Here is a 71,910-nt window from a genome sequence, read left to right as displayed (position 1 = left end):
TTTCATAATAAAATATGTGATTATGTCTATTTTTCTTTTCTTAAATAATAAATAAATAGAATCTACTTAAAAAGAAAGATAAATACAAAATTGATTATTTCAGTTTACTAAAAAGGACAAAAATTACCTCAATTATTGGCTGCTGATATATAAATAAATAAAGAATATTATTTTTTAATGTTATATGATATAATAAAAAAAAAAAAAAATTGAGACCCACTAAGAAAAAAAATAAAGAAATAAGTGAATCTTTTTTTTTTTTTTTGGGTTACATGAAACAAATTATCTCATATAACATGAAAATTAATATTTTCATAAATAAAATAGATTAATATTTTGTATGTTACATAAGATAATTAAATTATCTATTATAATATGAAAAATAGTAAATCCTAAATAAAATCAGGATAAATCAAAATATAAGAGGAAAATATAAATTGAAAATGGGAAGAAAATAGAATAAGAAAGGGTAAAGGTTGGGGGTCATGATGAAGCTGACCCGGTGTGTCGCCTCAGAAGTGTATCTTCGCACGTTAGGAACGTAGATACTATTGTCAGTGTAATTGGAGAGAGAGGTAGCAACAAACAACACCCCACTTCTTTGCATTTTCCCTTTTCAGTTTTCACTGCTCACCTGAGACACCCACCATCTTCTATGTTCCTGCTCCTACACCATCCAACGTTAACTTTACCACTCTCTCCCTTCCCATCTTCAACTTCAATTCCTTGCCAATTTTTCTGCCTTCTCTCTCTCTCTCTCTCTTCCACTTTCAAATCACCCCCCAACGTATCTTTGCCCCTGCGGCACCTCTTCTAAACATTTTTCGTTTCATGAAAACCCCTCAAGTGGGAGGTTTTCCTTTGTCCTAGGTTGTTTTGTTTTGTTTTGAATTTCTTAGATTTCTTTTTAGGATTTATTAACAAAAGGGCTCAAATCTCTGTTTTCTTCTATCTTTTTTTACACCACAAAACTGTTCTCGTTTTGGACTTTTGGGTGGTGTCAGTAAGTGAAGGAAAATGCCAAAGATCATTGTGATTTCATTTGTTTCGTTGTTTACTAAGGAATAATTATAATATAATTCTGTTTCACACAATTAAAAACAGGAGGAAGAGATGGTTTCTTTCTTCTTCTTCTTTTCTCCTTTTTTTTCCAAATGCAATAGGTAAGGAGAGTTATTCAAAATGTAGCTTCCTCAGTAACTATTTCAAGCTATGAAAACCAAGGTTTTCCCAACTGGGTATTATGCAAATGGTGCATTTGTTTAAAACTACAGTCTAGTTTTTGGGATCTGCATTGGGTTCAAGGGTCTTTACAGGGTTGAAAATCTGATGATTTTGATAAGAATAAGCTCTTAACAATGAAGAAATTTTACTGGTTTAAAGAAATCTCTAACAACGTGAGGTCAGGTAGAAGGCTTTCTCTAGGGGAATACAAGCAAGCAGTGTCATGGTCCAAGTATCTGGTCTCCTCGGGAGCAGCCATAAAGGGAGAAGGAGAAGAAGAATGGAGTGCTGATATGTCTCAGTTATTCATTGGGTCCAAATTTGCTTCTGGAAGGCATAGCAGGATATACAGAGGCATCTATAAGCGCATGGATGTGGCTATTAAACTGGTAAGTGAACCAGAGGAGGATGAGGACTTGGCTGTTTTGCTTGACAAGCAATTTACTTCCGAGGTTTCTTTGCTGTTACGATTGCGCCATCCAAATATCATTACTGTAAGTTCTGTTTTTTTCTTTTTTCTTTTTTAACCATCTCTATCTATCTGTGCATGGAATATACTAACTTTGATCCTCCATCTTTATGTCCTTTTATCATATATTCATTTCGAGCACGACCCTGTTATTGCTTTTTTTTATATTTTTTTTGGGTTATTAAAAGGGTCGCATTCTTTATCTCCCCGAACCCTTTGGATTTTTTATTGTTCAATGATACTAAGGTCACCTTGCTACCACTTCAGACCCCATTGTAGATGCTATGTTAACTTGCTATGCTATTTGGGTACTGTGAAATTTCTTGGATGAAGCATTGAAAAACGAATAAATTATCAACAAAAAGGAATTGTGGAGTAAAGATGAATTTACTACATTTGCATTGCTTCTGTTATTCAGGAAAAGAGAGTAACAAACACGTTACAAAACCTTATGTGTACTACTAGTCCATTACAATTGCTTGAAACTGAGCAAGAGCATCGAGATTCATCTTGGATTTAGGCTATCCCCTAAATTCATAGTCAAGAATTGTGATTTTGATTTGTTGTGTGTATTGTTCCTGATCAAGTAATTACTGAACGAGAGCTGTTTAGCCCCGCATTCATTCTCTTTATAGTTGATGATAGTGTGGCATTGTGGCCTATTACATGAGTGTGCTAGCAGTTAATGCTAAGAGTAGAGTTAGCTTTATTAAAGAGAAGAGAATGCTTTATGTGTATCATTTGCAAGTACTGGATAATAAAGAAATTAAACATTTTCTCGCAGATATTGACATTGTATTGGTCCTCTAGTTTGTTGCAGCTTGCAAGAAACCTCCTGTATTCTGTATAATTACTGAATATTTGGCTGGGGGCTCGCTGAGAAATTACCTGCATCAGCAAGGACCACATTCACTTCCTCTCGAACTTGCTCTGAAATTAGCCTTAGACATTGCACGAGGAATGCAATATCTTCATTCTCAGGGTATACTTCATAGGGATCTCAAATCAGAAAATCTGCTGTTGGGGGAAGATATGTGTGTAAAAGTAGCAGATTTTGGGATATCATGCTTAGAATCCCAGTGTGGCAGTGTGAAAGGATTTACAGGAACTTACCGTTGGATGGCACCTGAAATGATCAAAGAAAAGCGTCATACCAAGAAAGTAGATGTCTATAGTTTTGGCATAGTTCTATGGGAGCTTTTAACAGGACTTACACCATTTGACAACATGACACCAGAGCAGGCAGCATTTGCAGTGACCCACAAGGTATTGCCTCCAAATTTACTTAATCCTATGGAAACATATTCTTATTGGGAATGAAATCGAAGTGTGGCAATTGCATGGATATGTCAGATTATCAATCTTCTTATTCCACCTGTAAGAAACTATTACTATGTGAGTTGTTCTATGAATATGCCTAGAATAGTCTGCACAAAGCTTGCATCACTGATGTTGTAATTGTTCATCATATCCTTTCATTCCAGTTTTTAAGCCCAATATATATTAACTACTTGTCTAAATCAATTACATGTATAGTGACGTTGCTAGGTGTTAAACTATTGAAATACAAACTAAATTTCTCTTTGGTAAGTTGCAAACTAAATTTCTCTTTGCCCAATATATCATTGCATGCACATGTTTGCGTGCTCAGTTCTATTATCTTCTGTAATTTGAGTGGGTACTTTTCATAACTAATGTTCCCCGTGCGCTTTTCAAATGTGTAGTTCGGAAACTATCATTCATTATGTATGATACTATGAGCTTTACACAGCATGTGGCTATGTAACATAGCCTATGTTTATGATAGCCTTGCTTACACCAAGGGTTGAGACCTCTCTATTTTGCCTGACATCCATTTCAAGATTCGGTATCTGCTATCCATGTTCATCAAAATCAATCATTGCCAACTCCCCTGCCTTCTCTCCCACATGCATAGAACATCACAACCATGTACCAAAATCAAGTTATAGATGCGAGAATATATATGTATTTATATTTAGACCAGTCTAACTTTTCACGTTCATTGTTTGTGCACATGCTGCAGTATCCTAGACATATACTTTAGGTCGCTATATAAAATACTAAATAACTGAAGATGGGTTGGGTTATGTTGCTATTTTCTCATAGGACATGGTTAGCCCAGCCATTATATATGTTTTTAGAAGTGCTTCATGTATTAGTTGTGATGTCTCTGTCCTTGATTCTATTTGAAATTATAGTTGTGGGGGGCTTCTTCAATATAAACATAATTTTTTTGGGTCCATTACTAGTAACTCAATGTGGTGGATTTTGTGCAGAATGCAAGGCCTCCGTTACCATGTGACTGTCCACGGGCATTTGGTTATCTCATCAACAGATGCTGGTCAAGCAATCCAGATAAACGGCCACATTTTGATGAGATTGTCTCACTTTTGGAGAGCTATACTGAATCACTTGAACATGATCCAGAATTTTTCTCTACTTATAAACCACGTCCAAGTAATATAATTCTGAGATGCTTACCAAAATGTAATGCTGGCCATGAATCTGCTTCTAACAAAGCTTAGAATTCTGTTTTCAATTATAAGACATGAAGAATTATATTATACCCTATGTTTAATTAATAAATACAATCCTCTTTCGTATTAATAATTTTATTTTTTGAATAAAAGAACTTTAGCTGTTCCAGTTAGTTAATTATTGATGAGTATGGTGTGCGGACTTTAGCTCATGTTAGGCCGAATACACTTATCCAGAACAAATACCTATAGTATATAAAGGTTTAGATAATTATTTAAGGGATAGGATATTGTGACACCCAAGTTATGTTACACCCATGTGACACCCAGTCAATCTCACCGTTAGATCGCTTATGTTGATCCAACGGTTATATTTATTTCCATCTTTGTATGATCATGATTTTCCAAATTTAAAGTGAAAGCATTAAATATGGGAAATCATAACCATACAAAGGTAGAAATAAATATAAAATATTAAATTTGAGAAATCATGACCATACAAAGATGGAAATAAATATAACCGTTGGATCAATATAAGCGATCTAACGATGAGATTGACTGGGTGTCACATGGGTGTAACATAACTTAGGTGTCACAATATCCTATCCCATTATTTAATATGCACCACAAGGGATAGCCTAGTGGTGTTGGGTGTGTTTAGTGTGTATTAGGTGTGCGGTTCGATTCCCTGTAATGTCAAAAAAAAAGATAATTATTTAATATAAAATAATAAAGTGTTAATTAATTATTTATTTAGTGATAAGATATTTATTTTTATTTTATTAAGAGAGATAAATTATTAAATAGTTTTGATACTTAATAGAATTTTAATAATATTTCAGGAAGATATCAACAAGTGGTAGTTTTCTTTTTAAAAACAATTTCTTATTTTTGGCAGATTTTTAGGGAGACAAAAAATAAATTTTCTTTCCTGGTCAACCATGAATTACCCAATACTATGCATAGTACAAAAATTCTGAAACACTATATATAAAAAAAGTGATATTAGTTTTGGATTCAGAAAAATTAATATAATTGAAGAGAGAATTACATAAAGAACATCAAAGTAGAGTCGAATAAGCAACATTAGAGGAGTGAAAGAAGGACAGTATTGATATTGTGCCGTAAAGAAGTTATGTGCAATTAATTAAATTCTCTATAAAAGAGAAGATGAAACCCGAAATATTCTAGTAATTTTTTTTGTTAAATTATTCTTATTTAGATTTTGGATCTTTAGTGTTTATTATTTTATTTGTCCAACAGCAGCACGTGTAAAGCTTATATGAGTTCAGCTTCTTATACTTTATAATTTGTTTATGCTGTTTGAGTTTTGATAATAATTATTTGATCTTAATTATTATTTTAAGTAGAGATGCATTTGATAAATTGAGAAATTACTTTTAATTAGAAAAAAAAGATACAGTTGATTATTTTTTATTATGGTTTAATCGATCAATTTACTTCAAGAAAAATATTTTGCCGCTAGATATTCATGAAACAAAACAACTAAGAATATTATATTTGAAATAATTAATATTAAAACTAATAGAGTATGAGATTTTGTCATCTTACATCTAATTAAAATCCCAATTTATTTGACCGCTTACATTTTTTAGCATTTGTTTTAGTTATTTGTTCCATTTTGACCTATGTATCTTCATTGACAATTACTTCACGGTAGGGGTGTTCGCGGCCTGGATTGGATCAGTTTTGAAGCAAAAAACCATCCGATCCAATTCCTTCGGTTTGGTCATTACATCATCCGATCGGTTTGAATTTTTTTTCAAATCCGATCCAATTTTTTTCGGTTTGGATTGGATCGGTTTTCGGTTTTTTGAAAAGCCCAAAAAACATAACTTAAAAGAATTATTTTTAAAAAAGTGACGATGTTTCAAAACATTTCAAAATTCAAACGGTTATCAGAATTGCTTCACATGTCTTGTACATCAGTTAAAGGCTCAAAGATTATGTCACAGCCACACAAAATCAAAGATTATGTGAAACGGTTATCAGAATTGGTTCACATGGATTAGAAGCAGAAGAACCGCAGAGAACGCGAGAGATCTAAAAAACGTTATGTCACAGCCACACAAAATAAAAGGCGATTGTTTGAAACCAACGAAAAATGAAGGAAAATATTATTGCTTCATCACACGAATAACGGGAAGAAATTTAGAAATCTGCTTTGCTATACCTTTATCATGCCCTTGATGCAAATAAAATCAAGTGTTATAGTACCTTTGTTATATGTTTATTTGGTTGTTTAACGGAAGAGACAAACGTTGATTTTTGAGAAGAAAGAGATATGCTACTGGTGCCAGAGCGTGAGTGACTGAGAAGAGTGAGAGACTAAGAGGACGACAAGAGTGAGTTTGGATGGATTAGGTTTAGAACTTTGGGTGGGTTTAAAACTGATGGGCTAACGCACGGGTGGGTTTAAAACTTTGGGCCGGCTATTATTTGGTAAAAAAAAAGTTTGGATCGGTTTGGATTGGATCGGTTTTTAACATCAAAATCGAAAACCGATCCAATCCAGTAATTTTTTTCGGTTTTCGGTTTTCGGTTTTTCGGTTCGGTTTTTGCGGTTTAAATCGGTTTGGATCGGTTTATGAACACCCCTACTTCACGTGGTTAAATGACTCTATTGCAATAGGAGAGTCATTGTCTTTGGACAAAAAAAATATGTGGGATCCATTTATAAAACAAAAAGGATTAGCACAAAATTCAATGGGTCAACCAGAGAAAAAAAATTTCTCCTACCGCTGGAGAGTCATGAAGCCCTTATTCCACTAACCCAAGGTTAATTAATTTTAAGTGAACAGGAGTTTTAATAATTTTGTAGGTGATTCATGGGGTGTCCTTTTAATTTGAAGAATATGGGGTTAAACTAGAAATCCAAGAATCTTAACTATGGACATGAAAACAGGTGCTCAGAGGCACAAACAACTCTTGTAGTCCTGTACACTCAAGTTGTTAGAGCCATGACATTAGGATCAAGTGGGTGCATGTTGAAGTTGCACGCACCATACTTGATGTAGACTCACCCACACCCAAACCATCTTATTTTATTTTTCGTTTCCCTTTCTCGAAGTTTCAAAATAACTATTCACACTTCCTACGGGCTTCGGCTACCATTTATGAACAGAATTTGATGCCTTCTTTCTCTTCCAATTAAAAAAATCGTATACACCCATTTTCCAACCAATGGTGGACCTAGGTTGGTTTCATTGTCTACACGCAGACATAAAATTGAGAAAGAAAGAAAAAAATTACATAGAGTGTGTGATTCAAGCCAAGTAAAAATAAAATAAAAATAGGAAGATTAAAAAGAAAAGGATAAAGAGTGGAGGAGAATCACACAAGATTTTTCATTTTTTTTATGAAACAAAACTGGTCAACTTTGTATCAAATAGACATCGACAAAGGTGAGTTTTTGATCGATTAACCTCTACAATTATACTATATTTTACAAATGTCTTTTTGTGGTGTTTATTTATATTTTAATTATTATTATTGATTATTTCCTTAAAACTTTGATTGATTCACCAAAGCTTTACTTTTGAAGTGGAAGTAAAAATTGGATCATGATTATGATCTTTAAAAAAAAAACCGAGGACGGCACCCCCGAACTCCCGCCCTGAGTGTGCAGACATAAAGAAAATTTCTTGGGTCCGCCACTGTTTCCAACCCTAGTAAACTCACCAAAATTTCCTCCTTTTCTTCTCCGGTCAAGATCACCTAAGCGTTGGTGAAAATTTCTCCCTATAACTTATTTTCTCTTGGGTCAATTTCTCCATCGCATAAAAGGAAAGTCGAGAGCTCCATGTTTTACTCTGTTAGGTATGGCTCGTACTTCGCAAGCTGATGAGGGTCCTTATTGTCGGGATCAGCAAAAAGGCAATTGTTGTTAAGGTTTTCTAATCCTATTTATATTCTCCTTATAAACTGAGTGACTTGTAACGAGTGACGGTGAGGTGAATATAGTACAGTCAAGCTAGACACAGCCTAAATTGAGTGAATCAGGTAAATTACTGTGTCAATTCTCTCTTTCTCTTTTCGTTTGCGATTTGGGTATAATTGTCGATTTCCAACACATTGAAACCTTTTATTTTCGGATTAGAGCACAAATTCACAAACCTTTGAAGTTGAGGTGAGAAGAACCCTAGGGGGCTAGACATCTTGGGATTGGGAACCGTATGGTAATCTCCCCTAATTTGGGTTCCGTAGCCACTGCCTAAAAGTGATAACATAGTTAATGATTGATTGACATGTGTTTATTAAGTATTTGGAGAGGATGATTGTAGGACTCTCTTGCTTGGTTATTCCATCAATACTCGAAGAAATTTAAGAGAAAGTTGAGAGTTATGAGATTCACACTTGAATAAGAGATTATTGGCAAGTGTGAGTGATAAAAAGTCCTACATCGAGAAAAAATAAGCAAGGAATGATACATATAAGCGAAATGACTCATGAACCCAATGTATCAAGATTTTGGGTTGATATGTGATGTCAGATCACTTATTATGAGTTTGTCTCTTAAACCCATTTGATGCGTGAATAGTATTCTCCCCAATTTAGGCTCCCCTAGCCACTATCCAACAATGGTTGATTGATTTATGTGTATCGAGTATTTGGACTCTAAAATATATGGCATTCAAATTCGAGATAACTTATAAATCAAGCTTGTATGCTGAATGTGTATGAATTGTAACCAGTGTTTTTTAACTTACACCCAAGCATGTGTTGTTCAAGTTATCATTATCATTTTCTCATCCTTTATTTTAATTAGGGGTGTAAATGGGCTACGCCGGCCTTCAGGGGCCTACGGCCTAGCCTATATTAGGCAAGGATTGGCCTATTATAAATAGTAAAATAGAACAGGCTTAGGCTTTTAAAAATATCTATTTAGAAAATAGGTCATAGGCTTTTTTGTACATGTCTGACCTATAAGCCTACAAGCCGACCTATATCATATTATTTATTTAAAATATAATAAATAAAATTATTATTTTAATAATTTTGAATAATAAAATAATATTATTTTAGTTATTCTTTTAATTTTTGAATGTTTAAAAAGTTTAAACAGGCCTAGGCTAAGGCTTTTATTTTTTAAATATAGGTCAGACCAGACTTGTAATTTGGGGCCTACACAGGCTAATAGGTCAGGTCATACCCAATGCTTTTTACACAGGCCTGGCCTATTTAAGCCAAAGTCTAGTCTAGCCCAGCCCATTTACACACCTAATTTTAATGGATTTTTTCATCACAATTCATTTGCATCTGGACGGCTAATAACCTCTTACATGAACTCATTTCATATGAAAGAATCTATTCCCAAAATAAATATAACTTTAATCAAAGTTTATATTTTTATCCTATCTTGTAAATCAGATTTTCGACTAAATTAATGTTTTTCCAATCATTAAGCTCGCACAATAAATGTCTACATAGTATTTTCTGCATCATATTCATCAATTCTCTAGCAATAATGTTAATCTATCTCTCATTTCTTAATCGATTTTTTTTTTTTTTTCATTTTCTTTGGTAATTTCAGAATAAAATGAAGGAAACTTTTCATAGTTAAAGTCACTTTTTTTCTACATTATTTATCAATGTATTTATGATATAATTTCATTTGTTCTCTTTCTTAAATGATTTATTTAAGACGTTATAAATTTTCTAAGAAAATTTACAATAGCTTATCCAGTGATTATTATCACTTAAAAAATCATAATACGTTACACACACACGGACTCAGGTACACAAAATTAACCAAATGTTAGTACTTAGGGGGAAAATATTGACATGTAAATTAATTGGTTATATAATTTTATAGCGATTACATCAACACAAGGGACAGTTTGGCCGAGTGGTCTAAGGCGCCAGATTTAGGCTCTGGTCCGAAAGGGCGTGGGTTCAAATCCCACAGCTGTCATTTTTGGAATACAATTATACTTTTATCACTACAATATTTGGAAGCTATTTTGTGTTTTCTTAAAAAAATAAAAAATAATAATTTTTAGTACATGTGTTTTCTTAAAATTTAATAGGAGTGATATTCTCGTTACCAAAATTTTTTACTATCTATCTAATCATTTTTTCTCTCTTCAAAAACTTTTCACATTCTCTCTCTTTGATCAAATGATGATGTAATGAGTAGTAAGTTAGTAGTGAAAATTTTTTATAGTTAGAATATCCTCACTTAAATTTAAAAAAAAAAACACCTCTCTTCCCGAAGCATCAAGCAAATAAAGGGGAGAGATCATTTGACTCCAGAGTAAGGCTTATAAGTCTTACTCCTTATCCTAGCCATTGATTTTCGTCCATCCAACGATTATAGTTTAGAAAGATATATTAGTTAATTAATTATTAATTACACTATAAATGATAATCGTTGATTTCTGTCCATCAACGGCTGAGATGGAAAGTCTTACTCTGAAGTCAAAAGAACCCTCCCGCAAATAAATATTAATGTGTACAATTATCAGTTTCACATCTGTCAATACTCTTTAATTTTGGAAAGATATTTTGCAGGCTTTTTTATTTTTTTCGCTCTTTTTAATTGTCATTTTTTGTTAGTACAATTATCAGATACATAAATACCAATTAAGAAAAATGGAAAATGGAAATAGTTAGTTACGAAAATTAACATTGAGGGGTTTATTTTACTATATTCCGATAATTATAATTAAAAAAAACAAACAATTTCCTAAAGTTAAAATTGGATCAAACGGACTTTTTTTTTTTTTTTTTTTGATAACACAAACGGACTTTTATGTTTAACATGATTTTTACAAACTGCAGTTTATTCTTTATGTGCTTCATTAGTACAAATATGAACTTGCAAGTTCAAATGAGTATGGAGAGCACAATCAACGAACTACAAATTTAGGTTATATTACTCTGTCAACAAACCCCCTTTGTTGATAAGTAATAATGTAATATATTTTAAGTTAGGAGTGTGATCACGAACTATGAGTCAAGCCTATGGCATGGTTGATGGTTCGATGTAGAAATGAAATATTCTTTAAGGTGTCAAAACCACAATCAGTTCAGGTATCATAGAACACTTTTCTCCCCCATTTTTAGGATATCAAAACTGAACTACAAGTATAGCTTCAAATCAACAGAGAAATTGAGTTGGCGAGAACTATTTGGGATATGTAGATATTAAAATGTCTTCCATTGTTTAAAATAAATTTACATTATCAGCAGTTATATAGATGTATAAAATTATTAAAACAGTTTTATGCTATTAAAATTGTTAATTATTTAATAATCATTTTAATATATCATTAATTTTATTTATACAAATGACATTTTTTTTTGCCTTTGCAAACGACACTAACAACTAATAATAGGGGTTGCATTTTCTCGTGTTACAAGAATGAAGAATTTTTTTCAGTTGATACAACTAAGTGGGGTCCATTAATTTAAAAAAAAAATAAAAATAAATTGCTAGCATGTATTTTGATCTCTGTGCAAGAGAAAATTTTGTTTTCCTATAACAACAGACTTACATTTTTCCTAATAATATGTATTTAATTTGTGACATTGTAAATTATTTGTAGTTTTTTACACATTTGAATATGGTTAAAAAAATTATACAAGTTTTTCACATTAATGTGCACATTATAAAAAAATTACATAATATAATATTATTATTAGAAAAATATTTATTCTTTTAAAGGGTATTTATTTTAGTTAAAATTATTATTATTTATTTAATATTTAAATTAAAAAAAAATCCATTTTCTCCCATCATAATTTGTGTTTCTCTCACCATAAATGCTATAGTTTAAACTAAAATAATATAATTATATGTACTCTCTTTTTTTTTGGTAGATTAAAAGTAAAAGTAAAAGTAAAAGATCCTTCACCAAAAAAAAAAAGATTAAAAGTAAAAGATTGATGCATATTATCGTTAAGTAAAATAAAACTTAGTTAGCTTACCAAAAAAATAAAAATAAAATAAAACTTAGGTAAAAGCCTCACGTCATTGCAAGATGTTTTAGAGGGGGCATAATAGTCCTTACGTGAAATTGAAATGTGGAACGCCACGTGGCATTCCGATGCTGGTTAGACGAAGACAAAAACATACGAGGAACAACGGCAATTGCAGGTTGCGCGCGGTTGGTTTGGTAAGAAGTATCCTCTGCCATTCCATTCCAACTCTGCAAAACCAAAACCAAATTCTTTTCATTTTTATCATCCTTTTTCTTTTTTCAATCCTTTTCATTCTGCATTTTCTCCTAATCCTTCTCTTCTCTTCATAAATTTTACATTTCCATTCTCACCAAAAATTTTGGCATTTTTCCTTCCCTGACTCTTCCTCTATATATATATATATATATACCTTCACATATCTTCCTTTGTTTGGTTCTCATTGTTAAGGTATAGTTTATCTTCTATCTTCTCATTTGAATCAATTACATTCTATGCCTTCCAATCACAAGACGGGGGATGAACAAAATTGAACATCTATACTCGCTTTATATCAGTTTTCTTCCCTTTTATTTGTTTATTTTTGTTACATCCTTGCTTATATATTTTGTGTTTTTAGAATTAATCATGCACAACTTGGTTATGTATTGTCTAATAATTATTTGATTTTTCCAATGGGTATCCGGTCATTATCCCTGATAGCAGCAGGGAATAGAACAAGCCAAAACTCTTGCAAAATTGCAATGATGGATTTCTTTGAAATCGTCTGGCGTTGATAAACAATAACAATTCTATCTTCGTTGATATAAATAGTATATAACACATCAATATTCTTATTGTGACATCTCTCTAATGTTGTCGATTGGATTTCCTTTCACCTTTTTTTAAATGATTTTCTACTACGTTCTTTTTGCTTTGCATGACTTCGAATTATCTTATAACATGTGCCTTTTCTTGACTAGTTTTTTTTTTTTTTTTTTTCCTTCCTTTTCTTTTTGGTTGGGGGTACATGATGAAGGGTTTATTTTGTGGATTCTTGACTAGTATAAATTTTTTTGGTTCTGTGTTTCTTATTGGTTGTCCCGGTGATTCTGGTTCCTAGGGAATCAAACATGCATGGAGTTGTTACAATTGGTGTCCGTGATGTAGGGGAAGTAAATGAAATGAATGGAATTGGGAACCCTTCCCCCTCCAAGAAAATCTTTACTCCAATCAGGTCCCCAAGGAGTGCACTGAGTCCACAAAGACAAAGTTTTGGATCTGATTCTAGCGGTGAAGCATCTTCCAGAATGGTTAGTCCGTCCAATAATAAGAAGTTAGGTAAGGTTGATAAGATTCAGCCTTCAACTGCAATTTCTGTTTTATCAGAAAAACCAGACATAACATCATCAAAATCAAAGCCCAAAGGAAAAAGTCCTCCTTCAAAACCTCCTGTGGATAGGAAAAACAATAACCCTTTGAGAAAACAAAATACAGAAGTTACTCGCGTGAAAACATCAAAGCATTCTTCTGTTGGAAGATCAGTGTCATTAAATCTAGTTGAGAAATCGACTGAATCAGCATTAGATAAGACTGAGATGGGACCAGTTTTACTAAACCAAGCAAGGGACCTGATGTCATCAGGGGATAATCCGCATAAAGCTCTTGAATCAGCTCTTCGAGCAATGAAATTTTTTGAGAAGGCTGCTGATGGGAAACCAAGTTTGGATCTGGTTATGTGTTTACATGTTGTGTCAGCAATATATTGCAGCTTGGACCTTTACAATGAGGCTATTCCAATTATTAAGCGTTCGATTGAGATTCCTCTTACTGAGGAAGGTCAACAACATGCCATTGCTAAATTTGCTGGTTACATGCAATTAGGGGACACTTATGCTTTACTGGGACAGCTTGAGAATTCAATTATGTGTTACACTGCAGGGTTGGAAGTACAAAGGCAGGTTTTGGGAGCAACAGACCCAAGAGTTGGTGAAACTTGTAGGTATGTGGCTGAAGCCAATTTTCATGCATTGGAATTTGTTGAGGCAGAGAGGCTATGCCAAATGGCTCTTGACATTCATAGAGCTAATGGTTCACCCTCATCTCTTGAAGAGGCTGCTGACAGGAGGCTTATGGGCCTTATATGTGAAACAATTGGAAATCATGAAGCAGCATTGGAGCATCTTGTTTTAGCCAGCATAGCAATGGTAACAAATGGCCAGGAAGTGGAAGTGGCCTCTGTTGATTGCAGCGTTGGAGACTCATACTTATCCTTGGCTCGATATGATGAGGCCATCTTTGCATATCAGAAAGCATTAACAGTTTTCAAGACACACAAAGGAGAGAATCATCCTGCTGTGGGATCAGTCTTTGTACGTCTTGCTGAATTGTATAATAGGACATGGAAGATAAGGGAATCAAAGTTATTTTGTGAGAGTGCACTTAGAATCTATGAGAATCCCATGCCTGGGGTCCCTCCAGAAGAGATTGCTACTGGTCTTACTAATGTTTCAGCTATCTATGAATCAATGAATGAGCTTGAACCCGCACTCAAGTTACTCCACAAGGCACTAGAGATACATAACAATGCCCCTAGTCACCAAAGGACAATAGCAGGGATTGAAGCTCAGATGGGGGTCATGTACTACACGTTGGAGAATCATACTGAATCTTACAATGCTTTCAAGAATGCTGTCTCAAAGCTTCGTGCTACCGGGGAGAAGAAATCAGCCTTCTTTGGTGTTGTTCTTAATCAAATGGGACTTGTCTGTGTGCAGCGTTGTGCCTTAAGTGAGGCTGCAGAGTTATTTGAGGAAGCTAAGATTGTTTTGGAACAAGAGCTTGGACCCTATCACCCTGAAACGCTTGGGGTATATAGCAATCTTGCTGGCACGTATGATGCAATGGGCAGGTATCCACCCTTTTGTGTTTTCTTTTTATTTCTTTGGGTTATACCCTCTTCTATTTGCAAATCTTCTTTCACGACTAGAGCATTTGCAGTCCTTTAGTTACTGTGGCATTATGCGAAGCAGGCTAGTAAGTTGTTTGTGATTTTGTATATTACTAGGTTTGGTATATATTAAGTCGTGCTACTAATATTGATAATGAGTATAATGTCTATGATTTGAATATGTTTAATGAATTAGTCTACTAGGTTTGATGTTTGCCCACGTTTCCTTTAGTTTTGTTGAGATATTCAAGTATGATGAGTCCTACATTGGTTGGTAATGAGCTAAGTGAAGAGTATATAAGTGAAATGACTCATGAACCCAATGCCTTAAGGTTTTGGGTTGAGACATGGTGTCGGATCCACTTGCTACGATTGGTGTAGCCTTAGCTCATTGGTGGTGGTTCCCCGCCACAGGCTTCCCCTGGACCCGCTTGACATTGGAGTTTGAGGGAACGAATTTCCCAACAAGTTTTTGTGTGGGAGCAAATTGGTGACTTGAACAAAGACAAATTATGAGACAGATAAGTCTAATTCACCTTCTAAAACCTTTTTCACATTTTAACATCGAAGAAGTTTGTGTCAATTTCTATCATAACAAAAAATTATCCTTACCTTAAAAAAAAAAAAAGAGGACCAAGATTCAGAAAATAACAATTAGTAGAAATGGGAAGAGTGACATTTTCTGACATGATATGGAATGTATTGCTTCATGAATTGCAAGAGTTTTAGATTAGAATAGATCACCAAAGAAATGGTTATGTGAGAGTTATTTTCCTCATGCGCTTTGATATTCTATTTCAGGGTGGATGATGCAATTAAAATTCTGGAGTACATTGTGGTTATGAGGGAGGAAAAGCTTGGGACAGCAAATCCTGATGTTGCTGATGAGAAGAGAAGGTTGGATGAGTTGTTGAAGGAAACAGGTAGAGTTCGGAACAGAAAAACCAAGTCACTTGAGAACCTTTTTGATGTCAATGCTCGTACTATAAACAAGCTTGTCATCAAGGCTCGATAAGGATATGGCTAGCTAGGACTGATCAAAATGTTATTTGAATATTGGCAACTCTACTACTGAAGTATGAAATATTGTTTCGTGTTAATTACCATTACACTAGCTCTAATATATTGTTTGGGTGATTTCAAACCCAACGCAATACTTTTCAAATTAAATATCAAATTATTTATAAAACAATAAAACAAAAGAAAGAATAAATCAGTTTCAAAATTTTCAATCACAACACAAGTGTCCTGCACCCCGTGAGTGGAACTTCAAGTTCCTTGAGCTCCCAATGCTTATTTTTTTTCTTTGCCAAACAGTAATATGAACAAATCTTAAATGAGTTCAATCATGTTTTTTTCATGCTTACCTTTTTTTAACTCTATCCGAGTTTTGGTAGAAATTATTGGATGTGAATTTTAAGCAGATACATTTGATTATTTAAGAAATTATTATTAAAAGGCATGTTATATTTATAAATTTTTTATTTACAAACTCAATTGTGTACTCAGGGGAGTCCATACTCAAATATTTGTATTCTGAGCAGTTCACACTCAAATATTTATACTCCCTGAAATACATAATTCAGCTTGTAAACAAAAAATTTGTAAATATAATATCTTTTTATTATTAATTAGAAAACTATATAAAGTATACACTTTATTGTTTTTTAGAATTAATATTTATCCTGTAATAGAAAATAAAATTATATCTTACAACGTTCTTTAGTAAAATACATGGTATAAAATGAAAGTAAAATTTTCAAAATATCTTGTACTTTTTTTTAACCCCAAAATAATATCATTTTGTATTTTGGGATTGCTAGAGACAATTTCATTTCCTGAAAATAAATATTTTTTCCTTATTTTTATTAAAGTTTTGTTGATAGAAAGATCTACCATAAACACATATTTTTCTACTAGAAGTTCATTAGATACATTAAGTGAGAATACATTTTCGGCTTTATTAATATTAAAATTAATGTTGGTGCAATTTGAATCTTAATCATCTTGGATCGAGTTAAGATCCAGAATTATTTAATCTATGCATGATCGATCTTATATATATTTATTGGATTATACTTACGTGTATAATTCATATATTTGCTGATATTTTAAAGTTTAAAAAATTCACAACCAATCCATGAACCACTAACTAAGTGATTGCAGAAACTTAGCGATATATATATATATATATATATATGACTTATCATTACTTATCATTTCTCAAGTTGTTTGAGATAATTTTATCTCCGGCTACTAAATTATAACCGTACAAATAGGGGTGGCAAAAACGAGTCAACTCGTCGGGTTGGCTCTTAACCCGTAAAAAATGAGCCGGGTGGGGTTGGCAAAAATGAGCTGCCAACCCGACCCGAGCCAACTAGAAAAAAACAAGCCAACCCGCGGGTCAAATGAGCCAGCTCGCGGGTTGAGTTGTTTTTTTATATAAAAAAAATACATAATATAATATACAAAAATGAACAAAATCCACACATGTTGTTATCGTCTTTCTTCCTTATCTAAACCTAAGTCCATAATCTTCTCACATCTCTGCCATTTTTATATTGTTAGTTGTGTTGGCTCTGTTTGGTTCAAATCTTACCCACTTGTTAACAAGTGGTTCTGATTGTTTCTTGATGTTGGTGCAAATTTGTTGTGAATTAAATTTTCAACTAAAATATTTTGCTTTTATTTCTCATTTTGTAACCCTTTGTTTAAGCTGAAGGAAGCCACATAGCTGGGGCATTAATACTACAGGTTCATTTAAATAAGCTAAAAACGAGCCAACCCGCGAGCAATTTTCGAGTCAACCTGCGAGTCAATTTTCAAGCCAACTCGCGACCTATTTTTTCAAACCAACCTGCAAGCTAACCCTAACCCGACTCGGGTCAGGTTGGGTTGGGTTTTATGGGTCTCTTTTTTTCGAGTCAACCCTAACCCGTCTCGTTTTTTTCAGGTTGCATGCGGGTTGGGTCGGGTCGGGTCGACCCATTTTGCCAACCCTACGTACAAAGGTGGATCAATGGTGATAAAGGAAAAGAGAGAAAAATGGAATCATAACTATTCAAAGGTGAATCAATTAATATAAGGAAATAAATAAACAAAATAACATTATTTTGGGGTGACAGGAGATAAACTTATCTCAAGTTGCCGGAAAAATATTTTTCTCATATATATATATATATACATATGAGGTAGGATCCTTTGACACCAGTGTCAAATTTGAAATTTGACACCTCATCTGAGAGCCGTTAGATCAAAAAAGATCAATGGTGTCACATGCTTACAAATCAGAGTCGTTGATCTTTTTTGATCTAATGGCTCTCAGATGAGGTGTCAAATTTTAAATTTGACACCGATGTCAAATTTTAAATTTGACACTGATGTCAAAGGATCCTACCTCTCTATATATATATATATATATGGGTAAAGGATTTCTCCAGTCAATGGAGATAAATTATCTCCAGTGAGCCCAAATGTCGTTTTGGGACGGAGATCAGGATGTTTTTGTAATTTTAATATATTGCAGGGTTATATTAGTCTTTATTATTATAATTTTTTAATTTTATAACCCCAAACGACATCGTTTTGAGCTCACTGGAGATAATTTTATCTCCGGTGACTGGAGAAATATTTTTCCTTATATATATATATATATATATATATATATATATATATATATATATGTTAGGAATGTGAACTCAAGAGGGGGGTGAATTGAGTATTACAAGATTTTCGCAAAAGTCCCCTTCTAGTTTCTAAATAATCTTTTCATGCACACTTTGACATATGAAAAGCTAATCAATGCATTTAAACAATCCATAACATATAATGTATCACAATTGTAGAATTTATACTAGCACATACAAGATATCAAAAGAAGCAATTAAAGTGATAGAAATAAAGAGGTTAGAGTTTAGAGAATTGCAAACACTATATATCCTGGTTCGGTCAGGACCACTTGTGACCTACGTCCAGACTGAAGCCGCTCGATCAACTCTTTTACTAATGGTTAAGTTTCACGGGTGCTTGACAAACCTTTACAATCTTCCAAGAATTCGGGTTCTTGGATACCTTTCAATCTCCAAGTTTATGGGTACTTGGTAACCTTACAATTCACTCCAAATTTACTTAGGTATTTGGCCACCTCTCAAACAATGGGTCTCACAACCCTTTCAACTCAAGAATACAAGGAGGGAAATATTTAGAAATGAATATATACTCTCAGAGTGTAGATATACAACTTGAAGCACTATGGGTATATGAATTTTTAAGATATGAGATCAAATATGTTTGATCTTTGAAAGATATGAAAGAATATGAAAATGATAGTGTATAAGCTCTCAAAGCATGCTTAATATGTGTAAAAATGATGCCCAATCTTTTTGAGTCATTGTGAATGCATATATAGTGTTTTCATTGAAAACTAGCCGTTTATAGCCGTTGGAAAACTAGTCGTTGAAAAATTAGTCGTTTATAGCCTTTGGGAAACTAGCCGTTGGGATCTCATATGAAAAACTAGTCGTTTTATAGCTGTTTATAGCCGTTGGGACCACTTTTGAAAAACTAGCCGTTTTATAGTCGTTGGGATCTGTTGCAGTGGTAGTCGATTCCCAACTGACAGCAAGAATGATGTTTCGTATTTTGGCTATAATTGGAGTTACACTTGTCGGATTGATGTGATCTTGGTCTCTTTGGAAAGATAAAAGAGAGATATACAACTTTTATGAAGAACACAAGATCCAAATCCATCATATTAGATACGAAAAATTGTATGGAAGGCAGCAGCAAAATTAAGCAACAAATTTTAAGTTCAAATGTGTTCTAGCTTGCTTCCAACTACTTTTTGTGAAAGATCTTGACTTGATAAATATATTTTTAAGTTATAAAATATGTCAATGATCTTTTCCATGAATTTTTCAAATTTCTTTCAAGTATATAAAGGTTATGATTATGCAATTTGAAAAACACATTTACTTTGAGAAAAACTTTGAGCTCATGCAATGCAATCTATCATATACCCTCACATATATTCTAAGTCCTAAAGATATATTTTAAATATGATTTTAGACTTTGCTTCATATCTTTTGTCTTGGATCTTTTCTTGAACTTGATGCTTTGACTTGTTGAATATGACAATGCTTGACACTTTGTTGGTTTTGATCATTTTTCACCATGGTTATGATATTGAGTTTCTCTTAGATGTTGTCCATGGTTAGTTGTCTTTGATCTTGTTATTGCTCTTCTAATTATTTCTTATTACTCTTGATCCAATGATCTTGCCACTTTGATATGACATCACTCTTATTGTGTGGCTACATCATACATCTTCAATATCCACATATGGTTGATGCTTTTTGCTCTTGATCAAACGATCTTGCTTTTTTGTTGTTGCCACTTTGTTATCATCAAAACATAATTTGTATCTACCATATATATATATATATATATATATAGGTAGGATCCTTTGACACCGGTGTCAAATTTGAATTTTGACACCTCATGTGAGAGTCATTAGATCAAAAAAGATCAACGACTCTGATTTGTAAGCATGTGACACCATTGATCTTTTTTGATCTAATGGCTCCTAGATGAGGTGTCAAAATTTAAATTTAATACTGATGTCAAAGGATCCTACCTCATATATATATATATATGTGTGTGTGTGTGTGTGGTAAACAGCTAAACATGTTCTTACATAAGCTCTTATTATAAAAAAAAAACATTTTGCTATAACACATTAAAAAAAGAAGTTAAAAGTTTTTGAGAGAAGTATTTTTTAAATATATATTAATTTTTGAGTTTTCATATTTATTTTTTAAGTTTATCCTTATTTTAAATTTGTATTTGTATATGATTTTTACTCTTTATCCTAGTAACAAATTATTTCATCTTTCTTCTTTCAAAACTCTCATAACAGCTTTATTTAATCATAAAAAAATTAATTTTTTTAAACTTTAATTTATTAACTTTAATTTAAAAGTAATTTTCAACTTATGAAAAGGCTCTACACTAGCAATAGGTCACTTATTACTAATTTTAGAGGACGGAATAATAACATATATTGGTTACTAATTTTAATGACATTAAATAAAGAGAAATATTACTCTCTTTTTACATAAGATATCTTCTCTCATATTCTCTTACTTCGATTTTTGTATCTCACCTTTTTTTTTCTTGTAATGGTGGGATCCACCTATTTTTTTTCTATAATATAAGATAACTATCTTATGTTAAATGAGATTAATAAAATCCTTAAAAAAATATTAATTTAAGTAAGACATTGGTTATATTTTTATCATGGAACAAGTTCACATGGTGCACATATGTCGTCGATTTTATTTTTCTCCACATGCATGTTGATTGCAGGTCCAGCACTGAATCTATAATTGAATTGGTTCCATCATCAACATACACCTGTACCTTTCTCCCACATGTCTAACATCATTCATAATTGATGTAACAATGATTCCAGTCTTCTAGGCAGAAGGACACATTGACCTTTCTCTCCCATGTGAACCCTACACTGTCGATCAAGTTTGTAACTGGTGAAAGTTCCTTCTTCCTGATACATCAGAATTCAAGTGTTTCGAAGCTCTAGAGAGTAAATACAAGAATAATTTTAGGAAAATCATAAAGTTCCTTCTTCCTGATACATCAGAATTCAAGTGTTTCGAAGCTCTAGAGAGTAAATACAAGAATAGTTTTAGGAAAATTATTTATCCATTTAAAGGATATAAATTATTTTTTTAATTTTTAATATTATGTATAACAGATAGTATGTAGTTATAATACGAAGAAAAAAAATTCTCTCCTCAGTTATTTCAGCTGACGTGAAAAATGAAAAAAAAAACAACTTTTTTTATTATAATAATGTACTACACATAATACATAATATAAAAAATTAAAAAGACACAACTTCTTTTAAAGGACATGTACTAAACCCATAATTTTAAATCCATAATAATCATCTTAATACTTTTAAATTATTAAAATAAAATATTAAACAGTTATTATATTTTAAGGATATTAATATAATTTTTTATTGGCAATTATACTTCTCATATTGATGTGAAAAAGTTCTTCTACAATAGACACGTATTTATCAGGATATGACGTTGAATCCTAGTATTTAAAAAAAATATTAATGAGTCCCATTTTTTTGTGTTTGTTGCAAAAATTCGCTTTCAGCAATCGCAGAAAAAAACGAACCCTTTTTTATTTAATATATTTTTAAAGAACAAAGATCAATTTACATTGATATGAGTTTTATATTTACTATTAGTCATTGATCAATTTGCATTTAACTGATTTAATTTATTATTTATATAAGTCATTAGATTCAAGTAGAATCAACTCTTAAAATTATGAATAAGACTTATTATTTTTTTTTTATCAATGTAAGTTAATATTTTTTTGTTTTAAATATTAAAAAGATATTTTAAGCGGATGTAATAAAATTTTAAGAGAAATGCTTTTCTCCTTTGACATATGATAAGAACTCATTCCTGCACATAGATCGATTGTTGTGCCATGTTTTTGTTTTATTTTTATTTTATTTTAAATTACTAACCTTACTTTATTGTCTCTGTAGGAATGAAGTGTTCTCTTATACAAAATGAGATAAACATTTCCCAAATTTTAAATACAATTAGCATATTCTATGTTGGAATGTCCTTAAGTGAAGAGAAAGGATGAGATGAAAAGGAAAGGATGGGAGGAAAAAGGATGCTCTAAAGTTAATCCCCCTTGTTTGTTCGTTTGTTTAAATGGAGAAGACTCAGAAGAGGAAGTATAAGGAAAAATAATTCTCATTCTCCTTATTTAATCTAAGGTATTAAACTAAAAAATATTTAATATTTTGAAATCTTAAAAATAATTAATGTTTTATTTTTTAGGTAATTGTGATAATTTGATAAAAACATTAATTTATTAAATTATATTCTAAAATATATGTTTTCCAAAACTTCAAATTTAAAATGAAGCATTTTCTCATCCTTATTTATCATTTGATAATATGTAAAAAATAATAATCTATGGATTATAATCAGTTTTGTCAATTTCCCCCCGACATTGTACTCACAACAGCTTATTTTTTTGGATGTACTCACAATAGGTTTTATAAAGAGGAAAAATTGTTGTTTGAAAATTAATCTTTCCTAACTAAACACTAATAAATGTTTTCTTTTTCATACAATACTTGTTAATATCTTTGTTAGGAATTCAAGACATTGTTAACTACACCGGTTGGCAAGTTACGTGGGAGTCTCTCTGTGTTACTGTATGCCTTTTGAATCATTTTTTTTAAACATCAATAGTATAATTAACTTTATCTTTCTTTCATATGCCAAGAAATGTTCGCATACAAAAAACACCAATAATTGTAATACACAAGATTTTACTTGGAAAATTCAATTGAAAAAAATCACAAGAAGAATTATTCAGAAATCCACTAAGAATATCTGGAGTATTACATATGTTATATCTCTGATAAAATATTTTTACTATTATTTTTGGTAACTCCCTTACACTATAAATGCTCTAACTTGGGCTTTCTCTCTGAACTCTCTCCAAACTCTTTCTTTAAAGCATTTGTTATGTTTTTCTTTGGTGTGTTTAGAACTACCTCAAGCACCCTTTATATAAGCAAATTTTTATATAGTGTGAAAGCTAATAGCCACCATAATAACATGTTTTTTTTTAGTAACTAGTAACATGTTTCTATGAGTAAAATAAGCAGATACCATGGTTGAAACTAATAGCCTATCATGGTTGAAATTAGTAGCCCACCATGAAAATTAAGTCAACATTTCAACAACCTTAAAAATATTTGTTAGTCCCATCATGATATGAATATTTTCGCCTCGAACAAAATTACTTCCCGTAAAAAATACTCGTGGTTTATCAAAAAAAATAAAAATAAAAGCTTTAGCAGATTCTTTAAAATACGCATACGAGGTATTTTGTCCAAGATAAAAAGATATATAAAGGATGCTAATAGCCTCCAATAGTGAAAAGAAAAATGTGAGCAAGTTACCAATCTCTATATATTTGTATATAATACAATTTTAACAAGGGGAAAATACTTATGCTGTTATTGCAGAAGTATTTTCTTCGTGCTGCAGTTTCTCTTCGTGCTGCAGTTTCAATAAAGTTTTTTTTTAAAAAAAAAAAAAAACATGGTAGATCCCACCATGTGTCTCTCACTGCAGGAACTTTTATCTTCTTTTATTATTGCATAAGTTGAAAACCCTTTTAACAAATAAAAAGCAGTAAGAAACAATAAAAATGGTTATTTTCATCTCATATGGCGAGGGAGCTAAGTAAGATGCAATATTATTAGAGCTCGTGGATTAATCAAACTAATATAAACTGAATGAATTGCATAAAAAAATTAAAATCCAAACATAACCTATTATTCTGATTTTTTTTTAATTGATTGGTTTGTTTTGATTTTTATTTTCATTCGAAAAATCAAACTGTATCAAAATTAACTTATTCAATTACACATATTTTTATTTTTGTTTTTTATAACAGTTAACTAAAAATCAATTAAATTGAACCGAGTGATATTAATTTAGTTTACTTTGACTATTCATTCAAAATAAAATTCATAATTTTGCTTTACCCTTTTTACCAAATATAAATAAAAAACCAATAAACAATTCCCGATGTTATGGGAATACTATTCTTACCCGTGATAACAGCGTTAAAAAAAATTGCTCGTTGTCTACCGAAAAAAAATAAAAAAATTTGCTCGTACAAGGATGACTTATTTGCACCAGGATGCAAAATTCCCAAAACTGAACCCATCCATAGGTGACAGGCTTCACGCGAATCACCACTAAAAAGAGAAATAAATAAAAAAATATAGGATTAGGATTTTTTATATTATAAGAGATGATATTCTTTTTTATACATATATAAAAGTGTATGCAACTTTTTTTTTCTCTTCTCTTCATATAATTTTACGTGAATTTCACGTACTTTTAAGTTTGTGTAGGAGATAATTTTATCTTCTACAACAAGAAAAATATTAATCGTAAAAAATATATATATATGTACTTTGATTTTAATTGATTATTATTTGACATCAATTTTGTAGTTTTAACATGTAAAGACAAGATGCATATGGGTACAAAAGGGACATGGTTCGCAGTATTCGTTTCTTTTTATCGTCGGGTTTCAGTGGAAGAATCCAAAAGGCCATTACTCCTTGCTCTGCCCTGGGCCTAGCTAGTTTATTTTTATGCCACCCATGACTTTCCGTAAAATTGGTTAATTAATTAAATGCAGTGTCCTTTAGGCCAGAAAACGTTGCAATGTTTGTCCGATACTTGCCCTTTAATTTAATGTTGACACAAAATCTCTCTCTTATTCTCATTTCTTCCACTCATTGGATGGTAAAACTTACACAGGATAGCGTGGGTGAAAACGAAACTTCAAATCAAATCCAACCACATAAAAATAAATTATTTTTTTGAGTGGATTCTATTTTAACGTGATTTTCAAAAATAAAATAAAAAATAGTTGTTTATAATTTATTATAAGATTTAGTATGTGTACTTTTAAAATTGTGTCCCTTTAACAGTTATAACTATGTATCATGAGTAGTACATAATTAAAATATTAAAATTATATTTTTTTTTCATTTTTCATATAAGTAGACAGCTTCTGAAAAAAAAAAAAAATATAATTTTAATATTATAATTATGTATTACCCCATAATATATAGTTATAATTGCTAAAAAGACACAATCGAGACAAAAAACTTTTACCCTTTATTGTATATCCAAGTTAGTTAATCATAATTTATCACACCAAATTAATTTAATAAAAATTATTTTGTAACAAAAAATATAAAAGTAAAAATGAAAAATTATGTTTTTTTTACTTAGTCAAGTGCATTAGAAATCTCATATCCTTGGAAATTTAGAAAAACAAAGGATGAGGGGCTATAAATAAAAGTCCCCTCCATCCTTTTAAATATACTAAAATTTCTTCTTCTTTTTTCTATATATATTTTTGAGGGAGTTTTGTGAGGAGTTCTCTTAATTCAAAAAAGGGATAAAATTATTTTCTCTTTGTAATTAAAAAGAGATTGTAATTTTAGATTTTTATAATAATTTTTTTTATTCTTGCCCCATAATTTTTTCTCGATTTGTTTGAGAATTTTTCACGTTAAATTTTTATGGATTTTATAAGAGTTATGTTGGAAGAAAAGTGATTGTATCATGTTATAGAAATTCATTTTCCGTGCCTTAATTTTAATTTTTTTTTTTTACTTTAAAACATGCAGACTCCACAAAATATTATGTATAAGAAACTTTTTTCTTCTTCATGTTGCATGATCAATGCAAACACTTTTTTGTATTCCTCTTATTGATTTCAATTTCCTTTATCTATCTGATGGGACTTAATTTCCTAATAAGGTAAACTAGAAAATCGTAATGCCTAGGGTGAAAAAAAAATTGATTTCTTCTATTTTTCTAATAAAGTTATTACATTTTGTTTGTATACTCATAATTGTTGAACCAGAGAGTACAATCGCATCTTAGTTCTAAAAATTCGCGCTGTTAATTAATTTAGTCTCTGACATATCAATTGGATACTTTAAAATAATTTCTCAATAATTTAATTCCTTTATTTAGTAATAAATTAATTATGCGTGAATTACACTAAATAAAAGAACTAAATTATGTGTATTTATTAAACTTTAAAATATCAAATTAATTTATAAGGAACTATGTAAATTTATAGTAGGTGTACCATAAAAAGAGACTTAAAAAGTTTAAAATAGAGTTTTACACTTGAATAGATTTTTTAATCATATGAAGTATTTTCATACTTTGATTATAAAGCTAACAATGACAATTATCCCTCTTAAACATTTAGTTTAAGCTTGTTGTTTTTTTTTAAACATAGTTTAAGCTTGCTGAAACACATAAATGTCTATGTCAAATTGTCAACACGTTTTTGAGCCGAATGGCCTCACGTTAACCGTACGAGTACGATAGACTGTGCTGCAACTTGCAAGCGCTGCCCTATTGGGCTACGAGAACTCATGTGAGCTTTTACTACGCTTACATTCCGATACATACCGTGGGATGAACAAAACAATATAAATGATTGATTCACAAAATAATTTTTTTTTTGTCAATAATTTAATGACTAATAGGAGCATGTCCAAGAGGTAAAATTATTATTTTGTAATTGCAATGTCACGATTCAAATTTGAAAAATAGTTTCTTTGAAAATATATAACCGTAAGGTTATATATAAATATTGTTTTTATTTCATCCTCATTAGTATAGGTTTAATAACTATAATGTATGATTAATTTTTAAATTTCAAATGTTTTATAACATTATTTTGTGGGTAATAAAACTAGGATAATGAATAAATAGATATTGGCATTTTTTTTCTCTTTTTTTATTGAGAATAACAACTTTGAAAAATTATATTCTTATGTTGCATGTAATTCATCTCTCACGTCATACTTACATGAAAAAATATGTCTCTTTTTATTATTATTATAAATTGATGGATCCCATTTTATTTATCTCATAATATAAAATAACTTTTTTCTTACATCACAAGATAAATAAAGCTCAATAACTTTGTCTAATTGAGACGAATACAGATGGTAGATAGAGAGAAAAAAATGAGCTTCACCATATTCAATGTATGTACATTGCATAAGAAATAGGGTAAAGTATGTGTCATTTTAAAGGATATAAAATTATATCATTTTAAGAGAGAGAAAAAGATAGATAAAGGAAGAGAGAGAGTTGACAAAAAAAATAAAGGTGTGGGTCCCACCTCTTTGTGAGAGTGAAAGAATATAAGTTGTGTCATTCAAAAGGATAAACATTTTTCCCTAAGAAATATTAATTTTATTATTGTGAGTTTTAAGCTCAAGGTTATATTTATAAACTCTTACAAATTATATTATATCTAGGGGTGGTAAACGAGCCAGGGGCCTTTGGCTCGGCTCGTAAAGGCCTGAGCTCGTTTAATAAAAGCTCGTGTTGGAACCAGGCTTGGACTTGTATTAAAGCTCGTTTAATAAAAAGGCCTCAGGCTCTTGTTAAGAACCTTGGGGTCACCACCCCAAAAGGGGTGGTGTATCCCAAGGTTCTTAACATGGTATCAGAGCCTCACAATCCCCCGCTTTAAAAAGTGGAATTAAAATAAAAAAAATCGCAAAAAGGTAAAACCAAAAATGGGCCTGTGCAATTTCCCTCAAGGATTTTAACATGGTATCAGAGCCTCACCGTCTCCCGCTTTAAAAAGTGGAATTAAAATAAAAAAAAGCACAAAAAGGTAAACCAAAAATAGGCATGTGCAATTTCCACGCTTCTAGCCTAAAGGGCTCTTGCGTGAGGGGGCGTGTTGAGATATATAGTCCCACATTGATTGGATGAGCAACTAATATGGCCTTTATAAGGCCTTGGACACTCTCACCCTTTGAGCTAGCTTTTGGGGTGGTGTATCCCAAGGTTCTTAACATCTCTAATTCAAAAGCTCGGCCTTAGAGCCTCCCAGGCTAGCCTGGTATATAAATATTTATTTATACTTTTGATACTACTTGTAATAACTCTCTCTCATCAATTTATTTCATCCCATTTTATTGGTTTAACAGACTTTTTTGAATGATTTTGTTCTGTATTATGCTATTTGGATATATATTGAATTTATGTATATTTAGGGAATTACTAGTGTTATTCTATATTATCCTTCATCCTCCTTCACACAAACAAACCCACAAAAACTCATTCGTTCCATTGTGCACGGCTCGTTTGTGTCAATTTATTTTTTATTTTATTTTTATTTTTGTTGGCACTTTTTTTATAATGGGCTAAGATAATATAACCTGTTATCTACCTTCTCTCACTTTAATTTTTTTTATTTATTGTAGACTTCGTAAATTATTGCTGCAAATTGGAAGCTAAGGTTTCTATCTGAAAATTGATTTTTTGTGGAATTTTGTTCTCTTATTTTTATTCTTTAACATGCTAACAGGCTAAGACAGGCTTCACACAGGCTTTTATTTTTTGTAAATAAATCAGGCCACATGCCAATATTATATTCGTAACAGGTAACAGGCTAAGGCCAGTCGAACACGTTTAAATACAGGTTTGACCCGTTGATCAAAGTTCGGTTCGACTCGGCCCGTTAACATCCCTATATCTGACCAGTAATATATTATAGTTTGTAAAAGTTTATAAAAAAAAATTGTAAAAGAATTTTCCCATGGTTTTAACAATCAAACAATTTTATTTTATTTTATTTTTGTGATATATTTTCTCGTACCAAATCAAATCTACCTAAAAAGTCTTTGCCGATGTATAAATTACATAGGAGGCCGTGACTATAAACTTTAAAGAAGACCATTGAGTTCTTTCGCAATTACATACAGAAGACACAAGCCAAAGTGAGAGAGATCGAGGTGGTTTTACTTGTTCGATAAAGAACAGCAATGGGAGGTGGGCATGGAAATAAGAAGGGGTTCTGGAGTGTAGAGGAAGACAGAATTTTAATGGATTACGTAAAGAAGCATGGAATAGGAAAGTGGAACCGTATAGCTAAACTGACAGGTATATATATACATACATATATATATATATATATCATGAATACTGGAAAGACTTTGCAGAACGTACATGACGCTTTTATATTCTTCTTTCTCTTCCTTAATTTCTTTCTCAATCTGAATGTAGGGTTGAAGAGATGCGGCAAAAGTTGCAGACTTAGGTGGATGAATTATCTGAGTCCTAATGTTAAGCGTGGGGATTTCTCAGAGGAAGAGCAAGACCTAATTATTCGCCTCCACAAGCTCCTTGGAAATAGGTTAATTAATTTTTTCTTCTTTAATTAATATTATATTATGACATGCACATTTTATACTGGTTCCCTTATAGACTTAATTATGATGATAAATTTAATTAACTAGAGTACACACTTCACAATTGAATGATGTATTTTTGTGTTTAGGTGGTCTTTGATCGCTGGGAGGATTCCGGGGAGGACAGACAACCAGGTGAAGAATTATTGGAACAGTCATTTGAGCAAAAAGCTTGGTGTTGTTAAGAAGGAGAAGAGTAAAGTTTGTGCCCCTCCAAAAACATCTGTTCCCAATGAAGCAGAGTCCATTGGGGAAGTTGAAAAGCTCGTCCAAGCAAGCTCGGTTAGTGATCTCAACTTCGGAAGCACTCATGAGGTGATTCTGACTGATGATTTTGGGAGTACCTTTTGTTTTGCTAATAATGAGCTTAATCTCTTCTCTCCTTACTTGATGGAGTCTTTTGAAGACTATTTTATTGGCCTTTAGAAAACAGCTTTATAATTTATGATTAGTTTTTGGTCCATCTATTATTCCTCCAAATTCATCTCATCCTGTGTATGTATGTGCCTGCAATTATATATGTCAACACTCAACATCACGTTGCATGACAGTGACATATCATGGAGTGGACCTTAGCTTAGCTTAGCATGAAACACATTTTTTATTTACAAATGGTATATGTATAGGGTACTATAAAAAATCAACTTTCCTTCATTAATCCTTGCACCGTTTACTTATTTAGGGGGTATTTGGTATGAAACTTTTTTTACCAATTATGGGAAAATAGAATGGGATAATTTTTTTTTCTAATGTTTGGCACGAGGAAATTGAAAATATTTCCATTTTTTTTTTTTTTCATCATTTCAATTTTAACTACAGAATCTTAAATGAAAATATCATCTGATACATGATATTTTTATTTTCCCATAGTATCAGTATAATTAACTCAATATTCTCATAAAAATTTTAGACTTACCAAATACTTTTTTGTAACTTACCCGAAAAAAAAAATAAAAAATTCCACCATATATCCCCAATTTTTTTTTTCTATAAAAAAAAATATCTCCTCCATCAAATTTGTCCTTACATACATGAACGTACCAAGCAAAACCTTCCTGTTAGCGTATGTTCTAAAAATCATCGGATTCTATTGCAAAGACGCTTTTGTGCACATCAAGCCAGGACTATTGGGAGTTAAGAATTGTTTTGAATTTAATTGAGTGACTTTTAAGCAATTAAATATGTTGATTAAAAAAAGTCTTACGTTAAAAATAAAGGCTTACAATTTCTCATATTGCACGAGAAATTCAAATTTTTCTACCGAGAAAGAAAGAGGTGGGAAAAATGACAGCAATGATATGAAATCTATCTCGGTCTTAAGTTTTGATTTTTTTCTTTTCTTTTGGTTTTTTAATACAACGACAGCAATGAAATTTGAATTTATAACTTATATACACACTACACAAAGGGTTTCTCTTTTCTCATGTTACATGAGGTTGTATTTCTCATGTCATAGACACAACAAGTGATGGAATTCATCACTTGTTAAAAAAAATAATAAAATAAAAAAAATTACACAAATTTCGATGTCTCACCACATGAGAAAACTATCTTCGATTACATGAGAAAATGAAGCACAAATTCCTCAAAACAAACTCAATCCTAATAAGTTATGCTCTGAGTTTGAATCTACGACGGCAATATCATTATTATTATTTTTTTAAAAATCACCGGTGTAAAATAAAAATTGTTATTTTATTTTATTTTTATAAAAAATGGTCTATTTCTATTGTCAAGTCGTACAAAGTTACAACTAAAAATCTGATTACTCACCTCCCAGCTAAATTTGCCAAATGGTTGTAAGAAAGCAATACGTCAAATCCTTCTTGCAACATCTACATGTCATTGGCTAGAAACCCGTTCTGTAACTTTTAGTCCTAGATATCGGAGTGCCACTAACAAGAAGCTCCGCTTCTTCATTTTAATATACATCGTCGTTCAAAACTACGCCTTTCATCTTAAGTAAATGATGGTAATGGATAAGTAGTGTTCCTTATAATTTTACTGTAATAATGTTAAAAAAAAAAAGTACACTAAATCGCGTGTCAAGCTAACGATTTCTAAAAACTAATATTAAAAGGTTAAATTTTTATGCAAGTCATGTTTAATATACATTACTTTATTGAAAAAATTAAAAAAAAAACAAAACCCTGCAACAGATTCACTCACCGTTTTTTATAATTTAACACCATTTTAAAAAATAGATTGTTGAAAGTTACGAAAAATAGGTATAGACCAAAAAAACTTGGACCACGCAAGTAAAAAAAAAAAAAAAAAGTCTATTTAGAGCTCAGAAACGAAACTAATTCTTGCATATACAAAATGTAATTTGTAAAATGATATAACTCCATAAGAATCATATATTTACCACCTAAGGCTTTGTTTGGGAATATGAAAAGGAAGGGAAGAAAGGAGATCCAAAAGAGAGGGAGAAAAAAAAAGGAAAGAAAAATTAAAAGTATTGTCATTTTCTTTGTTTACGAGTTAAAAATATGATAAGAAAAAAAAATAGTGGGTTAATAAGATATTTTTATTATTTTATCATTTTTTAAAAAACTAATATAATTATTATATTTTACAAATGAAATTAAAATTAAAATTTCTTACAAAATTATTTATATAGTTTTCACATTTGGAAAATGATTTTCCCTATAAAAAATTATTTTATAGAGTATTGAAAATTATTTTCTCGATCTAAAAAATTATTTTTAATTTATTTTTAATTTTAAGAGCATGTAAGTAATTTTCAATATTTACTCTCCTATTTTCTTAAATTGAGAGAATTTTAATTCTAAAATTTGAGGAAACTTTGATTCTAAGAGTGAAAAAAGATTTTATAAAAATTCACAATTCGTTTTTTTTTTTTTAAACTCACGAATAAAAAAATATGAGTAAAACATTTTTGTTAGTTATCTTTCCCTTCTAATTTGGGATACGAAGCAAAGCCTAAAAATACAACAGAACAGCTATCAAGTGTTTTAGTTTTGTCCTTATCAAAACAGCAATCCCGTTTTCGTAATTATATAAGTGGTCCTTTAATTTGTTTGACGTTGATCGAAAATGGGATGAATTGGTGTTGCAGAATGGGCTTTTGAAGTGCGCTGGCACACACGGTAAATGGGATATTGACCCCCTACTGACGCGAATTTTAAAAAAAATTACTGAAAAGTCACGCTGAACAAATTTCTTTATACCAAAATCCGCGTTTTAAAGACAACTTATTAGTGGTGTTTACGATCTGGATTAGATTGGATTGGTTTTGAAAATAAAAATTATTCAATCTAATTTCTTCGGTTTGATCATATAATTATCCATTTGAATTGGATTTTTCTTTTAAATCCGATTCGATCCAATCCAATTTTTTTCGGTTTGGATTTGATCGGTTTTCGATTTTTTGAAAATCCTAAAATTTATTTCATGATTATTGTGTAAATAAGATCTTTTGTATATATTGATTTTGTAAAAAAAGAAATTTGAAATACAAAAGTATTAGTAAACTATAATATAGTTTTTTTTTTTGAGAAAATGAGATATGAAGCTTTACAAACATAAAATATTGTTGATGAGATGTGATTAGATTTTTTTTTGGGTTTAGTTGATGGGTTAATGAGTCTTGGGTTTAGAAATTTTTAGGCTCTGATTAAGGAAAAACCCAAATAGGTAGCGGAAAATTAATATATTGAATCGGTTTGGATTAGATCGGTTTTCATCAACCCATCTAAAAACTTATTCAATCCAATTAAAATTTCCTGTTTTTTTTCAGTTTCCAGTTTTTCGATTTTCGATTTATTCGGTTATCGATTTTTCAGTTCGGTCACCGCGGTTTGAATCAGTTTGGATCGGTTTATGAACATCCCTACAATCTAGTGGGAAAGTTATTAGGATTGGTTCAATGAGGAATTTTGATAAGTTGTATTATATTATGTATTTAATTTTCATTTGTACAAAAATAAAAGACCAGCTAGCGAGTCTTTGTCAAGTTAAGAAAAAAAATTAATACCAATTCAAATGTCTTTTTGCAATAATTCCAAATTCCTGGTATATTAGTAGGACCAGTGGGTATGATTGTGTTTCAGTTGGGTTGAATTTGACCGGTCAATCTGTTAAAAAGGGACGTGTTGGGTTATATTTTTTAAGCCACCTCAACCCGCTTTTCTTAGTTATGGGTTAAAATGGATTGACGGTGGATTGGGGCAGATTGACCCGCGGGTCAAATTTTTTTTTTTTTACTAATAGGTAGTATTTTAATTGTCACTAAGTTTTTATGATATGAAATTTTTTTATCTTAGTACTCTCTTAGAAAAAATAAAGAAAAAAAGCTTTATTTATTACAAAGATTATCCATATATTGAGGTAAAAATAAGTTCCTAAATAATATTTGACTGATATTAATATACATTTAGGTTTGAGATTGAAAAAATACTAAATGAATTGTGAAATGAAAATAAAAAATATTATAAAATTAGTAAAATATAATTTATTTTTAATTTTTAATTTTTTAGAAGGATTGACCCGTCAATCCACTATAAAACAAGATAAATTAAAATTTTCAACCTATATCAAAATATGAGGCAGGACGGGTTAATCCATTTTTGAGATGTTGACAGCGGACCGATCCGTTTTGTGATCTTCATTTTCCACACTTCCACCTGTGACACTTGCTTTAGTCCTATCGATGCTTACACTTGCTCTAAAAAGATGTGCCGCATGATTGGATGCTTTGTAACATTAAACATCCTTTACTTTTTATTTTAATAAAGGTTAAAAAGCGAGAAAAAAATAAATCTTACAACAGAGTGTATTTATCGATTTTTTTTTTGTAAACAGTATTTATCGATTTTCAATCACGTAGAATTGGAACGCATCAAGGTCAATATACTTCTTATTAGTCGAAAGAAGAAAAAACAAATATTTTAATAATAGGAAAAATGTCTATCATTTAAAATTACATAACTTACATCCTTTCACTCTCACAAAGAGGTGGGACCCACACCTTTATTTTTTTTGTCAACTCTCTCTCCTCCTTAATCTATCTCTCTCTCTCTTAAAATGACATAACTTTACATCCTTTAAAATTATACACACTTTTCCCTTTAATAATTGCATAAAATATAAAAGAAAAAGCGACCCCACAACCAATAAGATAGAGCAAGATACGTACCTTGTATACGTTATGTGGAAAAGCAAATCATCTTTATTTAGTATTCTATTTTTTAAAATGAAAACAAAAAACAGCATTTATTGTGGGTGTACGGCTTGGTCATCAGCTCACTCGAAAAACCCGCTTGCAATGCAGGGACATTGCACTTGGACATGGCACCAAGTTATTAAATCAGAACTCAGTTATTGATCCGATTGGCTATTGAACTTTGAGATAGAATTCGTTTATAATTTTTTTTTTTAAATTATATTGTATATGACCGGTCGTACTTAGTGTAATTTGTAAATAAAAAAGTTTATAAATATAACCTGTATCTTGAACTTTTGGGTTATTAGTTCAATCATTAATTTACTAGTTTAATCAATTAAATTAGTAGACCAGAATATTTATATACAAATTTATATTTTATATTAAAAAATTTACTAACATATTCAAATATATGTAAAAAATATGTTAATTTTAAATATTTTAATATAAAAAATAATAAATCACATATAATTGCACACTCAAATTTACAAATTTATAAAAGTTTGTTATTTTGTACAATAACGTTGAAGAAAGCAAGGTTGCAAGAGTGGGATTATATATTTAGGAAGTAAATTAGAAAAAACGAAGACTTTAATTTGTATGTTAATTAGTTCATTACCCGTACGATGCACAAGAAACAAAAAATAGTATCTTTGTCCCGTAAAAATTAACCAAAAAATCAGTTTGTTTATATGATATAAACGTGTAACTTTTAGGATAGGAACAAAAAAGAAACATTTTTTTTTTCATTGTCAAATGAAATAATGATGTTGAGCAATAGTTGAAGCTAATATATTTATGTTTTCAAATATATAGCTTATTAAAATAGGTATTGTCAACACGACAATGGTATATACAAAGCTCAAATTAAAGGAGAGCGCGAGACATAATCAAACTTTCCAAGAAACTGTTTTTATTGTGTAATATATAAGATGGAGCAATTAATAAACTCTTACCGAAAAAATAAGAGAAGACAAATGGTTTGCAACTTAATATTCGATATCCATAATATGTTCTAAGTATAAATAAGATTATCACGCAAAATTTCCATTTTCAAAAATTTAAATGTCATGTTTGACAGCAATATAATAAGAAAGGGAAATTATACTCTTATGTCACATAAGACTCCTCTCTCATTTTACACTCACATAAAAAGACGTGCCTCTCTTTTCTTTCTTTTTTCTTTTTTTTAAAAATTGGTGGACCCCACTTAATTTATCTCACAACATGAGATAACTTCTCTCATACAACATGAGAGAAGTAAAACCCAATAAGAAATATGCCAAATCGATACTCGTAACAGTTGTTAAATCTTTTCCGCCACGCACTTTTGGTATTTGCTCCTGTTAGAAATGAATCATAAACAATATATAAATAATAATCTGAAAAGAAAATATTATTGAAGGGAATTATATAGTGTTATGGCAGTGAAATAATTCAGAATTACAATGAAACACCATTTCTGCGAAAATACCAGTGAATAAAATACTGATTGTGCCTCGAATACTGATTCTGCATAACAATAAAAACTTAGCAGAAAAATAGGCATAACAACAAAATGAATGCAACAAAGAAGATTAAAAAATATTTTCTTATAAAAATTGAGTTATTACCTGATACCAAACAACAATGTTATCTCTTTCTAGAAATAACCAAGTATACTACATTAATCTTTGAAATACTTCCTTATAGACTATGTTAAAAGTAGTATTTGTAACACAACCATTTTCATCAAGTATCAGCATCTTCAATCCATGCCTGCTCTTTACTCTAGATAATGCGACATATAATTGCCCATGAGTGAAGACAGGCCTAGGAAGATGAATGCCAACATGAGAAAGCGACTGTCCTTGACTCTTGTTGATAGTCATCGCAAACAAAACTACCAAGGGAAATTGTCTTCTTTGGAAATTTACTGGAAATGTATGACTTGATGGGCTCATCGTCATTCTAGGGATTAACACAGTTTCTCCTATATTGCTTCCCGTAAGAACAATTGCCTCAACAACATGATTCCCCAATTTTGTAATAAGTAATCTCGTACCGTTGCATAAACCTCTTGATTGATCAATATTTCTCAATAGCATAACCGGAACTTTAACCTTCAAAGTTAATTTATGATCAGGAATCCCCGAACATGAGAATGTATTTAAGATCTCAGGGGAGATTTCGTCATCCTCAAGCGATGAATTACCATCTTGTTTCAAAACCTTATCTGAACTCAAAAATGTCCTTTCTTCACCTGGAATCACAGTCATTAGGTGCTCGTTTAACATGGCAACATCGGACAATTTAGGAGTTAGAATAGCGCGTTCTTTAAAGAACGTCGGATCTAAGATATTATCCATCAGATTCGAGTAGACAAAATCAACAATCTCTGAAAGTGGATCCTCTGAACCTTTAATCAACAATTCATCTGGAATTGTTATAATAGATTCTCCATCAACATCATCTCCAAGATCACCATCTCCTATTTTAAGTAGCCACTCAGAAAATTCTTTTACTTCTAACAAATTATTAGTGCTACTTCCACAATTGAGACACATATTCTTTGTCAAAGATAACAAATGACAATGGGACCATAGATACGAAGAATTGATTGTTGCACGAACTATCTCTTGTCTACTGCTATGTGGAATGACAGGTAATATTTGTCGAAAGTCTCCTCCTAGAATGACAACTTTTCCACCAAAGGGCATATCAACACAGCTGGTATCATAAAATCTAAGAACATCTTTAAGTGTTCTATCAAGAGCCTCAAAGCAAAATTTGTGTACCATCGGGGCCTCATCCCAAATGATTAACTTTGTTTTTGACAACAACTCTGCTAAAGTAGTATTTTGTTTTATATTACACGTTGAATCTTCGGTGATTTGAATAGGAATACGAAATATAGAATGTGTCGTACGTCCTCTTGGAAGTAGAAGGGAAACAATTCTGCTAGAAGCAACATTAAGCGCTATTTCAGCTCTTGATCGAACAAATGCTTACAGGATATTCCAAATAAATGTTTTTCCAGTGCCACCAAAGCCGAACAGGAAAAAAAACCCTAATTTACTTGTTGAAACAATTGAAATTATTTTGTCATAAACAACTCTCTGCTCATCAGTGAGGGAATTCATTAGTCTCTCATGCTCTTCTTTCAAAGAGAAACTGTCATACAACAATTCATCCATTACCTATCTATTCTGCATATCCAATAAAGATTCACAGCTGATACTCGGCATTGATGGGTAATCAGAGAGGCATTTACCATTGCTTTGCAACACCTTATCAATTTCTGCAAGGGTTATGTTTTTTATAGAATCCTCCGTAAGAAAAGCATATTTGTTTTCCTTATCAACACCTTATCAACTCCAGTTTGTGACCCCTATACATTGGCAGCAGGAAGAAGAACGTTAGTCATGAAATACATTAGTCAACAGAGTGTCAACAAAGTTAACATTTTGAATACCTGAGATTGTCAAGTTCCAACACAATCATATTTGTTTTCCTTCCGAAAACTATATGCTCACAAACTTCCCAACTCCTGATAGTAAACCAATGACGTCTAGAGAGCAAAGAAGACAACACTCACTTCATCATTAAAATCGCAAAAAATAATTCATGAACTGTTGTGATTTAAAATTATATTACCTACTAAATAAGGAGAGTCAAACGACTCTTTCTCAATGATGTCGTAATCAACAAAATCAAATACATTAGCAAAAAAATTAGAATTCGCAGTCGATCTAACATCAGTCCTCAAGTTGAAAGACAGACGATAATTATGCTGGGTTGGCATAAGTTTACCGCTATTGAATCCAACTCTGAATTTTTTTATAAAATACACCTCTCCGTCTATGATATTTTTTTGAACCTGCAGAGATCCTTTGACAGTAGCATGGATCCTTCCACCCTAAAAAAAAGGGAAAGCCAAAATATCAACAATGAAAACAAAAAATCATAACAACAGACATGGAAATTTAAAACAACAACAGAGATGAAATCACAACAGTGACGAAAACATTAAAAAAATGATCAGCACTACCCTTTCATCCAACAGAACCATCTCAACATTGTCGTCAAAATCTTTACGTTGAAAATTAGGAACCTTCCAATATCGAACCACCTTAACCTTAATCTTCCAGTCCTCCTTCGTAAGATTAAGATCCTTTATAAAATCATATCTTGAAACCATTTTGCTTTGGAAGATTGGAAGACAAAAAAGAAGAAAAGAAAGAGGCTATTTCTCTCAAAGAAACAATTAGCAAGAATTGAATACTAGAGGGAAAAACGAAATAACAATGTACAAATTTCCTTTTTATAGACGCAAGCAACAAAAGAAAAGCAATGAGAGAATAAATGAGTTGTCTGCCACCAAAAATTTTCCAAATCTTTTCCCACCATTACAATTTAAAATTCAAAATTGATTACCAAAATTTGAAATCAATTCATAGTTCAAATTTTAAAAGAGCTGAGCAATTCCAACGCAGAAAGCATTTAAAAGAGCTGAGTAATTCCAATGTGGAAAGTAGTGGAACATTGAATTAGTTGTCTGCCACCACAAATGGTTAACTTAATTTTCCATTGATTTTTTATTTCAATTTTTAAAAGAAAGAATTATTTATTTAATTTAAACTTTTACTAAAGAAGGAAAGTTTTCAAATGACTTGTAGTGTGAACACAAATGTGAGACTTAAGGAGAGAGTGACACATCGTTAGACTTTCCAACAAATGGATTTTCTTTATATATATATATATAGATGTTTTTTAATAACATGACTTTGAAGATGGTAGATAGTGGAGAAATATTTGCAAAAGAGAATTTCTTTTTTCATTAGTGTCATTTTTATATAATAACATCTTTTTGCTATGAACTAAATCATTTTATACATTAAATCCTATTAACGAGTTTTCAATTTAACAATTAATAACCTAATAAGGGAAACAAATTCACTCAATAACCTCGTAAATCCATAGAAAAAGCTAAGTTCTATACTTTTTTTTCATCTAAATCATCCTTTTTAGTGACAACCACTCAACCTCATTATTTCAGTGAGCAATTACACTAAAAAATGAATTAAAAAAATACGCAATTATAAAGGAAAGAGAGAGAAGCAACTATTTTGAAGGAAAAAGAAAAATACACAATTGTATGGGAGCTAAGCTGGTGGGATAAAAGCATATGTTCGATACTCTTCAGTACCATTTTTGGGAGGGATTTAAAGCCTCATCCTGAACTTACCCTGAACAGGATTGCCTCCCGTAGAGGATACCTGTGATTTATTCAAAAAAAAAATAAAAAAACACCAACAATTTTGAAGGGGGAAAACATACAATTATAGTGTTCATCAGATCCGAGCTTTCCTATATGTCCAATTGCCTACAAGAATAAGAGAATAAACACCATTTGGGTAGTTGGAGCATCTGTGGTTTTGATCTTTATTAGAGTTGTCTTGTTTCTGTAATGTAGGTGTAACAAAGAGTATAAGAATCTAGTAGGAGATGGAGGGCCTGAGATAATCGAAAGATTGATTTGAAAAGCGGTGATTTTCTTGTACTCAAGAGGTTGTGAGTCAAAAATCCAAGGACTCAGCTTTGCGTGGTGGCCATAGTTTTTCTCCTTCTCTTCCCCCTCTACTTCACATGTTTTTTTTTAACAAATATGCATGACGCGTCCATTTTTATTTAAATCGGTCGGGTTGAACCAGTTCTATTGCTTCTTCGATCTAAATATGAAACCCAGGCCGATTATATGACTGGTTCCTGGATTGACCCAACCGGGTCTATCCGATTTTTTCAACATTGCAAGGTACCTTTTTTTATCCTTTTTCAACATCGGATTTGTGTTGCGACTTCGGCAAGTGCATCAGCCGTAAAAGTAATAAAAGTGTATTGAGTACAAGATCGTTCCCACGAAGATTGGTTTTCAAGCACTAGTTCGCTAACAACGATTTAGGTGGACAATCGAATTTGAAATGAAAAGAAAGAAAATCAAAAACATGCAATTCCAGAAATTAAAGCAAGCAAAGAAAAAAAATTTGGTTTTGAAAATCAAGAAAAAACGTAGTTAAGATTTTGATTTCTCCCAATATCCTTATTATGTTATGGATGAAACAATCAAATAACTGCCCTTAATATAATGTCATTCGATTCCTCTAAAGTAATTAAGGTTCAATCCCTTGTTACCTTAATTCTATGTAAATTGTAATCTTAAAAGAATCCTAGTTCCCCGATTGTTCCCCAAGAAAACATGCATTAACAACAAGAATCTAAAGATTGCATAATTACCCTATGTCTATCCCTAGATCACAAGGATTATGATGAATTTATTAAATCAGGGTTTATGTACCAACATCCCTATTGTCATACAATTTTCCTAAATCAATCTACAAGGAGCAAACTCATAGAAAGCATTAGACATAGATAAATTCATTCAATTATAAAAAATAAAATTATAGAGATAATTTAATCCATAAACATAATAATTCAATTGGGTTACATCTACCATTAACTACATAAAAATTTAGCCTAACATAGTGAAATCAAAGACAAGAGAAAGTAAAGAAAATACCTCAAACTCCATTGGTGTGATGGCGTGAAGAATCCTCAAGACCCCCCAGCTTGTTCTTGAATTCAAACCGCTCCCGATGCTCCAAAGCATGAAAGACGTGTTTCTCTCTCCGAAGTAGGATTTGCTCTTTTCAATTGTTCAAAAGCTTTTCTCTTTCTGAATGTTCCACCTTGTTATAGTGATGAAACCATATCATTTAATTTTCCATAATATCTTCAATGGATTCTTCATTATAATTCCCAATCATATCTTTAATCAAATCCTTAAAATCTTCCCCTTTTATATTTAAAGGAAAAAATTTCCTAAAAAATATTCAAGATAATCTTCAATAAGATTTTCAATCAATTATATGATTCAGAAATTCAAAACAAATCCATTTGAGCTCTTCAATTCATTTTTTTATTGAGCTGAAAACTACAGTAAAATATAAGAATTTTCATGAGAATATTATTGACAATAAAAGAACACTTTAATTATAATTCTCATTACTTTTAATTATTTATAAATTAATTTCATGCTCATATTAACCTTTAATACATAATAAATTGGAGACTCATAAATTTAGTTAAAGCAAAGGTCACAAATGGAACACAAACACACTACTAGTCTCGTACTAGTCCTACTAACATATTATATCACAAGACATGCAAAAAGACATTTGAATTGGTATTAATTTTTTTAAAAATTGGCAAAGACCTGCTTATAGTATTAGCGGGTCTGTTATCTCAAACACGCTTCTCCAAATAACGGGTTTCAACATTCTTTTTGCACTTGACACATGGTAAAAAAGACCAACTTTTGCTATCAGTGGGTCTTAAAACGTGGCATTTTGGTAAAAAAAATATATGTTTGGCGTGCCATTTCAATAAAAAAATTGAAATTTGTGTCAGAATGGTCAATGTCCCCATGACAAATTGGTTTCATCCAACCTTGGTCGAGAAGAAACTATTGAGACGAAGTCGCAGAAGCAGTTTATCCGATCAGCAATACGAGCTTCCCACTTGGCAATTTGAGCTTACCTCTCGGCAGTTTTGATGTCATTATCGGTCGGCCAACCGAAGCAACCTGTCTGAAGTCACCTATCAGTCACAGAGGAAAAATAGAGGCAAGAAGCAAAAAAAATGCAAAAAATAAGAGCTAGAGATAAACACACAACAAAGTTTAACGTGAAAAATCTCTCCTAAAATAGAGGAGTAAAAACCACAGGATATGTAACATCCCAAGGGCTGGCAAGTGCAGGGAGTGAATACCGGGGCAAAAGAGGCACAAACAATGAGCCTGCTTATGCCAAATCTTGTAGCTGAGGGGTACATCAATGAATCGAATCAACACATAAAATAAAGGGATTCTAAAGACTGTGCAGGTATGGTACTATATAGTTAGGGATAACTTATAAGAATTAATTGGTACTACTTATACTAACAAGATACATCTACTTTTCGATAGTCCGGAATGGAAGAACTCCATAGTCAAGCGTACTTAACATAAGCAAATATTATTGACTCATAATCAAGCATGAATGGTGCAATAGATTCCTTGGTGAGGGAGTCATAGCGTATGTAGCACCTACACTTCAAAAAACATGGAGTGTTGTGTCCGACACCTCGACACTCTGACATGCTCCGACATCTATAATATTTGAAATTTCATTACATATCATGAAAAAATTGATCGATATTTTACCAAACTAATATAATAAAAATTAAAAATGGATACCGAATAAATCTCACTACAGTGTGTAAGATATTTTCAATTCGAAAATATAATAGTAAATATTTATATCTTATATTTCTTTGCAAAATTGATGGGTATTATAAGTTTAGTTTCATTTTTTTAATTATTGAATATTAAACATAACATACACAATATAAACTAAAAATGTTATTTAATATCAAAATATGTCCCAATATATCAAAATCTAATATTTTTTAAAATTAATGTATCAGAGTGTCATATCATATCTCATGTTCTGTGTCAATATCGGTGAAACATAGGTCATAACAGTGAGTCATCCATTGAGAATGAGTCACAGGTTTAAAAAGAATTTGGGAATTGGGATCAATGATATAAAAATTGGATCGACCCGGCTGTGTTGACCCGGAAACCAGTTAACCGGTCATGTAACAGTCCGATTTTCATATTGGACCGGCCATGTTACAGAATCAGTGTGACCCGGCCAATTTTCGTAACAATCGGTGACCCGACCGGTTTGTAAAATTTGTTCTCATCAATTAATGTCTTCCTTTTTTTCACTCTCATACATAAATAGTTTGTTTTCTTTTGAAATATTTGAGTGATTTGTAACTTATTAACTTACATAGATTATGTACCTACAACAATAATATTATCTTAGTTATGAAATATGCAGGGAATTTTGATTTGATTTATAGTTAGAGATGTCGTTTGCTGAACTTAAAACACCAGTATCACAAATATTAGATGTTTGATTGATCTTTTGTTAGACACTAAAATGTAATTTATTATTTTTAATATTAAAATATTTGAAATTGGAATCATATTTTTTACAGGTATTTAAGTATATTTATAGTTTTTTTAGTATAAATTATAGATTTATATATACTTGCCGGGTCATGCGGTTGAACTAATAACCCATTGGTTGAACCAGTGACCCAATACCTCGATCGAGTCAATAATCGAGCCGAATTTAATGACATTGATTGGGATAGTGATGAGCTCAGTGGCGTAAACTCGTACTTCCATATCTAGAATTATCTCTTCGCAAAATATGATCCCAATAATACTGAAGTTTTTTCCCCTCTATATCTTCCTACACAAATAATGTATATTTGTTTTGGATTGGTATAAGTTTATTGGACCAACCTCTAAAACCCATTAGAAATGTTATACCACATACCTTGAAAGAAATAAAACGACTGTGTCTGGATCTGGGAGAGAAGATCGAAAGAGAAGAAAAATAATTTAGAATTCATATCTAGTTCTAGATCTAGGCAACAACGAGTTTTTGTTTTGTTTTATTTTTTGTTTTACACACCAAATGACGTCTTTTCGTATGTAATTTTTTTAAAAAAAAAATGCAGCGACCCCTCCTGACCCGGGGGAGTCACAGGTTCAACCGGTGAGTTTGGAGTTCAGAGGGGTCAACGTGCATACATGGTCTAACTACTAACCCCAACCCTCAGAGAAAGAGGATCAGAGACCCGGCAAGATTGACCCCGAGGCGGAGTTTTAAAACACTGCTCTAGATGTAATTTTTATTTCACTATCTTTAGGTTTTCTTTAGCATAATTGATATTAATTAAGCAAATTTTAGGTTCTATTATATGTTTCACTATCTTATAATTGCTCTTTGTGTAGAGGGATGAATGCATTCGCTGAGAAGCTCTTTAGGGGGTGTTTGGTAGATGAATTTTTTTTTTACCAGGAATATGGTGGGAAAGTGAATTTTGTAGGAAAGTTAAAAAAAGTTGTTTGGTAGCCAAAATATTATCGAAAAAATTGGGTTAAATTTTCTGAGTCTATATTTGGTTGAATGTAAAATATTGATGGGAAAATAGGTTAAAATGACAAAAATAACCCTTATAATTTTTTGAAAAGAACCACTGGCTAAAAAGTGAGACTGTCGTAACATTGGGAGGGTCATTTTGGTCCATGATTTGGTGCTCATTTTTTCACTTATCCGATTATCCCAAAATACCACATTAGAAGTGGTATGCTGGAAAAGTAACTTTCATCACAATTTTAACAAAAAACAAAAATCCTAGGCATCATATTTGACTGGAATAGTTTTTGTTAAACTTTTATCAAACATGGTATTTTTCAATATCCATCTACACTTTTTCAATAATCCCAAAAAAACTTGTACCAAACACTGCAGGGAATGTACATTGGTTGGGAGGATGAATATGTGGTAGGATTTGGGTCTTTCCCCCCTCTACACTTTGCCGGAAAATTGTTTCAGATTTTTATTTGCTGCTATTACTGTGGCGCAACTCAAATGCAACTGGAAAATAAAAAATTAAAAAAATAGAAACACCAAAATTTCACATATTACTATATGGGAAATTGAAAGAATGAATGCTAGCTAACTCCAAAATTTCAACCAGTTAAAATAGTACAAAATAATTACCACTCAGAAGTCAAAATTGCATTCAGATGAGTCACCTTGTTATATGGTTAATTGTTATAATAACAAAGTAAATGTAAGTTAATTGTTTTAATTGAAAGTCGAGGGCGGTAAATTGTCCTAAATATTATTTTATCACACTTGATTTCATTCCCCTCCTCATGCATAAGGTGAGAATGCTTCTCTCACACCTAATGAAATCCACAAGGACAAAAATGATTATAATTCTCTCTTTTGTTTTGCTAATAATGGGCTTAATCTCTTCACTTCGCTCGATTCTTAACTTTTGTCTTAGACCCAATCGTAGTGACTCTCTTATTTAGTACTGTTATATTGACATCGAGAGAAATATACTTAATTTTACTACACAAATAATTTAATATTAAATTTTATTTGTGCATTATAAAAAAATAAACTATTTTTTAATATTTATTTTTTTAGTTTATTAAATAATACTCGGGACTTTATTAAACATTAAAGGCTATTTGTTCTAACACTAGTGTCAAATTTAAAGTAAAACATCTTATCTGAAAGCCGTTAGATCAAAAAAGATCAATGATGTCACATATTTACAAATCAGAGTCATTGATCTAACGGCTCTTCGATAAGATGTCAAACTTTAAATTTGACACTGATGTCAAAGAACCTTATCCATTATATATATATATATGGGATATATTTTTCTTATGTTGTTGGAAAAGAATTACCTCATGTTGTAGAAATAAAAGTATAAGTGGGACCCACATGTAAGAGGAGAGAGAAAAAAAAAGTGGTGGGACCCAACCCTTTTTGTGTGTGTAGGAGAGATGTTTATCTCATGTAAAATGAGATAAACATAACCCTATATATATATATATAATATAGGGAAATTTTATACTTAATATTAATTATTGATCTCCTTATATCTAAAGGTTTGTATATTTACTGAATCAGAATTATTAGATATAGACAGAATCAATAATCAAGATGAAAAATATAAATTACACTGATATAAAATTATTGGAACGTTATATATATTACACACATTTGAAACTTTTAATTTTGAAAAATCTTTTATTGATTATTATGTGTATATATATCTTACTGTGGCTAATGTTAATGTCAAAAGTTTTGAGTATTGATTAAAGAAAACAAGAAAGGTTGTTTGTTTTGGGTTTTGATCGAACTTTTGAGGTTCTGATTTTGTTGATTGGTTGTTTGTTTAGGGAAATGGCAAACTCAAAGGGACAAAAGAGGGGTTGGTTCATTAATGGTTTTGGTGGCGGTGACTTGTTTCATGCGGTAGTTCGAGGCGTATATGTATGAGGGTTGCAGGGTGTTCGAGTGGCGAATAAACACTTTACAAAAGGAAGGACTTCAAAGCAATGAACATAAGTAGGAGGGTTCAAAACATAAATAAAATCAAACCTGGTATACCTGTTGTGCCTGGTTCATGCTCTTAACTTTATTTCTGAGCATTGTTGAAATTGAAAGCTCCTTGTTACATTTAACAGTGCTTGGACAAAACCGAAATAGAGCAAACACACTTTTAAACTGGGAATTCAACTTTGATGCAAAAAAAATGTTTTATATTTATGTAAAATGATATACTATTATATTATATTATTTTATGTAATTATTAATACAATTAATATATTAATTATTGCCTCAACATATTATTAAATAAAAATATAAAAAAGAAGTTTAACCTCTTAACAGCTTGAACTATATATAAAGTCCGTGTGGTTTAATTTTTTTGTAAAATCAATTTTAAAAAGAAAATGATTTTATTCATTCATAAAATTACCTTTTTTTTATATTTTTCTTAAAAACAATTCTAATAATTTTGAAAACCCAATAAAATTACCCAATACACTTACAGTGACACTGCAATCCCATTTTACACAAACCCAATATAAAAATTTGACTAACGTTCATCCTTTTGGCGTGTTCCGTAGCCCAACCAACGACAGCAGCAAGAGGATATGATATGATATGATATGACGATATGCTTGCGAAAGGAGAAGTGCAAATAAAACTCTAATTTCGTTTTCTTCAGCAAATCCATTCACTCAATTCACTTCATCTTCATCTTCATCTTCACTGTAATCTCATCCCTGTTTTCTCCTCCTTCTGACTTTAGCTACCTTAATCACTTCTTTTTCTTCACTCTAATTCTAATATTATAATTTTTTTTTTTTTTTGGTTCTCTTCTACAGGAATTATAACCTCGGATTTGAGTGGCAGATGCGCATGATAAAAACATGGCCACTCAATCGGCACCTCCTCCCACTCCCACCGCTACCGACGAAAACCTTCGCAACCAAGGTTCTGATCTCTTTTCTCTCCTTTTCCCTCTGCTGCTAACTTTTATTCATTTCAGCTTTCTTATTATCGATTACTGTAGGATCCGTAATTGCTTCCCTAGTCAAATCGGAGAATTTTTCTGATTCTACTTTTCACTTTGAATAACGTCTTTTTTGCTTTGTTATATTCCTGTTGTGAGTCACATACGTAATTTGATAGCATAGTATATACTGTCAATTAAAATATTTATTGTTATCATTTTTTTTTTCTTTGAACTCTTCTTATCCCTGATAGCATTCACATGACTAACTGATAATCTTGCACATAGAGAATTTTTCTCTTTTGGAGGGGTAATCTTTTGCTTGATTTGAGCACAATTTCATTTTTTTTATTCTATTCTATGATACAAAATTATTGTACACGATTACCTCTATACACTTGTTTTCTTGTCACTCTCCCGCACAATTCTCATACACTACATGGAAAAGGGAAACAGTGAGACAGGGAAAATACACAGAAAATGTATACAAACGAGACATTGAATAATTATAATACAAAACCTTGACATAGCAATTCAATATATAAAACTATAACATACTGATTCCCTTAACTTTGAGTGCAGTAGTAGTAATTTTTAACTTAACCAAGAAAACACATAATAATACATTATATTTTTCAACAGATTCCTTATTTTTCTTATACCAAAGTTTTTGCTGCCTTCATCATTTTATTGAACTGTTTGCCATTGAATGTCTCCATGCCAAATTGGATTTGCTAGCATATTGTTTGAGTAAGTTGTAAGCTGTATTGTTTTGGAATGATAAAATTGATTTGTTAATTCTCTTTTTTGAGGTTTAGGTGCTGAAACTGTGCAACCAACAAATGTAGATCAGCAAAATACCAGAGAGGAGCCTGTTAAAGAGAGTTCAACTACATCAGTCTTTGTGAACTCACAACCGTTGCGGGAAGAACAAGTTCAGAATGCTGTAAAATTTCTATCACACCCAAAAGTTAGAGGTTCACCTGTCATCTACAGGCGATCATTTCTGGAGAAGAAGGGCCTTACGAAGGAGGAGATTGATGAAGCCTTCCGGCTTGTACCAGTAAGCTAGTTTTTTTTTTTTTTTTTTGTTAAATTATTTTATCAGTCACTCAATTTTCTAGACTTCTTTTCACAGCCAACCAATTGATTATCAGCTAATCATATTCCTGTATGTTCATCTGTTTTAATTCTTACCTTTGGTTCAAATCACAGGATTCAGCTCCAACTGTGCAGACATCTGGTGTACAGCAAGGTGAAATGTCTAATATTGAAGTTACAGTATGGTGTTCTTTGTTTTCCTTACTGCTTCAGTTACATTTTGAACATGGCTTATTGTAATTCTGACAGATGGACAATTGAAATCATCATCAAACATTCAGCAACAAGCCCAACTAGCCCAACAACAAACTCTGCAGCCGGGTTTACCTGCTTCTACTGGTGTTAATACTTCATCAGGAACCTTATCACGCTCCCGATTTCACTGGTCCCATGCCGCTATTGCAGTTGGATTACTGGCTGCTTCAGGTGCTGGAACAGTTATAATAATTAAGGTATTATCACCAACTGTTATTCATTATGCCATCTAAATTGGTATCTTAATAGTTGAAAAGGTGACCAAACTGCAATTCAAATGTTGAATCAATAAGCTAATTTTTGAATTGTGAATTGGGATCCAATCATAGATGCAAAGATACAATGAAAAATAGCTTGAAATATATCATATAAATGATGTAAAATGCTTAATTCAATAATTTTAAATTAGGAATTGACAAAACAACTTGACCTAACTCTTACACGGAATAAAATAATAAGCCATAACTGACTCAAATAAAATGATTGCGTGAAGCCTATATTCAGAAGAACCAAAATAGAGCACTAATATAACCAAATAAGGTGCATATAGAGTGAGCTAGTGACTGTGTGAAGCCTTTGTTTCAAAAGAATGAAAAAGTGCAATAGAATGGTAAAATATGATGTATAGAGTGTGTGAGTATCTATGTGAATCCCTTGTCTCGGAAGAATGAAAACAGAGCAATGGGATAATCAAATAAGGTGCATTTAGTAGCGCTTTTGTACTTTATTTTCATTTAACAGTTTAAGCTTGTCTGCCTTTTTGATTTCTTTTATGAGAATTGGCGAAAACAAAGAAAAATAATAATAATAAAAATAGTAAATAAAATATTAATGAGTCATTGAATCGTGTAATTTGTATCGGTGATACGGAATCACATGATTCAAAGCCATTTCTGATTAATCTCATGATACAAAGGGCTGGCTTGCCGAATTGTGATATTTGAATGGCAAATCGGAAGATTTTTACAACTATGCTGTGCTATGTACAGTTTGTTATTGACATTTTATCATTTCTTGTGTTTAATATATTGCCACGTGCACAAGTTTGTTTGATCCTCACTGAACTTTTGAAGCATGCTCCATTTTTAGAATTCCATTCTTCCTCGGTTAAAATCTTGGATACGCAAGGTCGTCTTAGATGAAGAAGGTGAACAATTCATGAAATCTGACAAAAAACCGACAGTGGTGGAAGAAGCTGCACAAGCTGCAAAATCAGCTGCAGCTGCAGCTGCAGATGTGGCAAGAGCAAGCCAAGAAATGCTGGCTTCAAAAGGTGAAGGTAGGTTTAATAGAACTTCAATTTGCATGTTATAAAATGTCTTTGATATGTTTTAATGTTCCTACTCTCCCTAGATGGCTTTTATTTATTGGAAATGGCTGTAGTTATTGCTGCATCTGGTTTTATACATTGCAGAGAGGAGATACTTTGTGGAAGTTGTGAGCCTTTTAGAAAAGCAAGTACAAGAAATGAAGTTAATGACAAATGCAATAAGAAGATTGGAAGGTAATTGAGATTGCCATTTAATCTATTGGGGTGAGATGAGAAGTTTCAAATGTTTTGAATAGTTTATATACAGTTTGAATTATGATTTGCCAATAGTTCCTGTATATTTAACAAGAATGCATTTAGTTGTGTAATTGGGGAACTTGTGAATTTATAACCCCTTCAGAATGCATCAAGGCATATGATATGGATGTTTTGGCTCATGGTGACCAGGAGCCTTGACAAATTTTATGTGCATTTTAACTATTCTCGCTGGATTCCTAGCTTCATGAATCATGACTTTGTCAGGAAGCTCTATTATTCCATTGAATTCAACTTTCATGCAAGCATTTTAGGCTACCTGATAACTTTCAGTGGCTTATCATGTCAGAAATTCCAGCACATTTATGCTGGAGGTTTTTACCAGTTACTTAGAATATTGAAGTTCTTGTTGAATATCTGTTTCTGCCAAATTATTGGACAATATAAACCTTCTAATGGAGTCTCTGGTTCAGGGCAAGAAGATCTCCGAGTCAGTCAAACAAGTTCAAAGGTCAGATATAAATAGATTTAGATGGGGACCATCTCAGGATCTTTAATGAAATTTTCACACACCTTTTCTTATCCTCATTTGAGTTGTCTAAAATAAGTTTTTGACTTTTGTCAACTGTAATTTTTTTAAATATATGCAGCAACTGATTGTGAATGGCAAGGCAGACTATGACTCACGTTCAGGTTGTTATATTGGTAACTAAATCTTAATTGATTTTATCTTATCTTCTGAATTATTACCTTTAATTAGAATGTCATGTGCAGTGAGATCTTTATCCCCACCTGCATCTGTTGAACCAGCAAGTGCTCCTCATCCAAAGTCGTATATGGAGGTAGCAAATTTCTTGCTTTTATAATTATCTTTTTTTGTACACCCTCCCTCCCTACATTGCCTTTTATTTATGGGTCATATCTGAATGTTTGTAATTTTCAGTCATGCCTTGAAGGTCACTTTTACAATAATCAAAATATAACATTTATGCATTGAATACTTTTGGATATGGGCTTTAGCTATGGATTATAACTTTTCTATTATGGCCAATGTTCCTTTGAGTTGTGCTTCTGAAAATGCCCAAGTCAGCACAGCTAATTTGGGTATTCATGATTGAGATTTTCACTAGGAAGATGAAATTGTGATTATAGTCTATTATACTGTTTTTTGGTTTGTCAGTCCTTGTTATTACAATCTTGAGTGTCAGTTGCATAGTTGATGCCTAATTTACTCTATTTTCTTTGCGTACTAGTTAAGTAAAGTATTTAAGAATCAACAGTATTTGCTTCCAATGAGATTCTCCTTTTTTTTAATTAAGATATAGTTTCAGTTATGTGATCCTTCATGAGAATTAGTTCCTGCAATAAGGCCCTGCAACACACAAGTTTTTCGAGAAGCCTCGAACTTAGTATTTCCTTGCTGTCTATAAACTACTCTGCCAGCTAGCCAAAAACATTTTGGGCCTTCAAGTATATGGGATCTGAAATTACCAATTGTTTAAAAGTTAATTCTATTGGTAATGTAATAAATTTACCTGTAGATTTGAACCTGCTCTACCCTGTAGCTCAAATTAGAGAAGTCAATTTTTTGTCAATGCCCATTAAGCAGAAAACTGATACGCCCTAGCCCCAGTTAATGGCTAGGAGGAAGAGAAGTGGACTGCATTAAAATGGGCTGATTGAGCAGACTGGTTGCATGTGTTGTAAAAGAGGAATAGGTTGGAATTGGAAGGACTGTCACTGCCCTCACAGCAGAGGAAAAGATGAAGTTTGTTAACAGTCAGGACAGCTGCCGTGATGGCATTGGAGAGGGAAATGTGAATGGGAGTGTGATAAAAAATTAGGCTAGAATTGAGAGCTTTTTTTGAGGTGTGGGATGGGTGGGGGATTCTCATTCTCTGTGCTTCACCGGACCCCATTGTTATCTTTGTTTTCTTTTTCTGCATTTTTCTTGTGAATTCTGTGTCTGCAGAGGTCTATCTATGAGTAAAGGAGGTAGTCTCCGATATACCTATAATTTCCAGTTCCTATCTCAAACACTTCCTAAGGGCTTGCATGGTGGATCTGCATGCTGCAAACATCGAGTAGATACAGTTTTAGCAATGGTACCACAACAGGTTGAACTGGCCAATTCAGTCTGAATGATGTGTCTTTTTTGTGGAATCTTTCTGCCTCTAGTAAACGCATCCAGTTTTGAGAGGACATTCTCTCAAAATTTTGCAAAGATTTAAAAGTTCTCTCATATTCAGCAGCTCATGTAGTACATGAATGAAAGTGTTCACTACCTCAGTTTTGACAACTATGTAGTAGTATTTAATAATTGTTTATATTTTCTTCATATTTGATGAAATAGGTAGAGTGTTATTTATCTTCCTTAATAATTACATGATTTTGTTTGACTTTTACAATTATTTTTTGCAGATAATGGCCATGGTCCAAAGAGGGGAGAAGCCTTCTAACATTAGAGTAAACCTTCATACTTTTTAATATGGATAAATATAGTTGCTTGCTAAAATCATACTCCTCATTTATGCACCATTGAAATAAGGTTATTGAAAGTAATTAAAGTTTTTCATGGGAGGAGAGGTCTTCCTGTGGAGTAAAAGATTATGGTGTGCAAATAATATTACTCTTCTATATTGGGTTTACCAATTTTATTTGACCACTGTTACTTTTATAAAATGCTTTATGCTGGGTTTTAATGCAGGATATCAATGATTTAGCCCCGAACCCTAGTCAACAACCATCAAATCCTCGCTTAGTGCCTAGACCCAAGGTTTATTACAATGTGCTTTGCATTTCCTAAATGTTTTAGGTTTAAGTTTTTGATTTGACAAGTCTCAATTTTTTTAAATTTAGTTTGGTTCATCTTGGAGTATTTTCTGTCAATAAACTCATCTGCAGCATGATGGTTTATAGATTTTTGTAGTCTGATTACTGACCATATTTGTGAATATGACGTGTCCTGCAATTGTATCGTCAAGGAAAAGATAGTTGATCTAGTGATAAATTTAATTTCTAGATTGTGTTTTGCTAGCATAATATTTAAACTTACAGAAGCTTTAAATTCTATGGCAACTTTATAATTAGCTACTGCTTGAAAACGTCAAATTACTGGGATAGATCTAAATTGGACCTTATTTTCTTTAGAAATGAACACAAGTGTGGGGGACTATATGATTTTTATACTGGGCCATTACATCTGATATTAAAGTTTATTTAAGCTAAGATAGGAAAAAAGATTTGCAGACTGTGGAAAAATTAACAACTTTTATGTTACATTTGTTAGGATACGTAGCTAAATAGGAGGTTATCTTGTTTTTAATCCGAGAGATATAATTTGAATTGTGTTATATTGTGGCTTCTAATTAACCCCTTAGAATGATACAAACATTAAATGTGTATGTGTGTGTGTGTAATTTATGCATAAGCCCTTAGAATGATACAAACATTAAACAGTCATTTATGCATAATTCCTAATATTCATTTCTCAGTGGTATTGTTTCATATGAATCTGATTGTTTGCTTCAATTTCTCCTGGGTAGCCTTGGGAGGTTAGTCAGGTGCAAAACACGTCTACCCAATTCCTTCAGTCTCAAGTAAATGGTGAAGACTTGAATATCAAGGTCCAAGATACCATTCAATTAAATGGGGACGACCCAGTGCCCTTGTGGCAGAAGAAAAATGTCAGAATCAGAGAGATTGATAATGAAAATGAGTATAATGGAGCACCTCATGGGGCTGCATCCAGTCAGCAGCCAATCCAACGGTTGTGGGTTCCTCCACAACCTCCCCCCATAGTGATGCCGGAGGCTGCAGAAGCAATCAGACGCCCAAAGGCGGCAGTTCAAAAGGAAGAGACATCAGATAATCAGCCAGTAGCTCATTCTTCAGACATTTCTGATGAGGTACATAGGATCCCGAAACAATCGGAATCTGAAGGTGCAGTAGAGGGCATTGGTGTCAGCTCAATTCTCAGCTCTGGTGAGATACAAGAAGACTATGAAGTCAGGTATGAAGAGAAATGAAGGTGAATCATGATCCATCATGAAAAACAAGAAGTCGGAAATAGAACCTGAGGTAGTCCCAAATTTTAGATAAGCTGGAGACCATCTTGTTTCGTGATCGTATTCTGTACTTGTGAAGCGGACACCAATACAAGATGCAAATGGTCGTGTCTTTTTATGAAAGAATATTGCATAAATATGAATGCACTATTCTATGTTTTATTATATGTTACAATTTATAGTTTGAGTGCACAAAACCGATATGGAATTCGATAATATTATCATGTATTCTTATATTTAAAATACCTAAAAACGATTTATTCTTCTGCGTTGTTGCAAAGAAAATCAATGACAAATTAATGGTAATGCAAAGGAAAAATCTGACCGATGTTTTAGCGAGAAAAGAAAAAGTTTCGTCCGCGTAGGATCTCAAAAGGTCTCCTCTGTCTTATAGAGAATTTCATTTCAAAGAACTGCATTTTTTATGAAAATTTGTGACTTGTGGGCTTGTGGCATATCAATATTCAAGCTGTACCGTAAATCTATTCTACCCGTATTAGACCTGATAGTATAAGCTTATACTATACATTATGACATATTCAGTTGTTTGGTGTGACCATCGTATAGTATAAGCTTATACAGCAGGATCCCTTTATACATCAAAATGATGTATAACTTAATCAAGTTTAAGCGGGTAGGATTAGGCCTGATAATGGGTTAATGTATTAATGTTGTTTAAAAGTACAATTTCCAAGAACTAATATATCATTTCAATATTAATATATTAAAATAATTTTTTTAATATATTAATTTTTAAAATATTAGAGGGTATTAACTTATACAATACCATACCAAATGCAGGATAGTATTACAATTTAATCAAATCTTATACAATCAGGTCTTATATTATCAGGCGGCATGTGCGAAACAATCCTTAGCGTCGCTAAACTTGCTGCTTTTGTATATTATGTGAATGTGCTTTATAATTGTACTCCACGCGTCCACGAAGAACATGGATTTTTTAATTTATTTTTAGTCATTTGTTTCAGGTAGCTCGTTTGCATCATATCTGGTTTTACTCTTTTAGATTCTTGGAGATCTAATTTTCTTTTTTTAATTGGATATTTGTATCCATTCAAAGAACTTTAAAGATGTTTTACATAACAATATTATCAGTTCAGTTATTCAGGTATTGTGTCATATATGAACCTTGAGCGATGACATGGCCTTTTGGGCTATATCCGTGTCTAATTTGAAAACAGTAAATCAGTAATCTCCTTTTCTCAATTTCCCGCCTACTTATTTGGAGAAAATTCAATCTCGATTTAATTATTAAAATACTAAACTAAGACCCAACTAGGTTGGCAAAAGTGAGTTGCCAACTCGACCCGATCTAACTTGGAAAAAACGAACCAATCTGCGGGTCAAACGGTTCAATTTGCGGGTTGAAATATCTTACCCACTTGGTAGCAAGTGGTTCTAATTGTTTCTCGATGTTGGTGCAAATTTGTTGTGAAGAAAATTCGAAATTAGAATATTTTATTTCTACTTCTCATTCTATAACCCTTTTCTATTTTGCTTTTTTTATAAACTATTATGTAAGACAATTGTATTGTTTAAGTTGATGGAAGTCACACAACTAGTGCATTAATACTACAGGTTCATTTAAATAGGATGAAAACGAGACAACCCGCAAGCCATTTTTTAGCCAACCAGCGAGTCAATTTTTGAGTCAACTCGCAAGCCAACCTTAATCCGGCTCAGGTTGAGTTGGATTTTTTAGCTCAATTTTTTTTTTCGAACCAACCCTAGCCCAACTCGTTTTTTTCGAATTGCACGTGAATTGGATCGGGTTGGTCCATTTTGCCAACCCTAAACCCAACATATTGTAATAGTTTCAATGCTCAGAATAATTTTATTTTAAAAAAACGAATATTGGAAAGAGAAAGCTTCACATGGGTACGAACGAAAAAAAAACTTCACATCGATATACCTTGTCCATTTGGATTAATATGTGAAATTTGTTGCTCAAAATTCATAGATCTATCTAATACAATTGAAATTTTAGTATTTTTTTTATTTAAACTAGGCTTGATTAGACTTGAATTAAGAAAATAGATGGAGATATTTCGAAAGAGAATTTTCACTTCAAACCTTAAATATTGTTAGTATATTATAAATTGTTTTTATATCCTTTGTTTTGGTTGAAATTTTTACATCATGATATGAACTGTAGTACTTCATACTTTAGATTACTTTACACCGACAAAAATGACTATAACCTAAGTGATTGAACCGTACATGACCTTATCGCTCAACCACCATTTAATAAACACTGAATCGTGTCCTATTAAAAAAGTCTACAGTTCATCAAGAAATCCAGTAGCCCAAGTAATAGCACTATAGCAACAGTAGCCTTTATGTTTGACGCTTCAGTTTTAAAAAATGTGCAATTCATTGTTAAGTTTAATTCCTCCTTCGATTATACAGATTAATATTTTTATGTTATAAGATATAATTTTATCACTTATATATATAAAAAAAAAATATGTGGAACCAATATGATATCATATACTATATATATATATATATATATATATAAATCCTATATTTTTATGTGTATAATAAGAAATAAAATTATTTTAATAATTATAACATTTGATAATTTTGACCGGTTGCAGGCAATTGACAACGTGGGACACAATCTGGTCCATTCTATCACGAACAAGATAAAAATCAAAAGATTTTTTTTTTTTTAAAAAAAAAAAACAACACATGAGAGGCGGGTTTGTTTGCATTCATCAAAGGTTTGTTTGCATTCATCAAATTCCAAGTTAGGAAGATTAAGCATCTTATTGATTCTTAATTGAATAGATCCCATTCTTAATCTATTTAAATTTCTAAATAAATATACCTTTACTTGTTTATTTTAAAGACAAATTAATATTACGCCTTAACCAATCAATTAATTTCTTACTCACTTTAAAGTGTGTTGAATAGCAAAACCCACTATGGGAAGATAATGCATTTTTATGTGTTGGGTACAGTAAGATTTAGACAGATTTTATTATTTTAATCCAATACGTGTGCTCCTCCTGATGTGATTCACGATTGTCTCGTTTCGTTAGAAAAACATGGAACATGTGGAAAAGCACTAGACGAGTGCATATGATCATATCTCAATCGACCTCAAATATTCAGTGTTTGAACTTTCAACCCCATTTTTATCTTTCGATTAGGTTTGAGCTTTAATTAAGATTGACTTGCTAAGCTTGAGTTCCATTTCGAGCTCAACCTGATTTATAATTTTGTAAAATTTAAAATTCTAAAGCATTTGACTAAAATTAATTTTAATTAATAGAATAAGTTTATTGCATAAGATTTTTTAATATGAGTTTATCTATATTAAATAAAAGTGTATTTATTTTAAATTTAATATGAAATATATTATATCTTTACTTATTAAAATTTTAAGAATAATAGTATATTATTCATTTATTTTAAGAAATTCCTTTAAAAAACTTTGTTCGAGTTTATTATGATTAAACTAATAATTAATAATTGAATAATTTCAGGAGAAATGTTATACTTACAATCTTTTTTATTTACAACCATATTTTAACAGTTGATTTTCGTTAATCAACAGTTATCATTTATTGCGAATTAATAATTTTAATTTGCAAAAATAATAACAGTTGATTGACGAAAATCAACAGTTAAAATATAGTTATAAATAAAAATAAGTTGGAAGTATAACCTTCCTCAAATTTCAGATATAAAAAATAAAAGAATTTAAACGTGTTGGAGGACAAACGGTATAATTATGCGGCGGTTGAGATTTATTTAATATTTCTCTAGATTTTAAAATGTCATTGTTTTTAAAGTTATGGCTAGCTCAATTGGCAAAGCTTAGAGTGACCTGGTTGCATGATCCGGAGTTCGATTCTTGGCTCAAGCAATTCTAAATTTTTTTGGGATCAATAGAGAAATACTCATTTTTTATGGGGGGGATTTGTCTCGTTTTTACTCAGAGGTATTCTATATTCTCCAGGTTTTATCAAAAATAAATAAATAAATAATTATTTTATACCAAACAATTTTTAAATGTTTATTACTCATAAATTACAATTAATAAGTTTTAAATGATTTGTAATAAATATACATACGGCTCTTTTTTTAAGTAAATTTATACGGCTCTTTTTTGAACTCACGCGGTTGGTACTTGAAAGTTGAACCAAAGCCATGAAGTGAAGCACGTGTTTTTGTCAGCCTCCCTGTATAATAATTCCAGGCCTGGCTTTAAATTATTGCGGATAAGTTCTTATTGAATGCGTGAGAAATTATAATATTAATTAAGAATTATTATGGAAATATATTTTAATAATTTTATAATTTATAATATATGTATATGTGTTCTTTTTAATTAATATCTATAATTTCATTTTTCAAATAATGTTTTGTACTTACGTATGAATTTTTAAATATAAAAACTAATTTATTACTTTATTTTTTAAATAATTTAATAAGTAAAAAAATATTTATTAAATATGAAAAATTAGATAATAATTAGTCATGGTTATTATGATTAGGAGTGTTCATCAACCAATTCAAATCGATTTAAGCTGCGGTGACCGAAACAAAAACCGATAATCGTATTAATCAAAAATATAAAAATTGAAAACCGAAAAAAAATCTCGAAAATTTTAATTGAATTGGAATGGTTCTCGATTTAATTAGTGAAAATCAATTCAATACATCTCTATCCAATATATTAATTTCCCTCTACATTAATGCCTAATTGTTTCTGACTTTTATGTTTTTTTTTTTCATAATATGAATTAAATGATTTAACTGTTATTTTTTAAATATTGCATTTCGGCTACTATATTAGTTTCTCCATGTCATTAATGCCTTTTTGTTTAACTTTTTAAGTTTTAAGAAAGAAAGAAATATAACTTCATTTTACACCAAATGTTCTTTTATTAATACAATATAGTAAGCTTATGTTATTATCTATTATTATGATTTCAATTTTTGGATAGGATACTATAAAAGTATGAAATTTTTGCTACATAAATATAGCATTTGAATTGAGTTAAGGATTTGTTTTTATTTAGTTTTATTATTTTTACGTGGATGTGATACTACAATAAAACTTATGTGCCAAAATATGAAATAAAAAATTATTTTAAGATCTCTCTGTATTTGTAATTGAGATTAATTTTCCTTACTTTGTTATTGTCTAATTTTTCTTCTTATAGAATATATGATAGATTCTTGAAACCGAGTTTACCCAGTTTCAACTTTTTGTTGTACTATATTGAAAATTAGATTATCATTTGCCGATACTTTTTTGATTGCACAATAATCATCATACAAACTTTAAGAAGTAATACATACAAAATATATGTTATTTGCACCATAATCATCATATAAATTTTAAGCTTTTCAAAAAATAAAAAATGTTTCCAATCCAAACCGAAAAAAATTGGATTGGATCAGATCAGATCGAATTTGAAAAAAAATTCAAACTGAAAGGATTGGGTCATATATTTTTGCATACAAAACCAATCCAATCCAGACCCGCAAACACCCCTAAATACGATAATTTGGTAACGAGTGCCAAGTGGACATGATTAAAACAAAATAAATATCAAATAAAAAATATGGAAAATATTACTTTTCTTTTACATAAATAACTTCTCTCCTATTCTCTCACTTCGATTTTCGCACCTCACCTTTTTTTTTTCTTGTAATGGTTGGACCCATCTATTTTCACTCTACAACATAAGATAATTATCTTATGTAAAAGGAGAATAATAAAACTCAAAAAATATCTTAGAAACCTAAAAGTTATTTAATTTTTTTAATTAATTGAAGATATTAAATAAATAGTGCTAAATAATTCTTAATCATTATTTTTACTAGTTAATAACACCCTTTAATAACTCACAAATAAATTATTATATTGTAAGAAAACTCTTTTAGAAAATAGAAATTTCAATACCAAAATCACTCTCTGTGTAATTGTCAGGTACTTAAACTCTGATTGGATATAACTCAACCATCCAGTTAACCTTAACAGGACAAAACCAGAATATAGGAGTTGAAAAACAGTGCTGATTCCACACTTTGCACAATCGTCCTATCTTTATTTCGTCTTTATTCTATGCTCTTTTGTTAATCATTAAATTTCAAATTACCCACTTTCCATTTCCTTTTCCTCTTTCACATATAATACTAATAATACTAATAAAAAATAAAAAAAATTGCATCTGTCAGAAAGACAAAAACCACATCCATTGCTGGCTATTAAACATAGTCATTTCCGGCACCAGATACTCTCTTTCTACGTATGCCATTCTTCTTGTACGATACTACACACTCTTAGGTTGTTTCTTCTTCAAACTGAAATTGGATTCTTGTGATGGCTCTCAATTTGACTTCTCCAGCTGAAGTCAAGTCCATTTTTTTAACTGATTCCTTCAAGTCTAACTGCCTCACAGCAAAATTCCCAGGTTCTTTATTCTCTTCATCTATCCTATGCTTCCTTCCTCGTGTCTTCTGGGAAAATTCAAAAGTAAACAACTTTATAGAGAACCCTCCATTTCCTTGTGTTGAATTATGTTTTCTTTGGTTTTATTTTTCCTGAAATTATGCTCCTTTTTTTTCCCCTCTCTCTCCCCGTTTAGTGGGTTCATGCCTATGCTGATAAGAATATCCTATTATTAGTTATGCATAAACAATTGTTGTGTACTATTTTGATGGGGTACAGTGTTATATGCTATGATGTTTTGTATTGTTTTGTTAAACACGATATTATTGGCAATTACATAGAAAGTAGTAGGTTTACTTTCATAATCATTTGATTCTCAGGTAGTATTGCTTTGAAAAGAAAAGACCATGGAGCAACATCTGGAAGACGAGTTTATTGCTCAGTGCAGGCAATACCTCCAGCTTGGCCAGGACGAGCGGTTCTAGAAACAGGTAGCAAGACTTGGGAGGGACCAAAACCTATCTCTATTGTGGGATCTACTGGTTCAATTGGAACTCAGGTATCAGTGGAAATGGAATCTCCCTCTAACATGACAAGCTGTGGTGTAATAATATATTGGAATGACTAATAATCTAAAGCAGATGATGGCTGGAATTGCAAGATGCTGTTTGCTTGCAAACATTTGTTGGAAATAATTTGTGTTTTTAGTGCTTCAGTCTTGTTTTTTACTCCTTGTGGATGTAGCATGACTTGCCTTTGTCTCTTTTTCTTTGATTTGATGCACCTTTTCCCCTGTAGACACTGGACATTGTGGCGGAGAATCCAGATAAGTTTAAAGTTGTGGCACTTGCAGCTGGTTCAAATATTACTCTTCTTGCTGATCAGGTTAATACTTCTCTCGGAGCATGTAATTGAACTTTGGATTGATTTGTCTCTCTATCTGTGACCAACATTAAGTCTGAAATTTTTGTAACCTAGGTGGATTTACTTGATCAAATGACTGCCATGGCTAATTTGCTATTGTAATCATTGTTACGTTATTTGTGATGAAAATGGTTTTCCTGGTTCTGTTTTCAAAAAACTCGAGCCTAGTAGGCATTTTGTTCTTAAGCATTTATGGTGGGTTTCATTATTTTCTCTTAAATTTTCTTGGTGAGAAATCATAAAAGACTAAAAAGTTTTCAAACTAAATTAATTCGTACGGTCATATTTTCAATATACCAACCCCCAAAAAAGATTAATATCTTTTAATTTTTATCTTGCACAGGTAAAAAGGTTTAAGCCTCAACTTGTTGCTGTTAGAAATGAGTCCCTAATTGCTGAACTAGAAGAGGCTTTGGATGATGTTGAACAAAAACCTGAGATCATCCCTGGAGAGCAGGGAGTAATTGAGGTGGACATCTGGTTTGTTCATATTATGCAAATTTGGCTTAGAGAGCCAATATTTTTTTCTCTTAAGTTATAGCTTATATATTCTCAGGTTGCTCGTCACCCGGAAGCAGTCACTGTAGTCACGGGAATAGTAGGTTGTGCAGGACTCAAGGTAACCTCCTTTCCTTGTTTTTGGCCTTTATTGGTAACCAATCTATTTCGGATACTACGTAATGAGGTCTTCTGTGCATGCATCTACATATCTTTTAATATTAACCTTCATTGATCACATCTGACAATTTGGAGAATATCTTCTTCTTCTTTTTTTCGAAGAGGGGGGGATGGGGTAGAAGGATATCATTAGTTCATAGTGAGATATCAACAACAACAACCTACCAAGCGTTATCCCACTAGGTGGAAAATAGTTAGGCATGCTTATTAATTTTATATCAGAACATTGATTGTTTGAAAGGGGAATGATCCATTAAACCTCGAAGTAATGGATGGCATTCTATATGTTAACTAAATTTGTAGCAAGATTAATCAGAGAGAATAGACCCTAAACTAAAGATGGTATTGGTTACAATTTATCAGACAACAGATTTAGAAAGTTGAAATTCCTTTCATTATTTTATTAGCCAACAGTTGCTGCAATAGAAGCAGGGAAAGACATAGCTTTGGCCAACAAAGAGACACTGATTGCTGGAGGTCCTTTTGTTCTTCCTCTTGCTAAGAAGCATAACATAAAAATACTTCCTGCTGATTCAGAACATTCTGCCATTTTTCAGGTAAGAAAGCACATAATCTACTAAAATTTATGTGTGTGCCAAAAGATCATTAGACTCTAGATTAGCCCATGTCATTTATTACTCATATTATGCTATGGTCTGTGCATCTTTTATATTGAACTCGAGCAGTTATTTTATCATCCTGCTCCGCTTGTTACTGCAAAAACTTAAAGGATTCTTTGCTTCAGTGTATCCAGGGGTTGTCAGAGGGTGCACTTAGGCGAATTATTTTAACTGCATCTGGAGGTGCTTTCAGGTGTGTAAAATAAACCTAACATGTCTGCCCTTTTCTGTTTTGCATGTTCAGTTGCTCCGTGTTTTCTTTCTATGTTGGAACTTGGAAACATTTATTTTTTCTGAAATGGAAGGAAACTGGAGGGGAATATGTAGCACTCTAAACTTTCTAATGTATGTCTGAATTTCTGGATACTGTCAGCCTGTCATACCATGATGTAGATGACTTGAATCAATATTCTTTGATCATGGAGAACCTTGAATCGTTCCTCTCTTAGTTCTGTTTTCAGGCTTTATATAATCAACCTGACTTGTATTATCCCCAGGGATTGGCCTGTTGATAAACTGAAAGATGTTAAAGTTGCTGATGCATTAAAACATCCCAACTGGAATATGGGAAAAAAGATAACTGTGGACTCTGCTACCCTTTTCAATAAGGTTTGTTTCTTTCTGATGCCAATATATTGGATGAGAAAAGTCTTCGTATGAATCTGTATAATTATGTGATCTGAATTTCCTAGCTATAAGTTAAATTTCTTCTACTTATTTGCAGGGTCTAGAAGTAATTGAAGCACATTACTTGTTTGGAGCTGACTATGATAATATTGAGATTGTCATTCATCCACAATCAATCATACATTCAATGGTTGAAACACAGGTTTAACCCTTATACTATGTTGTGTTGGCTTCCGCTTTGTAATATCCATATATTCAGATACATACAGTTGATGAACAATAGCACATACAAGTTCCCAGCCCTTGGCTAAATTAGCAAAGGGGTGGAGTGAGCTTGTGTAATATTAATATGGAAAAAAGAATAGAGATGAAAGGAGATTAAGATCATTGTTGAGATATATAGTCCCACATTGGTTGTATGTGCAACTAATGTGGAGTTTATAAGGTCTTGGGCACTCCCACCCTTTGAGTTAGCTTTTGGGGTGGTGTATCCCAAGGTTCTTTACAATCATTAAATATTGTTTAATCTTTATCTATTACTAAATTATTTCTTAATTCCAGGATTCATCTGTTCTGGCACAGTTGGGGTGGCCTGATATGCGTTTGCCAATCCTCTATACGTTATCATGGCCTGACAGAATTTATTGTTCTGAAGTCACTTGGCCTCGACTTGATCTTTGCAAGTACTATTTTTTCCCCCTGCAACTTACACATTTCAACTCCATCAAATTGTCTTTAGTCCGTACTGAACAAATAGAAAATCCACCTTACATAGAGTTTTGTAAATTTCAAAGCCTTTTATTGTTAAATGGAATTTTATAAAGTCCAATTTGAATTATCAATGGTTCTTATAATGAATGATCAGATAATTTAATTTTTCTTTTCCATTTTGGCTCGGAGTATATTTCATTCTTCATGTATTGCCATGGAATGTAAAAATGAAGGATTGGAGTTTCAGGACAATGTGATAACTTATTTCATTTTTCTTTTTTTCCCCCCTTTTCTCTGCCGTTTCCAATTGTATCAAGTCGAGTAGTTTCATGCAAGCATGTTTAGTCCTGTAAATACTGTGAAGGAATACTAAGTTTGTGCATTATAGCTTTCACATGGGTTAATTCTCAAGCAGCATCTAGAGAAAGGCATAAACTATGATCCTATAATTACCATTCCACTATATGTGTCCATTACTATCATGAAATTTAACTATGTAAGATGAATCATTTAATTAAATTGAAATTGGCATAGAATATTTGTTCTTACTTTGTTTGACAGAGCCATATTTGAAATGTGATTATGCAGGCTTGGTTCACTAACATTTAATGCTCCTGATAATGTTAAGTATCCATCCATGAATCTTGCCTATGCTGCTGGCCGTGCTGGAGGCACCATGACAGGAGTTCTTAGTGCAGCAAATGAGAAAGCTGTAGAAATGTTTATTGATGAAAAGTAAGAATTTTTTATTACTTTCCTCATTACAATTTTTGCACTAAGAATTTTGTTATATACTTATTTTTACATAGAATTCTTTACCTTAAGAGATTTTTCTTATGTGATGCGGATGCGGGTGACAAAGGTGGGGATTGAGGAAATGAGTCTGTAGTTGCATCTAAGGCTCACATCATGCTTATCACCTTGGAGGGATGCCGCATAACTGAAATCTGACCATTTGGATAGTCATGCAAATTGCCACTGTTTGATGGCAACGAAAATAATATATGATGAGCTAACAAGCTGCACAAATTGGTTGTCCTAAAGGAACTTAAGAAGACTAATAAGTTGTGCATTCTAAAAATACTGCAGTTACAAACAACCTTCAAAAAATATTTTTACTTCCATCCCAACATCATCTCAAGATGAATCACCCATACAAATACATGCACTAAGTTTTATTTGAAAACTCAAAATACTGACTCGTTTTCAGGTTTGTCAGAAGATATCACTTGGCTCTTGTGGAAACTTGCATTCATGAAGCATTGGAATTCCTTATATTGAAAGTTAAAATAATAAAGTGATTTGTTTGTTGGTTAAAAGCCTTTCGTGTATGTAATTTATGTTTGTATTTGGACGGGGCATAGCATTTTTTTGAGGTCTTCAACCCTTGATTATGTGGCCATATTACTTTGATTATTTAGCTGTATTTTTCATGTGGTTCATGTGTTATAATTTAAGTGGGTGTAGCACCAAGTTCTTCAATAGTTATCTTTTTTGTAGAAATTTCAGCAATAGTTATCTTTTTTGCAAATGTGAATTCTCCTCTAAATGGTTGTTTTTCTGTTTCCAGGATTGGCTATTTGGATATTTTCAAGGTTGTGGAGCTAACATGTGAGAAGCATCAAAATGAATTGATATCCTCGCCTTCCCTTGAGGAAATTATTCACTATGACCTGTGGGCACGAAAATATGCTGCTAATTTGCAAAGCTCTTCGAGCTTTACTCCTGTCCCTGCATAGACACTTCTATAAGACCTGGGGGATGTGGCTGATTCCTGCAAACTGCTACCATAATTCACCATAATGTCTGTGGGTATTGAATAATTGTATACAATGTAGAATGATGCATTCCCCAATAATGAAAAATGAAAAAATATTTTTTAATGGAATTTGAAGATTTTAACACATTTTAATTATATACATATATTATCTCATCTCATCTCAATTCTTTTTGTTTGTTTCTATTTTCGTGGCATTCCTCAGTCACACTTGAGAGATAGAAACTAACAAGACAAAAAATATATACATCTGTTTTTGTTGCCACAAATACATTCCTCACTTTTGTCTGCCACTGCCATATAACTAATAAGAGAAGAATGAGAAAAGTGTGTATCATTTTAAAAGGATGTAAAATTGTGTTATTTTAAGTGAGAGAAAGAGATAGATAAAAGAGGAGATGGAGTGGACAAAAAAATATAAAAAGAGAGAGAAAGGTGATCATGGGAAGAATCCTGGCAAATCAAGTGAAGAACTTGACATTCTTCAAAGAAGTAATAAGAGGAATAAAGGTGAAGGAGATCAGTTTTCAAATGATGTATCTATGATACCTAGACATGAAGGTTGGATGGAAGATGAGAATGGCCAACGTTCAACCTGGAGGGAAATTCTGATGCGTCATAATGGAGAAGATGATGAATGGGAAGGAGAGGCGTCTGCCGAGGAAGACTTAGATGGGGAGGAACCTGCTGAGGAGGAGGATGTCAACCATGGAGGAATTAAGATGTGGGAGGAAGATGATGGGCGTACTTATTTTAGTTGCACCAAAAGAGCAAGGAAGAGAATGAGGAAACCTTGGGAGAAAGCTCTGATTGTTAAACTCCTTGGGAAGAAAATTGGGGTGGAGTTTATGAAGAAAAAAATAAATGTCTTATGGGCTAGAAAAGGCAAAATCAATGTCACTGATATTGGTAATGACTTTTTCGTAGTCCAGTTTAGTGAGAAGGATGATCTCAATTTTGCGTTGAACGGTGGTCCATGGATTGTTTTGGGTCATTATTTATCGTTGAGGAAGTGGGAACCAACTTTCAGACCTAATAGTGCTGGAATTGCTAAGATTGCTGCTTGGATTCGTCTACCGGATATTCCCATTGAATTCTATGATGAAGCTTTTTTTAGAAGGATTGGAAACTGGTTAGGCAAGATGATCAAGGTAGACAGCAATACAAATGCTCATGTAAGAGGACGGTTTGCAAGAATATGTGTGGAACTGGACCTATCTCAGCCATTAAAGGGTGATTATGTGCTGGAAGGATTTACCAAACAAATTGAGTATGAAGGATTAGGGCTCATTTGTTTTGGTTGTGGGAAATATGGACATAGCACCGAGAATTGTTCAGCTGCTCCAAAGCAACGCAGTTCATCCGATATTCATAATGACGATCAAATTCATCAAGAGGAACCTGGCAACTCAGAATTCCATCGAAGTAAAGGATTGGGACCTTGGATGGTTGTTAATCGTCAACGCAGGAGCCGGCAACCTCCTCAGACGGCCGGTGCAGTCCAGCCAGGCGCTGGTTCAAAAACGTTACAAAGGAATAATGATAAGGGAGTTATGACCAGCGATAATCATGGAGATAATCATGGTGATAAGAGAGTTATGACCAGCGATAATCATGGTAATCATGGTAATAAGGGAGTTATGACCAGCGATAATCATGGTAATCATGGTAATAAGGGAGTTATGACCAGCGATAATCATGGAGATAATCATGGTGATAAGGAGGAAATTACGCAATCACGGTTTGCAATCTTAACAGCTGGACCTATTAATGAGGAGGATCATAATCAAATAATTAATTCTGTTACTCCTCATATGGGGCCCCTCAGTTTGAAATTCCTCAGAAAATATGGACTAAATCCAAAAAGTCCAAAGATACCCCTAGGACTAAATCAACGGTTCCTACTATGCATGCGGCTCATTCTTCAAGCACGGGTAAGAGGTGTCCAGTCCAGAGTGAAAATCGTGAAGATCATACTCCCGTTCCACCATCTCCATCAATTGCTACTCCCATGGCGGTTAGTCCTATGCAAGCAAATCAACATGATCAGGAAAATGGGATGAAAGCAGATAGCACTTTGAACCAGAATCAAGAGCAGTTATATGACACATTTCATAAAACTGGTCCTGATATATCAGTTGACAACAGCAGCGACATCCAAAATCCTGAAACCTCAACCATCTCTACGTGCATGGAGGTGGACAGAGTTCACCAGGAAGATATTTCAAGAATGAAGGATGCAAGAACCTTGGAGTCTTGCGTTCAACATAGTTTTTAATGAATTTATTCTTCTGGAACTGTAGGGGAGCAGTGAAACCCCAGTTTCAAAATTCGCTTTTTCTGTTTACTAGGAAATATAAGCCTAGTATTGTAGTGATTCTAGAACCTCGGTGTAGTGGTCAAAAAGCTTCTGACATTATCCGAAAATCTGGGTTTAAGCATGCTTTTGTTCAAGAGGCAGAAGGTTACTCAGGGGGTATTTGGATCCTCTGGAATGATGAGACTGGTCTCGTTGAAATTATTAATCACACAAAACAGTTTGTTCATTTTAAAGTTCAGAATTTTCATGTTCCTTCCTTTTCTTGCACGGCAGTTTATGCGAGTCCTAGGGAAGAAAATAGAAAGGAGCTATGGGATGATCTGCTAAACATTAGTCTCCATTGTAATGGGCCGTGGTTGGTGGCTGGGGATTTTAATGAAATAGCAAATCGGGATGAGAAGAAAGGTGGCTGTAGAGTTAACTTAAACAGATGTTCCAATTTTGCAAATGTTCTTCATAATTGCAAGCTGCTGGATCTTGGAGGATCAGGTCCTTGGTTTACATGGAAGGGTCCGAAGTTTCTTCATCTTGATCGTGTTTTTAAGAGGCTGGACCGAGCCTGTGCTAATGCAAGTTGGAAGACTACCTTTACTGATGCTGGCGTTAAGGTACTTCCACGGATTTATTCTGATCATAGTCCCATTTTGGTCTACTTGTCTAACTTGGACACAGGTTGGAAAAATCGTCCCTTTCGCTTTGAGATTGCTTGGATGGAGCATTATAACTTTACTCAGTTTCTGGCTAGGAGCTGGAATGTTGTGAAAGACACTAGAACGAATCTGCATGATCTGACTCCAAATTTAAAAAGATGGAACAAGATAGTCTTTGGCAACATTTTCAATAGGAAGACTAACCTATTGCATAGTATTGCAGAAATTCAGAATCATGTTGATTATCATACCAACTTATCTCTCCAATCTAGAGAAAAGGAGGTTAGGAAGGACCTTGATGCGGTTCTCATACAAGAAGAGATCTTATGGTTTCAAAAAGCCAGGGTGAAATGGATAAATGATGGGGATAGAAACACCAAATTCTATCACATTAAAACAGCTACTCGAAGAAGTTCGAATAGGATTCTTGAGTTAAAAAATTCTGATGGGATTTGGGTGAAGGAAGCTAGACAACTTCATCAATTGGTAACAGATTTCTATAGCAACTTGTTTAGTGAGGAAGTCCTTAATCGTGATTGGGTGAAATCAAAGACTACTTGGCCCCTTCTGCACGATGATCTGCTATCTAATTTGACTCGTAATCTTTCGGATGACGAAATTTCAAAAGCTGTTTTTAGTATCAATGGGTCAAAAGCTCCAGGGGAAGATGGTTTTCCAGCTGCCTTTTTTCATAAGAATTGGAGTCTTATTAAGACTAATGTTATTAAGGATGTTAACATGATGTTTCAGAATCCCAATCTGATTCACCTTGTGAACTCGACTCTTCTGGTCCTCATTCCAAAAGTAAAGAGACCTGAAAGTGCTAAGCAGCTCAGACCAATCTCTTTGTGCAATGTCATTTATAAAATCCTCAGTAAAATTCTGGTTAACAGAATGAAGCCCCTAATGGAAGAGATGGTGTCTCCCTTCCAAGCTAGTTTTGTTCCTAAACGACATATCCAGGACAACATCATCATCACCCAAGAGCTGATCCATTCAATGCGTAGAATGAGAGGAAGAAAGTGTTTCATGGCAATTAAAATCGACTTGGAAAAGGCTTATGATATGTTAAATTGGGAGTTTGTTCGTAAAATTTTGGATGAAATTCAAATCCCACACTGGTTCACAAATATTATCATGAATTGTATCAACTCTGATAAGGTCTCAGTGCTTTGGAATGGAGCCATTGCAGGTGACTTCCTTCCTTCAAGAGGAGTTCGTCAGGGTGATCCTTTATCTCCCTACATTTTTGTTCTAGCCATGGAAAAATTGTCTCATCTCATTCAAGATCCCATCTGATGTTTGCTGATGATTTGATGTTGTTTGCAGAAGCTTCTCTAGATCAAATCAAAGTTATAGTGGATTGCTTGGAGACTTTTAGTTCAATGTCTGGCCTAAAGGTTAGTATTCCGAAATCTAGTATTTTTTTCTCGAAAAATACAGATGCTCACATTGCAGATGATATCACAAATGTGTGTGGCTTCAAGCAAACTCACAATATAGGGAGATATCTTGGGTCCATAGGTTGGCTGCTCTTTTAGTTAAAACCGCGTATTATAACATGCTTGGTTTCCCTCTCATGCCGTTGAAAAATTCTTGGACTACCATATGGAAATGGCATGGGCCTCAACGTGTTAAATCTTGTATGTGGATCATAATGCATGGCCGCCTTCTTACTAAAGACCGCACATCTAGATGGAGTGGGAATCTGGTCATTGTAAAATATGTCCTGGTGAGTTGGAAACAAACCTCCATGTTCTAAGAGATTGTAAGCATGCTAGAAGTGTTTGGAATTCTCTGGTTTCAGCTAATCGGCAGAGCTTATTCTACAGCTTGGATCTTAGAGATTGGGTTGAAAATAATATCTCAAAAGCTTGGAATCAAAGTAATTCAGATGATTGGCGTGATGTCTTTTTTATCTATTGTTGGTTCATTTGGGGATGGAGGAACAAAAGTGTCCATGATACTAACTTCAAGCATCCAACCCATGTAACGCACATAATTGCTATGTATATAGAGGAAGTTCGTAACTCCATGGGTTGGAGCTATGGCTACTACTAGCATTCATCCAA

The 71,910-nt window shown here is 32.3% G+C and overlaps 7 protein-coding genes and 1 non-coding gene across 9 annotated transcripts; 7 read left to right on the top strand and 1 right to left on the bottom strand.

The window, feature by feature from the left end:
- Nucleotides 1-595: 595 nt before the first annotated feature.
- On the top strand, nucleotides 596-4,280 carry LOC133298785 (serine/threonine/tyrosine-protein kinase HT1-like). Its single transcript, XM_061498127.1, has 3 exons — nucleotides 596-1,718; nucleotides 2,504-2,959; nucleotides 3,991-4,280. The coding sequence occupies exons 1-3, from the start codon at nucleotides 1,359-1,361 to the stop codon at nucleotides 4,237-4,239; spliced, it is 1,065 nt and encodes a 354-aa protein (XP_061354111.1). The 5' UTR covers nucleotides 596-1,358; the 3' UTR covers nucleotides 4,240-4,280.
- Nucleotides 4,281-10,046: 5,766 nt separating this feature from the next.
- TRNAL-UAG (transfer RNA leucine (anticodon UAG)) lies at nucleotides 10,047-10,126 on the top strand. Its single transcript has one exon. It is a non-coding gene; the product is annotated as a tRNA-Leu (tRNA).
- Nucleotides 10,127-13,247: 3,121 nt separating this feature from the next.
- LOC133298773 (protein KINESIN LIGHT CHAIN-RELATED 1-like) lies at nucleotides 13,248-16,079 on the top strand. The gene is made up of 2 exons (XM_061498107.1): nucleotides 13,248-15,025; nucleotides 15,866-16,079. Exons 1-2 carry the CDS (start codon nucleotides 13,248-13,250, stop codon nucleotides 16,077-16,079), a joined length of 1,992 nt encoding a protein of 663 aa, XP_061354091.1.
- A 13,467-nt stretch (nucleotides 16,080-29,546) lies between these two features.
- LOC133298771 (transcription factor WER-like) lies at nucleotides 29,547-30,398 on the top strand. The gene is made up of 3 exons (XM_061498106.1): nucleotides 29,547-29,664; nucleotides 29,788-29,917; nucleotides 30,062-30,398. Exons 1-3 carry the CDS (start codon nucleotides 29,547-29,549, stop codon nucleotides 30,396-30,398), a joined length of 585 nt encoding a protein of 194 aa, XP_061354090.1.
- A 6,423-nt stretch (nucleotides 30,399-36,821) lies between these two features.
- On the bottom strand, nucleotides 36,822-37,940 carry LOC133298770 (uncharacterized). Its single transcript, XM_061498105.1, has one exon. The coding sequence runs from the start codon at nucleotides 37,938-37,940 to the stop codon at nucleotides 36,822-36,824; it is 1,119 nt and encodes a 372-aa protein (XP_061354089.1).
- Nucleotides 37,941-47,759: 9,819 nt separating this feature from the next.
- LOC133298781 (peroxisomal membrane protein PEX14) lies at nucleotides 47,760-55,346 on the top strand. Of its 2 annotated transcripts, XM_061498121.1 has the most exons (13): nucleotides 47,760-47,905; nucleotides 48,020-48,128; nucleotides 48,966-49,210; nucleotides 49,363-49,402; nucleotides 49,498-49,700; nucleotides 50,593-50,782; nucleotides 50,918-51,007; nucleotides 51,502-51,539; nucleotides 51,679-51,721; nucleotides 51,803-51,870; nucleotides 53,450-53,494; nucleotides 53,736-53,804; nucleotides 54,574-55,346. In XM_061498121.1, exons 2-13 carry the CDS (start codon nucleotides 48,065-48,067, stop codon nucleotides 55,054-55,056), a joined length of 1,578 nt encoding a protein of 525 aa, XP_061354105.1. In that variant the 5' UTR covers nucleotides 47,760-47,905; nucleotides 48,020-48,064; the 3' UTR covers nucleotides 55,057-55,346. The 2 variants fall into 2 exon arrangements, with proteins under 2 accessions (XP_061354105.1, XP_061354106.1); XM_061498122.1 differs by lacking the exon at nucleotides 53,736-53,804.
- A 5,948-nt stretch (nucleotides 55,347-61,294) lies between these two features.
- On the top strand, nucleotides 61,295-66,988 carry LOC133298776 (1-deoxy-D-xylulose 5-phosphate reductoisomerase, chloroplastic). The gene is made up of 12 exons (XM_061498111.1): nucleotides 61,295-61,553; nucleotides 61,912-62,090; nucleotides 62,330-62,416; nucleotides 62,799-62,924; nucleotides 63,012-63,074; nucleotides 63,541-63,690; nucleotides 63,879-63,946; nucleotides 64,251-64,362; nucleotides 64,478-64,582; nucleotides 64,942-65,063; nucleotides 65,680-65,826; nucleotides 66,662-66,988. Exons 1-12 carry the CDS (start codon nucleotides 61,463-61,465, stop codon nucleotides 66,828-66,830), a joined length of 1,419 nt encoding a protein of 472 aa, XP_061354095.1. The 5' UTR covers nucleotides 61,295-61,462; the 3' UTR covers nucleotides 66,831-66,988.
- Nucleotides 66,989-67,410: 422 nt separating this feature from the next.
- Nucleotides 67,411-70,183, top strand: LOC133298786 (uncharacterized; the record flags this gene model as incomplete). Its single annotated transcript, XM_061498128.1, has 4 exons — nucleotides 67,411-68,358; nucleotides 68,697-69,121; nucleotides 69,172-69,379; nucleotides 69,656-70,183. Coding segments are annotated over exons 1-4 (2,109 nt in total), but the record flags the coding sequence as incomplete, so codon positions are not given.
- Between the last annotated feature and the right edge of the window lie 1,727 nt (nucleotides 70,184-71,910).

Source organism: Gastrolobium bilobum, unplaced genomic scaffold (genome assembly GCF_033153095.1).
Source record: "Gastrolobium bilobum isolate Gb01-03AN ecotype WA unplaced genomic scaffold, APGP_CSIRO_Gbil_v1 utg18356, whole genome shotgun sequence".
Taxonomy (NCBI): domain Eukaryota; kingdom Viridiplantae; phylum Streptophyta; class Magnoliopsida; order Fabales; family Fabaceae; genus Gastrolobium; species Gastrolobium bilobum.
This window is presented reverse-complemented; position numbering and strand designations above follow the sequence as displayed.

Coding starts and splice junctions, on each gene's coding strand:
- LOC133298785 (XM_061498127.1), top strand. CDS start 1,359: ATGAAGAAATTTTACTGGTTTAAAGAAATCTCTAACAACGTGAGGTCA. Junction 1,719..2,503: donor GCCATCCAAATATCATTACT/GTAAGTTCTGTT, acceptor TTGGTCCTCTAG/TTTGTTGCAGCTTGCAAGAA. Junction 2,960..3,990: donor CATTTGCAGTGACCCACAAG/GTATTGCCTCCA, acceptor GATTTTGTGCAG/AATGCAAGGCCTCCGTTACC.
- LOC133298773 (XM_061498107.1), top strand. CDS start 13,248: ATGCATGGAGTTGTTACAATTGGTGTCCGTGATGTAGGGGAAGTAAAT. Junction 15,026..15,865: donor ACGTATGATGCAATGGGCAG/GTATCCACCCTT, acceptor ATTCTATTTCAG/GGTGGATGATGCAATTAAAA.
- LOC133298771 (XM_061498106.1), top strand. CDS start 29,547: ATGGGAGGTGGGCATGGAAATAAGAAGGGGTTCTGGAGTGTAGAGGAA. Junction 29,665..29,787: donor CCGTATAGCTAAACTGACAG/GTATATATATAC, acceptor ATCTGAATGTAG/GGTTGAAGAGATGCGGCAAA. Junction 29,918..30,061: donor CACAAGCTCCTTGGAAATAG/GTTAATTAATTT, acceptor TTTTGTGTTTAG/GTGGTCTTTGATCGCTGGGA.
- LOC133298770 (XM_061498105.1), bottom strand. CDS start 37,940: ATGGTACACAAATTTTGCTTTGAGGCTCTTGATAGAACACTTAAAGAT.
- LOC133298781 (XM_061498121.1), top strand. CDS start 48,065: ATGGCCACTCAATCGGCACCTCCTCCCACTCCCACCGCTACCGACGAA. Junction 51,722..51,802: donor AGACTATGACTCACGTTCAG/GTTGTTATATTG, acceptor TGTCATGTGCAG/TGAGATCTTTATCCCCACCT. Junction 53,805..54,573: donor GCTTAGTGCCTAGACCCAAG/GTTTATTACAAT, acceptor TCTCCTGGGTAG/CCTTGGGAGGTTAGTCAGGT.
- LOC133298776 (XM_061498111.1), top strand. CDS start 61,463: ATGGCTCTCAATTTGACTTCTCCAGCTGAAGTCAAGTCCATTTTTTTA. Junction 62,925..63,011: donor GAGAGCAGGGAGTAATTGAG/GTGGACATCTGG, acceptor ATATATTCTCAG/GTTGCTCGTCACCCGGAAGC. Junction 64,583..64,941: donor ATTCAATGGTTGAAACACAG/GTTTAACCCTTA, acceptor TCTTAATTCCAG/GATTCATCTGTTCTGGCACA.